General features: G+C 52.9%; 2 protein-coding genes and 1 long non-coding RNA gene across 3 annotated transcripts; 1 reads left to right on the forward strand and 2 right to left on the reverse strand.

Annotated features, from left to right (window-relative positions):
* The first annotated feature begins 8,435 nt into the window (after positions 1-8,435).
* Positions 8,436-17,446, forward strand: LOC128595965 (uncharacterized). Its single transcript, XR_008383017.1, has 4 exons — positions 8,436-8,615; positions 8,712-8,761; positions 16,408-16,507; positions 17,369-17,446. It is a non-coding gene; the product is annotated as an uncharacterized LOC128595965 (long non-coding RNA).
* Positions 17,112-47,819, reverse strand: VSTM2B (V-set and transmembrane domain containing 2B). Its single transcript, XM_053605206.1, has 4 exons — positions 47,515-47,819; positions 46,738-46,922; positions 44,051-44,522; positions 17,112-17,770 (listed from the first exon to the last, which is right to left on the reverse strand). The coding sequence occupies exons 1-4, from the start codon at positions 47,594-47,596 to the stop codon at positions 17,685-17,687; spliced, it is 825 nt and encodes a 274-aa protein (XP_053461181.1). The 5' UTR covers positions 47,597-47,819; the 3' UTR covers positions 17,112-17,684.
* Positions 47,820-47,821: 2 nt separating this feature from the next.
* Positions 47,822-49,637, reverse strand: LOC128596630 (uncharacterized). Its single transcript, XM_053606191.1, has 4 exons — positions 49,399-49,637; positions 49,144-49,247; positions 48,513-49,022; positions 47,822-48,115 (listed from the first exon to the last, which is right to left on the reverse strand). Exons 1-4 carry the CDS (start codon positions 49,635-49,637, stop codon positions 47,886-47,888), a joined length of 1,083 nt encoding a protein of 360 aa, XP_053462166.1. The 3' UTR covers positions 47,822-47,885.
* Positions 49,638-70,113: the final 20,476 nt, after the last annotated feature.

The raw sequence follows: 70,113 nt of genomic DNA on the forward strand, positions 1-70,113 counted from the left end.
GAAAGTGGCTAATTATGCTTGGGGTTATGTGTTCAGGCCTGAGTTCGACAACGCTCCGTCTGTCCACCTCTCACGGTCAAGATCAAGTCACTTGGTGTTCCAGCCTGAGCCTTGTGCCCACCGGTCCCTCCTGGATCACTTTCCCAGACCCCATGCACCTGTCCGCCAGCTTCTCTGTGCTTTCGGCTCTCAGATCACACCTGCAGCCTCTTAGAGGCTGTTCTTGGCTGCTGAGCTCCTCCCATGCACACAGAGATGCCCTGTGAGCTTTCTGTTTTCCCACCTCAGAGCGGCCAACAGCCAACGACTGCCCAGAAGGACGGCTGGCACCACAGCCTCGGGGCAGGTTACACTCCCAGTTGTAATTCTTGCTCTGGGTCCTCCCAAGGGATCAGGTCCAGCCTGGGACGTCATCTGAAGTCTCACCCTTGTTTACCCACCCCACTTCTCTGAATCCTGCTTCTCCCTCGATAGGTTGTTCTGGAAGCATTTCTCAACAAATCAGTGACACCCGAGAGAAGCAAGGTCTGGGCAGCTCCTGGCCAGTCTCACAGCCCCTCACTGACCTAGCGTTTTTTTCAAATAGAGACTTGGGTCTAGAGTTCCCTTCTCAATGCAACCTTCTCAGCTATCTCCATCTCTGAGTAACTCTGCTGACGTGTCTTCCCTGCCCCAGACACTGGCTCTCTAACAGCCAGGATCTAAGCTGTGATTGTCTGTGCTTCCCTGGTGCCCATGCAGCCTGGCGGTGGGCATGCAGGGGCGGTCCTGAGCTACACGGCTCTCTAGAGGACTGTTCTGTTTCAAAGGTAACGTGAGATGCGATCCAAGGAGTCTTTGCTCTCTCTGCCGTGGAGAGATGTGAGCTATCTAACAGGGCAGCTGGAGAAGGAGGCTGGACCCCGCTGTGGTCTACAGACTGGTTTTCCCCAACTGTGGGGCTTTGCAAGGAAAGTCCAATCATTCTGGTCCCCTGGGCATCACAACCCCGAAATTACACACTCTGTTGCTCTGCAATTAAGCAATAATACAATGAGAAATAACGCAGCCAGGATGATGCTTGGTGGGGCTTGTTCCTGCAAATGCTTCATTGAAACATTGAGCTTGGTGCAGGGAAAGAATAAACAGACTTCCCTCCCCTCCCCTCCCCTCCCCTCCCCTTCCCTTCCCACCCCACATCAAACAGTCTTACAACAGTGGTGAGTTCTGAGTCAGCAGCAGCTTCTGCTGCGGGATTCTCAGGGTAGCTCGTTGCTGCCAGGCGGTGGGGGTGGTTCCAGGGACACATCGGCTCCCTTGCTCCGTCTGTGGCCCCTCTGACGATTTCCCATGCCTTGCCCGAGTCCAGGTGAGAGCTGCTTCCTACCCTCTGCCCAGGTCCTGTGGGTGGGTAGTGGGCTGAAGGAGGGGACAATGGACTCAGAGCCCCTGGGCCCCAGGGTTTCCATGGCATGACCTCAGGATTGGTGTCCCTGGCACTCTCTGTGTGACGCGGCTCCTTGGCTCCCAAACTGGTCCAGTGAACGCCACATGAACAGCACAGCAGGCCCGGCATCCCGGTAGGCGGCCCTCACACCTTTCTGCACACCCTTTGCTACTTGAAGTGGCAGTGTCAACGGAGGCTTTTTCCTCAATGGTTTTGCTCGCTCACATCTGCTCTTCAGACTGTTTTCTACTAGGTCGAGTCATGTGAAATTGCTAATATTCGACTGTTTTGACCCATGAGAAACGAGAATTTGCTGTGATGTGATCATTTTGACCACTAAAATAACAATGTCAGATGTTTCAATTTAATAATTTTACTAATTTATGTGAAATGAAGCACCTGGGGCCCAATTCCTGACGTGTTGGGATGACCTTTACACAGGACCCGGTGGGTTTAGCGTCGACTTAAACCCTCGCGGCAAACTTTTTCTCCTCTTCCCACAACCTCAGAACCTCCTGCACCGTGGAGTAGAAGTCATAATTCATGTCCTTGTCTCTCAGGGAGGGTCACACGAGATGATGTACATTAAATTGCTTCTTAAACGGTGAAGTGCCCTGTGAATGTCGGGTTAACAGCCTGCAGTGGGGAAGACTCTTGTGTCTAACGATTAATCCCCAGCTCAGGTTCTCTGAGCAAAGTCTTCCCTCTTTGACCCCCAGTTTTTATCTCTTTGGGATGAAAACACTTGGGGACAGCCTCTGGGGACCGACCAAGGTAATACATAAGAGGCTGAGTTTTACATTTGCTGTGGCAACATGGAGACAAAAGTCAGAACCATTGAATTAAAATAGCAAAAATCCATCAGTGACTTTGTCTCCAGAAGGTTATGCAAGTAGTTTGGATCTTAAAAAAAGAGACACAAACTTAACAAAAACAAAAAACAAAAACACTTGAAATTCAGTTTTCTCTTCTCGGGGTGGCTTAGATGCCATGTTATTTATAAAAATGTTTTGGAATCCCTAGTGAGAATAATACCAAACAAGGATAAAATATCATTCTCCAAGAAGACAGTTCTAACTTTGAAACCCCATAAAGTAACTTTACTCAGCATTTTCTCTATCAAAAACTTTACTAACTATGTCTTTGTAAAGAGCTTGGAGATGATACCCCCTCATAGACCTGGAGGAAGGACAAGGTTGTGACATCTTTACAACCTCCGTGACAGTGTGGTTCAGTTTGTGAAACTGGTGTAGGGGCTGTTGTCAGCCCCCTGCCTGTCCTCTTGTCCTTCCCACTGTAGTGAGTGTTGGTCCCACTTCCGATGGTCAGCACCTTCCTGTCCCCGTCCAAGGGCCCCTTCGTCACTAAGCACAGAAAGTGCCGGGAATCAGCAGCCCAGAAGCAGCTCTCAGCAGTGCCAGAGCCATGGCCTTGGGTAGAACGGCTCCCGTGGGACACTGGCGTTCCCAGTGGGACTCCCTGGAGGGATTAGTGCCCCACTGGATTAGTTCTAATCCCCCACAGTGGTGACACACCCTGACTGGGCATCTTTCCTTCCCTCTCTCACTTTCTCCCTTCAGATGGTCACGACCTCCCCGTCCAATGACTTTAGCTCAGATTTTTGTCTCAGGATCTGCACCTGGGGCAACCCTAAACCAAGACATTCAGTCATCTGAGCATGGTGTGTGCCGTTCAGCTACGTTATCTAGAATCACCCGGGACATGGTAGTCCTTGAGCCTGTTGCAGAACTGCTTAGAGTACTATTTCATGTAGCAATCGCATTGATGAGAGCTATGTGTTGTTCTCAAAGATTTCATTGTTTCAGCTGAATTTTAATTTGCTTGCCCCCCTTCTTTTAGCAGCCCCTCAACTTCCCTTTAGGGAGCTCTCTTCCTCCACCCTCTGTCCTTAGTTCTGGTGACAGGCTGTGACTTGTACCTGGCCAGTAAGAGCTCCCCATGTCCCTGGCCCCTGTGAACAGTTCTATTTGGCATATAATCCAAGCCACACTAGCGGTAGTTAATCCCAAGACTTTTGCCAGAGCTTGAGGGAAAGCGGTGGTCTCCACCTGTTCCTAAAGTGGTGGGATGTAAGCCTGGAGTCATGAGAGTCACCACACTGAGATAGGCCAGCCCAGGAGCGTGCTGGCCCGAGGAAAGCAGAGCTGGGAGACAGAGGGGGAATTGATCTTGATAATGTTTGCACCCTAGATCCAGCCGTGCCCACGCTTTTCAGCCATGCGAGTTGTTTTTCTGTTTCTTATGATTGAATTGGTCCTGATTATGCTGCTGACCCAAGGAGGGCTCTTTCTGGGGATGGGGGCAGGGTGGAGGGTGGGAGGGGGTTATGTGATTCCCTTCTCTGAAATTGCTTTCTAGTGAGGGTCACAGGCTACTCCTGAGCATGGGAGCTGAGAAGAAACCCCGGCCCCAGGGTCCATCCTGCATGCAGCATTAACCCCCAGAAGTCTTGTGCCTAGAGCCAGGTGGCCCTCCCAGGGCCCCTATATGCCTGTTTCAGGGGGAAAGATGGACCCCTGCCTGCCACTGGGAAACCTCACAGCATCAGTTTATAGGGTCTCCAGGGTCTCCAAATGGGCATCAGTCTGGCACCTCTGCAGTGGAAGCCACAGACGGGCAGGACAAGAGCAGGTGTCAAGAGGGGAGGGTACAAGTGTGCTTGTTTCTCTGTGAAGGCAGGACTCAGGGATGTAGGGAGTGAGATTTACAGGGGACCCAAGACGGACAGCTGAGGACACTCTGGGGAGTAGGCAGGGGGCCAGGCGAAGCAGACCACTTTGACATGGCTAGTGGGTGTGGCTGAGCAGAGTGCTGCGCCCATATGTAGAGTCACTGTTAACAAGCAATCCGTGATGTCCCGTCATCATCCCTGGCAGAGGACGGGGTGAGGCTCAGGTCTGATTTGATCTGATTTGATCATTCCTTGCTGAAAGTAATTGCTTGGCTGCAAGTTTAATGGTTTGGTTTGTAGGCTGTGTTAAATGTCCCTGTGTAAAAAAAGCCCCATCGAAATGCCATTGACAACTCATTCCTTATCATGTCTCAACTAGCTAGAAGCCTTGCTTTTAATCTTGGCTGTTAAGCAAACAGGTTTCTTCTTCTGGGAGGGAGGGATGGGGCACCCTGCCTGCTCCATGAGACCAATGATGGGGTGAGAATGTCCTCCTTCTCGGCTCTGTCATGCTGTTGGAGACACAGGCTCACGGGCCTTACCCCAGGCCTGATGACACGGGCCTGCACTTTATCGGTAATGAGGTTCTCCTGTGGTTCCTAGGGACAGAGTTGTCTGAAGAGCATGGCTCAGATGAACAGCTACTGTCATGTTGTCCCAGATCCCAGGGCCATGCTGTTTATTCACCAAAGGCAGGGGCTAGCCTGGGGCTGGCAATCCCACAGGATGATGGGATGATGGGACTCCTTAGCACAGCTGAGTGAAGGGATTAGGTCTTGTCCAATCAGAGCCCTTCCCTGGGAATTTGGCTTAGGTCTGTGTGTGTGTGCATGCAAGCGTGCGCAAACTTGCAGGCAGGAATTCATGGGGGAGCACACCCTTTTTTCTGGGCGGCTGGAGTATAAGACATATACTTGGGAGTGGTTTGTTTTTACCAGCCCTGAGCAGAGGAAGGCAGCTGGTGGACAGAGGTGACTGAAGCAGATGTGTTAGGCAATGGAGAGTGATGTCCTGGTCCATCTGGGCTGCCGTAACTAAATACCACAGACTGGGTAGCTTATCAACAATGGAAATTTATTTCTCACAGTTGGAGGGGCTGGGGAGTCTGAGATCAACGTCCTGGCAAGTTGCTGTCTGGGGAGGGTGGTGCCTCCTGCTGTGTCCATGCATGGTGGCTGGTAGGGGGTCTCTTTTCATGATAAGGGCACTCATTCCCTACAGCTTTTGTGACCTAATCTCCTCTGAAAGGCCCTGCCTCCTAATATCATCACCTTGAGGGTTAAGATTTTGAGGTAGGAATTTGGGAGGACACAACGTTCAGGTTAGAGCAGGGGGCTTTTGTGGTCTGCCTCCAGCCTCATCCTAATTATAAGTGAAACTCTGCTCTTGGGTTCTGTGAGGATCCTCACACTCTGCTAAGTGCCCCTTGGGAGCCTGGGCTGGCTGGAGTTGGCGTTTGTTACTGCAGGTAACCACGCCAGTTGGGGCTTGTGGTGGCATCGGGAAGACCTAGCTCTGGCTCTGGCTCTGGCTCTGGCTAGCTTTGCTGGGGAAAGAAGGATCTCTTGTTGGGCTCATGGAGGTCGGTAGCACTAGGGGAGCTGAGTGGACCAGGCTGAAGAATCCACGTCCAGGGAACCAAGCTATTGCCACCAGGGAATGTCCCCAGCTGCTCCTCCTGCCCTGTCTTCTCTCTTGGGGGGACCCAGTGGTTCAGATCTGGGTCAGGAGTCAGTGTTTGTCCCTGAGGCTGCCCCTGGGGTGGGGGGAGGGGAGATCTAGTCCACTTAGCTCCCGCATGGCCTTACCACCCAGAAATGTGCACATAACAAGAGCGTGATAATTCTTGAAGGCAGCTCCCAGTTTATGCCATGATGGGGGAAGAATGGGTGCTGGGCAGCTAACACCTGCCAGGTCTGTGTCCTCACCAGAGCCTAGGGTGGGGACTTGGGTGAGAAAGCAGAGCATGAGGCTGGAAGAAGGCAAGGCCAATACAGAATGTGTTGTCTACGTTGCTGCTGTGGGCAGGGGGCTCGGCTGTACCCTGAGATGCAGGCAGGGAGCCCTCAGAAGGGCTCCCCTGAGGACGGGGAGTGGGGACACTCACCTGTGGAGACCCTCCAAGGCACCACCCAGCCCCAGTGTGCTCCTGCTGGGCCCGCCCTTGAGCTGAGCAGCCTCTGTGGCCTAGAGGAAGCCCTGGTGGGAAAGCAGAGACGTACTGGGTGCACCTGTGAATAATCTCTTCGTTCTGCACAGAGGTCTCCGTCAGTATTCCAGAAGCTTCTATGATAGCTGAGGCTGAGGTTAGTAATGCACGGCACACAAAATAGCCTCTATAGTCACATCTCTGGCCCTCAGTGCAGAAGTGATCCAGAAGTGGGACCAGCATAGGTGATCCACACTGGGGTGGCTGATCATTATCTCCAGGGTCATTTGCATATGATCTTCTAGTCAACATTCCTCTTTAGGCTGGGTGCAGTGGCTCGCACCTGTAATTCTAGCACTCTGGGAGGTCAAGGCAGGAGGATCCCCTGAGCCCAGGAGTAACTAGTCTAAGCAAGAGTGAGACCCTGTCTCTACTAAAAATAGAAAAACTAGCAGGGCATTGTGGCAGGTGCCTATAGTTCCAGCTACTCAGGAGGTTGAGGCAAGAGGATCACTTGAGCCCATGAATTTGAGGTTGCTATGAGCTCCAATGCCACAGCACTCTACCTAGGGTGACAGAGTGAGACTGTCTCAAAAAAAATAATTCCTTATATAAATTTACCAATGTCACACATCGGGAAACTGAGAACTTTATTTATAGCAACAAGCCGGGACAAAATCAACTTTCTCTCTACTTTTATGGATTTCTTTATATAAATTTCTATTTTGTAGAAAATGCACAGTGCAGCCCACCAAACACCAAACATCTCTTTAATAAATAAAAACCAATTGCTGAAATATTTCCTGCTTGATAGATCATTTTTTTAGTCCCTGCCTCATACAATTTAGGGAGAGAAATGGAAAATTTCTCATTTATTTGACTGATTTTGGTTTTCTACGTGGCCAGCAAATGTATCCTTTGGACCTGGGTCTGTCTATTCACTTGTTTCCACTGTCATGGGTGAGGGTCTGTGCACAGCGCAGCCTGGCTCTGGCAAGGGTAGGGGCTGACGTTTCTTTAATTTGACTAGAGTTTTCCTTGTTATTTTTGATTTGTGGTGTGCCTAGCTTAACCTACACACCTGTCTCCGTGATGACAGGGGCGCTCTGATTCACACCGCGCAGCGCTGTCTCTCCCGGGCACCGCCTGCTGTAATTGCTCAGAATTCAGACTCTCTGTGGCTCACTCGACATTCAGCATAAGCTGCGTGTTGCAGCCCTTGTCCAGAGATTTATCCACACTCCTGAGTGGGCCCCAAGACCCCCACACGGGCTGCCTTTGGCTCAGACATCCTGAGACGCACTGGCTCTTGTTTCCACGCCTTAACATACCTCTGAAAGACAGAAACAAGTGTGCCACTTCTGGAGTTGAAGCACATTCTTCTCAGTAAAGTATCACAAGAATGGAAAAGCAAGGATCCACTGTAGTCAGTATTAATACAAAGCCAGTAGGTGAACAACTACGTACCTATAGGAGAGAAAAACTCAATTCAATTCAAGTTGGGGGGGAGATAGGAGGAGGGAGGGAGGTTGGGGGGCTCCCACCTAATGGGTACAATGTAGGGGTACACGGCACACCTCCTGGGTGTGGGACACAACTACAACAGGGACGTTACCTAACAAATGCAAACATTATAACCTCATCATTTATACCCTCATATTGATCTGAAAAAAAAAAATAAGGCTGCCACTTCTGGTGACGGCCATTGGTGAAAACATACTGACTTTCTCCCAAATGACAGTAGCTCTGAAATCCAGCTGTGCCGGTGTCTAATAGGACTCTCCAGGCACCAGGGAGAGGGAAGGGGGCCGCGTGAGACCCAGCTCAAATGCCATGTCTGTCTGCTCTTTGAGTGTCCTCTCCCTCCCCAGCCCATCACTCTTAATCACTGCTCTTCCTGGGTCCCTTTCTAAGCCCTTGAGTGTCTTCCTCACAGTCCAACTCAAGCTCTAGTTAACATGGATGTGTTTATTTCTATCGTTAGACCATGAGCTCCTTCAACTCTCTTTCTTACACAGGGTTGTTACAGGGTAATAAACAATGTGCATTTGCTGAGTAATTAAATTTATTAACATCCAGCCTCTGCAGAACTATGTGGGTCCATGGTCACCTTGACACTTCCCAGCCTCTCCTTCCTCTGAGTCCTGGTTCCACCCCTATAGGTCTTGGGACGTCCCTTGGGACGGTGAGGTGTTGTGGGAGGTCACCCAGACCAGGAGTTCTTCAAGCTACCCACCTATGGGATCCACTTGGTGCCACCACACTCAGCCACCACGGAGTTGGGACAAAAAGACATTACGTTCTTGGAGAGCACCCGTCCTACAGAGCAAATGTCCTTCTAAAAACAGGTGGAGAGTTACAACTTTACAAATTGAATCTTACATTGTTTGTGAAATTATCTTTTATTAAACTAAAAATATTTTATTGCTTTTATCTCATCACAGGAGTAATAAACGTTCATCGAAGAGGAGTCAGGCCTCATCCAGGCATTAAAGTACGTACAGTCAGTCCAACTTAGGTGGACACGTAAAGTTTTAACACCTTGGTGTATAACCTTCCAAATCTTTATTCACATGTGTGTGTTTCTCTTTCTCCGGATAATAAAATGGAGATTCACACCCTATTTTAAACATGCTACTTGAACTTGCTATTTAAAGGAATTCTGAAGTGAATCCTTTTCAGATGTAAATAATTCCTTGGGGATTTATTTGTGCTGTTTGCTCTGGCAAAATTCAGAAATCATAAACTGTTTATGGTTGCTGGGGAGTGGGAGATGTCTGATGATCTTTGAAAAATTCTCGCTCTCTGCCTCTATATCCATCCCTGCATCCATCTATCCATCCATCCATCCATCCATCCACCCACCCATCCATCCATCTATCCACCTGCCCATCTCCCATCCATCCATCCATCCACCTGCCCATCTCCCATCCATCCATCCATCCACCCATCCATCCATCTATCCACCTGCCCGTCTCCCATCCATCCATCCATCCATCCACCCATCCACCTGCCCATCTCCCATCCATCCATCCACCCACCCACCCACCCATCCATCCATCCATCCATCTATCCATGCATGCATCCATCCATCCACCTGCCTATCTCCCAACCATCCATTCACCCACTCACCCACCCATCTCCCATCCATCCATTCATCTATCCATGCATGCATGCATCCATCCACCTGCCCACTTCCCATCCATCCATCCATCCATCCACTCACTCATGCATCCATCCATCCATACATACATCCACCCACCCACTACCCATCCATCCATCCATCCATCCACTCACTCACACATCCATCCATCCATCCGTCCATCTACCCACTGCCTTTCTCCTATCCATCCATCCATCCACCCACCCACCTCCATCCATCCATCCACCTACCCACCATCCATCCATCCATCCATCCACTCATCCATCCATCTTTCATCCACCCACCCACCTCTCATCCATCCGTCCATCCACTCACTCACCCATCCATCCATCCATCTACCCACCGCCCTTCTCCCATCCATCCATCCATCCACTCACACATCTATCCATCCATCCACTCACCCATCCATCGTCCATCCATCCATCCATCCATCCACTCATGCATCTATCCATCCATCCACTCACCCATCCATCCATCCATCCATCCATCCATCCATCCATCCATCCACCCACTGCCCTTCTCCCATCCATCCATCCATCCACCTACCCACCATCCATCCACTCACCCATCCATCCATCCTTCCATCCTCTATTAGCCTATCATATATTTCCTAATTGTGTGATGAGAGATTGACATAAAAAGACAGGCAGGAAAGCCAGAGCTGAGTTGATTGAGTGAGTGCCTTCCGCAGGGAGCCTCACGTGCACAGGCCCACATATTTATGGTGCTCCCCAAGGACTGGATTACACGGCAAAAGATTAACATCCTTGCTGCACAAATTAAAAATGCTCTATTATTTGCAGCGTGGAGCGGGCTCGCTGAAGATCTTTATCTTCTCTTTGAACAACATAATTGAATGTCTCTCAGCCTGAACCCCTCGCCGTATTGATTTGAATTAATTATTTGTGCATTTGTAATCTCCTGGTTTCCCCAGCCCGGGAGTGCCCTGCATCGCCACACTGCCTGGATGCCTCCTCCAAGCTGGGGCTCCTAGTACAGGCATCTTTGACAGTTCTAAGGATAATTAATCAGTCAAATGGAATCAGTTTTTGCTGATAAAGGAGAGACTCCCTTGTAAAACCGACATCTCATTTTATGAGAATTAATGTCTGAGAAGTTACAAGCACAGGTGCATCAGGACACAGTTTGGTGGAGATGGGAGGAGCAAACTTTTACTTTGGAGGAGCTTAGAAACTACAGTGAAGGGGGCTTGAACAATAAGGCCAAGTGTTGGGGTATTTAGGGAGTACAAGTATGCCTAGCTGTAAATGGAATGAATCAGTTATGTAAGAGTATGTTAATTTACCAAAAAAAAAAAAGCACAGAAAAATCAAAATCAACATTCATGAGGAAAGGAAAACTCAGGTTATCTGCAACCCAATTTAGCTTCTTTCCTGTGTTCTTAAATCAAAACTGGATGCATGTTGTTTGGAAACGTCAATTACCTGGTTAACTCTAAACCTTATTTCTTCATCCCTTTTGGAGGACCATTCTGAACGGCTACAATGTCTTCTGGCCCCAGGCAGTTGGCAGAGTGACCACAGCTGGGAGATGCTGTTGGGGGCAAAGGCAAGGTGGAGTCTGGCAGAGGACCTCCTGGGTGCAAGCTCAACTGCCCACAGGCGCTCAGAGGCCGATGCCTGCATGAGGAGGCAGGCTGGGTGGTGACAGGGAGAGGTGGGGCTTGCAGGAAAGCAGGAAGACCTGTGCTCTGTCACAAGGAGGCTGTTCCTTAGCACCCACCAATTGTCACCACGTGGGAATGTGGGCCCCACGTGGCTGCAGACTAGGATTTTTTTGAGGAGAAGCCAGAAATTTGGACGTCTACGTGAGAGTTTCTGATATTGTAAAGTGATAATAAAAATCCTTGTGCAGGCCAAATCCAGTATGCCTGCAGTCAGATGTGGCTGTGGACAGCCGGTTTGCAGCCTCTAGGTAGGTGTGTGAGTTTCAGTTAGATGTGAATTTGTCTTAGGGGCAGGTTGTCACTTTGTTTTTGTTTTAATATAAAGGTTGTCACTTTGTTTTTGTTTTAATATAAATCCCTGATAGATGGCCTGCCGCGGTGGTTCACAACTGTAATCCCAGTACTCTAGGAGGCCAAGGTGGGTGGATCTCTTGAGCTCAGGAGTTTGAGACAAGCCTGTGCAAGGGTGAGACCCTGTCTCTACTAAAAATAGAAATCTAGCTCGGTGTTTTAGCAGGCACCTGTAGTCCCAGTCACTTGAGAGGGTGAGGCAGGAGGATCGCTTGAGCCCAGGAGTTTGAGGTTGCTGTGAGCTATGACGACACGGCACTCTACCCAGGGTAAGAGAGTGAGGCTCTGACTCAAAAAAAAAACAAACCAAAAAACCAAATCTCCGATAGGACCCTTTTTCCTTCTTTGTTTTTAACTTCACCTGCAGGGAATTGGTGAATCACTGCCCTTGTTCATGATTGCCACTGTCATGATCCATGCACGGCATCATTCATTCATTCACCCCTGATAGTGCAGTGAGCGCCCTAACCCACGGCTCAGTTTGCAAAGAGCCTGATAGTCACCTTCACCCACCTGTGGGCTCCCCATACCTCTGCTCTCCACACCAAGGCGACTGTGGTCCTGTATCCACATGCATCACCTTTGCTGCCCTTTTTAGATAGTTTTATCTTATTTGTATGTTTTCTTAAGAAGTCTGTTTGTGGGTGGCGCCTGTGGTTCAAGGAGTAGGGCGCTGGCCCCATATACCAGGGGTGGCAGGTTCAAGCCCGACCCTGGCCAAAATTGCAAAAAAAAAAAAAAAAAAAAAGAAGTCTGTTTGTCTATCCATCTACCCTCTATATCAGTGGTTCTCAACCTTCCTAATGCTGCAATGTATTTTCATTGTTAAAAAGGGGTCGCGACCCACAGGTCGAGAACCGCTCCTCTCTATATGGGTTTTACTTTGGTTTTAACTTTATAGAAAGGGTATTATATTACGTATGAGCCTCTGGGACTTTCTTTTTTCCACCAGTAGATGCTAAGACTCATCTTTTCGGTGCTTGTGGCTTGTGTTCATGCACTTTGACTCCTGATGGAAGCCCTCGTGTGATAGTCTCTCCTGAAACACCCTACAGCACATTCCTCCCCTCTCCTGTTGATGGGACTTGTGTGTTCCCAGGCTGCGTGCATGGGGCTGTGTCGGGGTCTTGTTTCCTCATTTTCGGGGGCATGGCAGCAAATGTTTGCCACTTGAAAGTGAAATCTCTGGATCACAATGTATATGAATGTCCCATTTTAAGACTTCATGACAAAGTGTTTTCGAATGAGGTTGCACTGGTTTACATCTTCACAGGGGACACATTAGGGATATTGTGGGTCCGAGTCCTTACTCACGCTTGGAGCTGTCGGACTTTTAAAGTTCTGCTAGTTACGTGGGCTCGATCATGTGCCTTTGATTTGCATCTCTCATCACAACTGAGGCCTTCTGTATTTGTTTGGACCATATTTTCTCCTCCAGGCTGTGGTGGGTTATACTTTTTCCCCATCTTCCCTGTTGTATTGTTAATCCTTTTCTTACTGATTTCTAGGAATTCTTCATACATGTTTGACAAACAATCCTCTAGTGGCTATGGTTTGTAAATCTCTACTTTCTCTCTTTTTTTTTTTTGAGACAGAGTCTCAAGCTGTTGCCCCTGGTAGAGTGCCGTGGCATCACAGCTTGCAGCAACCTCAATCTCTGGGGCTTAAGCGTTTCTCTTGCCTCAGCCTCCCAGGTAGCTGGGACTACAGGTGCCTGACACAACGCCCGGCTATTTTTTATTGCAGTTGCCATTGTTGTTTAGCTGTCCTGGGCCAGGTTCGAACCCACCACCCTCAGTGTATGTGGCTGGCGCCATAACCACTGTGCTACCGGGTGCCGAGCCAATCTCTTCTCACTTTCTTTGTGATGGTTTCTGATGAACAAACGCTCTCCGTTGCAACATAGTCCAAATGCTCCATATTTTCTCTTGTAACCACTACTCTTCGGATCTCATTTAAGAAATCCTTTATATCTTCAAAAATCTCAAAAGGTATCATATATATTTCGTACTAAAAATCTACTTATCTTTTCTTTTAAAAAATCAGGTGCAGGAGAGAAGGAACCAATTTTGACCTCTGTCAATTTTTTGCTAGTTGGTGGCAGATCAGACTTGGTGTGAAGTCAGTTTTCTATGACTGGAAATATACTTTTTTTGGTGCTCCTTGGGATTTAATCATTTAAAAGGGGTCACTCTGGTGGTGTTTCCGGGCTATACCTCATGTTGTGTCTGCAGCCACAAAAAATGTGGCGGGTCCCTCATAGAGGTCGTGGGTTCCCAAGCATTTCTAGGGTCCCTGGAGGAGGCAGATGGTGTTGTATTTGTGCTGGGGTGGGTTGTGCTGGCTCTTCTTGGCTCCAAGGGCAGCAGCACCACTGTGCACAGGCTGGGTGTCCAGTTGGCTGTAGTTTCTCACGTGCTGGGTCAGCTGCATCTGCCCTGGGTGGACGGCAGAAGTGCTCAAGGGCAGCAGGCACATGGGAGCAAACGCGCGAAGCCTCTTGCCACCTTTCATCCAGGACCAGAAGGGGTGCTCCCTCTGAGATGCTGGCAGAACGGATGCCTGATGCCACCCAAAGTGGGCAGATGCCCACTGGAAGAAGCTGAGTAAAGATAAGCAACAAGCATCCCCCTGTTCATCAGGGCCAGAAGCCCCTTAGTTGCAAGCCCGGCAGCTTGCAGATGGCTCAGCACGTTGTGTCCCACCCAAAGGCAGGCTCAGAGCAGCTGGACGGAGCTCTCGCTTTCTGAGTCAGAGCCGGAGCTAGGAACGTGGGGTTGAGGCAGAGCTGAAACCCAAGGTGCAGCTGTGTCTGGCCACATGCTGCCTCCTGTCAAGCTCTGGAATGCCCATGCTTCTCCCAAGGCTATGCCCCGAAATGCTGACTGTCCCCTGAAGGATACAGGTAGGATGACAACAAGATACCGTCAACCAGGTTGCAACCCTTATCACCACTGTAGAGGTGGGGACTCCACAGGGTCTGGGTCGTGGCTGGCCCCCGACTTGCCTGCCCACCCCTCAGCCTCACTGCCCTCTCCTGCCCTAGCCCAGCCTCTGGGCTCATTTGATATTAATTGCTGTGCAGACTCATAGGTCACAGTCCCTTCAAGCACAGGGGGTGGTCCTCATGGGCTGGGACCAGGTTCCCTGAACTAAATTTAAATACATTATCTTGTTCCTGATCCTAGCCCACATCTGCCCTGAGCTGAAATCAAAATCCCCAGGAAAAGGCAGTTTGGGGGTGAGTCCAATGCCACGTCCCTGAGGTGAGCGGTTGCCTTCTGCAGGCTTCTTGATCTTCATCCTTATTCTTGGGGTGCTGCACAGGGACCCCAGAAGGCGTGGCTGAGATACTGGCAATCTGCACTGTGGGTTCTCAAGGTGCCTTCGTATCTAGGTTCCTGAGCCAGCAGGAACGCTGACAGTTGCCCCACGGGCCCCCAGGGTCAGGGAGATTTACTTCAGCTTCCTGTGGCCTCGGCTGCGGCCTCAGTCTGAGTCCCCTTTGCTTCTGCTGGGGATGGAGTGAAGCTTTCACTTCTGGGAACTTGCCCAGCCTCATCCACAACTTCCTTCCTGGAAGTGCTCGGGTCTCAGATGACAGAGACCAGGGACTTGCTCCTCTGTGTTTGAGGGGCAAAGTGCCCCTGCCTCCTCTCCCCATGCCTGTCGGGCCGGAGTTGAGGGTTCTGGGCAGGGCCCTGACTGACAGACTGCATGTGTACAGGTGGTCTGGTTTTGAAGGGAAATGGCTCCCAGCCTGTCCCCTGGAATGATGTGGCACAATGCCAGCCTGCCGGTCATCTCCACTTAACCTGGTGTCTGGGAAGTGCCTTTTTCTTCTCTAGCTCAGAAGGCCAGTATTTAACAGGACATTAGCTCACCGCAGTATTGAGTTAACTATAAAAGGAGCGGATCCTTCTGGACAGAATCACTATCCTCCAGGCAAAATGATTAAATTTACAGCTCAATGGGTTGTGATCGATACAAATGGAATCTGAACCGACTTAACGTGTCCAACGAAGCTCCTGTCCCCAGGTTTTCTTCACACAGGCACTGCTGGACACCAGGTCCATGCTGGCATTCTCTATCCACTTGGGGTTGTCCAAATGCACCATTTCTCACTCCCAGCATCTGAAACGGAACCCGTCAGGATAGGCTGGGCGATGCAGTGATAACAAGCAGCTCCAGGGCTCTGAGGGCTCTGGGTCTGACTACTCACTGGGTGGTGGGTCCAGTAATGGCTAAAGAAGAGGGAGGCCTTTCATTGCAGCCTTTAGGACCCAGGCTGACAAAGTGGTCGTTTTGAATGTTGTCAGTCGTCACATTTGAGCACTGATTTTGTTTCTTTTTCTTTTTTCTTGAGACAGTGTCTCACCATGTCGCCCTGGGTAGAGTGCCCTGCCATCACAGCTCACAGCAACCTCAAACTGTTGGGCTTAAGCGATTCTCTTGCCTCAGCCTTCCAAGTAGCTGGGACCATAGGTGCCTGCCACAATGCCGGGCTATTTTTTTGTTGCAGTTGTCACTGTTGTTTAGCAGGCCTGAGTTGGGTTCGAACCTGCCAGCCTGGGTGTATGTGGCTGGCACCCTCACCACTGAGCTATGGGTGTTGAGCCTAGAGCACTGATTTTCAATCCATGTGCCTTGGCACGGTGGTGCTGTGAAAGGATCTTAGGTGTGCTGTGAAAATTTGTAAAGATCATTAATTATTTTCAAAAGAAGTTCAAAGCACAGTAAATCTATTCTTTTTTTTTAAATACTTTTTTTTGGTCAACATAATTTAAGTGTGCTGCGGAAGTTTAACTATAGGTTCAAGTGTACTGTGAGATGAAACAGGTTGGAAAATACTGCATTAGAGGAAAGGAAGGCTTCCCAGGGCCTTGCACGAGCACTCACATGCTGTGGCTGAAAGTGACGCAAATCTCCTTCTTGACAGCTCGTCGGCCAGGAAGCATGGTCCTGCCAAGTACCAGCCAGCAGAGAATGGAGGTATTTGGTGAGCAGCACCAGTGTGCCCACACTCGTTTATATAGCAGGTATACAAATCAGGCTGGATTTTAAATAAAACTACAGGCTCTGGGCTATTTCATGGGAGCCTGCCATAGAATGAAGAATAATTGCCCCTGCCTGGGGCGTGTCAATTCCTTAGGATGTGTGAAACCTGCCCCAAACCCATATATTTCCGAGGCTCAAGATAATCTTTTGAAGATGCACAGGAAAAGAATGTGGAATGCTACATACTTTCTTTAAATTCCCTCTTCAAACCAGCAGTGAAGCTGACAACAGTGATTGCACCTGGTGTAGTCTCCAGTTGGGCAGGTGCATTGCACAATTAATTTACACCCAGAGGGGAGAGGGGGTTCTTGATTCATATAGCACCTCTTCCTAGCAACCTCCTTTCCTGCAGGAGCCTGGAGGCTGTCTCTGTGAGGTCCTCTGTCACTCGGGGAGGCTAGTCAAGTCCTCGTATCTGCTCAGTGTGGTCTCAGCCAGCTGTCCCAGGCTGACCTCTATTCTGGGTGACGTCCAACCGAGAGTGCAGGTTGTTCCGCGAACGGCAGGCTTAACATTCATACATGGCTGTAGAGGGGCAACATGGCTTAACATTCATACATGGCTGTAGAAAGTTTATCTCAAAGTTGTTTTTTATTCAACTGTTATTCATCAATATACAATACAGTTTATAAACAAGTGCCTGGCCTTGTTTCCGATCTTTATTTAAAAATAAATATTATTGACAGTGATTTTTAATCATGATAAGATGTATCTTTGTTTTAATCAAAATGTCTCAAAAGAAATAATTTAATTAAAAAGAAAAGCCCCCAAAGAAAAAAGTAAATGAAAAAAAAAAAAAAGCCTAAACACAATAATCTACTAAAAATATTTCACTTTGTCAGAAAGGCGTCGACCTGACATTTTGGCATATTATTTGAAAGATTACCGCTCGGCAGTTCGTGCAAAATGAAGACCCGGAGGAGAAGTGTAAGAAAGAAAATTACATGGAAGTGGAGGAATCAAGGCTCCCGTGCTCCTGCACGGCCCCAACTCCGTCTTATTTGGAAAGTAGATGCATTATTTTAGATGTTCTATGTTTGTGTAACTTCCCCAAAAATATGTTTTGTTTATTTCCCACGTGGACGTTGTCATGCTTCTTTAGTCTGTGAGTCCGTCTGGCGACACGCTGCCCTCTGGGTGGCGGCTCGCCCGTGCCTGTCAGTGCCCCACCAGCAGGTGCAGGAACTTATGCAGAGCTAACAGGAACAGGGACAGGAGAGGGTCTGTGGCAGAGCGGCTGGTGCCTGCAGGGGGCGAGAAGAGGGGCAGAGTTAACACCTGACTGTGAGGCTCTAGACCCAGGTGGTGACACTCTCCCCGGCCTGGGCCTCTCCGCCTGCCCAGCTGGAGGCTGGCGCATGTGGCTGCTTTGGGGTGATGGTGACAGTCAGTTTCCGGCATTTGTTATCTACAGACAGGACACCTTAGGGTCCCAGTACAGCCAGACACGAGGGGCCCTGGGCTGAGTGGGCTTGTGCTAGATGATAGTTGTAAGGTCTAAGCCATTACCTTATCTGAATAAAAAGACGATATACTTCCCCTGCCCGGAAACGATGCTGCGAAGTGTCCTCAGCATTTAGTGTCCAGCCTTCCCTCCTCCCCCACGAAATCAACACAGGTGCCTACAATTCTCCCCTTTGTGTGTCCCCTCCAGCCCCTGCCTAAACCACACAGCTTAGCATCCCCATATGCCCTTATCTTAGGCACACGATGTTGGTGGAGGTGGGTGTGTCTGAGGGTCTTCCAGGAAAGACCCATCTCTGTACAGGTCACTCCCACCTGCTTTTTCCGTTCAGTCACTAACTTGGGCCCCTGGCCTGCCACTGAGACTGTTAACACCTGTGCCTTCATCCTGCCTCACCCGGGTCACCCACCTGGCTCCGTATCTGAATTCAGGGTCTCCGTCTGTTGTAAGGTCTCTGGTGCAACCAGAGAAAGCCTACCCATGGGCCCCAGGCAAGTGAGACGCTCCCTCCAGGGTTCGGAGGAACCAGTGTGGGGTGTGCCTCCCACACTCCGTTGCCAACTAACTTAGGTCACCCCATTAATGGACGCAGTGTCCAGCCCCACCCTGGTCACCTGTGCCTCCCTTCTCCCAGCACCCGGCCCTGCCAGCTGGGCTGCAGGAGCCCCTTCCCTGTGACAACACCAGAGGGTACCCAGGGCTTGGCCACCTATAGCCAGGAGGACCAGTTCCTTCCAGCCTCAAAAACACAGATTTGTGGTTTCCCTGACGAGTCTGGGCCTGGGTGCACAAATTTCCCTCTTTGTAGGTGGAAACGCCATTAGCCTTTCCTGTCCACGGTGGTCCCCCTGCCCTGCTCCCCAACTGTTCTTGCTCTGGTCATAACTGCCTATGTCACAGAGCTCATGTTCTGGGACCTCATCTCCCCTTTCCAGAAGGAGTGGGTGGGACAAATGACCCGGCTTGAACCTCCAGGATTCCATCTTTCCGTTTTGGGAAACATGGGCCGTGTTCATGCATTTGAATGACAGCAAGGTAAGAGTCTCGTCCACATCCGGAGCTCTGAGTGAGAGGCATGAGGACAGGAAACTCCGAGTGTCTAACCTTCCTCTTCAGATCTTAATTTTTCAGACGGTCATCCCTCCTGGCCCTCCCGCAGCTTGGCTCAGGGGACACCTTGCCTCTGGCCAGGGTCAGCAGGAGGAATCACAGGGTGGTGGACACTGCAAAGGCTTGGGTCCCTCTTTGCGGCTCCTCGCTGTCACACATCTCTGGGAAGGATGAGATCTGGAGGCAGTGAGGGAACAGCTGATGGTGGCCAGGTGCCCGGTGGAATTCACTGAGGCTCAGGCATGTGGGAGATGGGGGTTCAGAGCAGACCACTGTCCCCTGAGCATGCAGAGCTCAGCCTGTCAGACCAGGCCCACGGGCCTCCCAGATCTATCTGCAGACCCTGACACTCAGGCAGGAGCGGGAGAGACAGAAACAATCTACACGACATATTTAGAAGCAGATACCCTGGTGCATAGAACTCCAGGCTCTCAGGTTGGCAGCCACGGAGAGATGGCTGATGGCTGGTGAGGCCGGCACAGCAACCCTGGCCCGGTGGCTTGCAGGACCGTGGGCTTAGGAGGTGAGATGACAAATTAAATTTGCCTCCAGGTACTGGCTGCGAGTCACTGCCATGCTTAGGGACTCATCTACTCAAGAAAAGCTTAAAATTGCCCAAGATTTTTCTGAAGACCCAGGGATGGAACAACCAGCCTATAGGTCTGTGCTGGGCCCTGGCGGCAAGGGGCTGCCCCGGGGGCTTCTGAAGGTTGATACCTGGGGAAGGCACAGACTGGGGTCTGTGGTATTTGCTGGAGGGTGTCTGGGTAGGTGGACAGGTTTGGCTCCAGGCGGCAGGTGGTTCTCTCCCTGGCCCCGCATTGCCACTAGGGTCTGGGGGAACTATGGGAGGTGATACGGGGCAGTGGGCTGGCTCCGGGGAGAGGGGCTTCCAAGCCTAGACTTGTTGCCAGCTGTGTAACCCTGGCAACACCCTTCACCCATCTGGGTCCTGTGCGACCTTCACAGAACGGGCATGGCGTTATATAAACCCAAAATGTGCACGGTACATTTCACTGGTCTGGGGTCCAGATTTAGCAATATTATAGTGACTTATTATAGCAATTATGGCCATAAGACCCCTACCCCCACCCCAGCAACTCTATGACACTGCCCTGTCCCCCACACCCAACTCATGACTTGCTTTGGTCAAGGGAATGTCATGGGGGTGACCCAAACAAAGGCCTGAAAAGTGCCTGTGCATTTGGACTCTCTCGCGGCTCTTGGAACCCACAGTCACACAAACAGGCCTGGGCCAGGCTGCCTGCTGAGATGTCCCACTGGACATCCATCCCTTAGACCAGAGTTTTCCAACATTTTTTATTTCACTGTGTACTAAGACATAAAGTTAAACTTCTGTGGCACACTTAAATTATGTTGATCAAAAAAAAAAAAAAAGAGTAAAGAAGCCGGGTGTGGTAGCTCACACCTGTAATCCCAGCACTCTGGGAGGCCGAGGTAGGTGGATTGCTTGAGTTCGGGAATTCAAGACCAGCCTGAACAAGGGCGAGACACGAGAGGCTGAGGCAAGAGGATTGCTTGTGCCCAGGAGTTTGAGGTTGCTGTGAGCTATGACACCACAGCACTCTGTCTCAAAAAAAAAAAAAAAAAAAAAAGAAAGAGTAAAGAAAAGAATAGAGTTACTGAGCTTTGAACTTCCTTTGAAATAACTTAATGAATGATGTTTAAAAAAAAATTTTTTTTTTTTGCAGTTTTTGGCCAGGGCTAGGTTTGAACCCACCACCTCCAGTATATGGGGCCTGTGCCCTACTCCTTTGAGCCACAGGCCCCGCCCCTCTTTAAAAATTTTTGTGGCACACCTAAGATCCTCTTGCAGCACGCCAGTGTGTCATGGTACACTTGTTGAAAATCACTGGTCCAGACCAGCCTGTTCCCAAGTGAAATGGCAGCTGCCTATAGACTCGTGGTAAATGAGCCCAGCAGAGACCAGCAGCAACTGCCCAGTGAGCCCAGCCCAAATTTCTGACCCACAGATTCATGAGCTAAATAAATGCCTGTGGTGTTACACTGAAGCCACTGAGTTCTGGGGTCCTTTGTTACACAGCAAAAGCTAACCCATACACGCACATCAACAAAAGTGCCTCAGAATCCAGGGCTGCGCAAAAAGATGCACAGCTCTGCTCTACAAAGGGCTGGAGAAGAACACTTTTAGGTTGGTGGGTATCCTCACCTCAAGAGGAAAATTTGCTGGCATGGCAAAATTTCTCCTCTACCACCTATTTTAAGACCTTCCTAGAGAATCCTCCAAGAACTCAAATAGACCTTCTGTTTGATCCTGTAATCTCAGTACTAGGTGTCTGCCCAGGAGAAGAAAAAATCATTTTATCATAAGGACATTTGCACTAATATTTGTTATCACAGCTCAATTTATAATCGCCTAGATGTGGAATCAATCCAAGTGCCTATCAACCCAGGAACAGATTAATAAACTATGGCATATGTACACCATGGAGTACTATTGAGCCGTTAAAAAAGGATCGGAGGGGCGGGGGTGGGAGGGATAGTAGGGGGACCACAACTATGGAGCACAGTGCAAGTACAAGTTGGTTCTATCATGTGTAGAACACAAATGTCCTAATGCTGTAATTGGGTAAATGAGATGAAAGCTAGGCTGATTAGTATGATGTAAGCACTCCAATCTGTACAAATAATCAACACACTGAAATGGGCATAAATGTATTTATGATCTATGTACAAAAGACTTAATAAAAAAAAGAAAAGGGGGAAAAAAGTGATGGAAATTGGAAAAAAATAAATAGATTGACCCATTCCTGATTATGCAGCTAGCTACAGTTTATTTAAATGAACAAATTAATTAAATTAAAAGAGCCATGTGTGCCAGATTTCATGGGTGCACTAACTGAAATTGGTCAGATATTTAGCTAGAACCAAAATACTTTTTTTGATTCAAGAGTGCTATGGATGAATTCAGGAAATATTTATTTTTCTATTTGGAAAAACATTTGAGGCAAAAAATTTTAGTTTCTGGAAAGAAGACATACAAATATTTATCTCACTCATGGCTATGAGATTGTATATTGGTTAATGCTTTTTTCATTCTTGGGGTCAGGTCTATTCAGAGACTACTGCCTTGCAAATAGCAATATTATTTTTTCAATTAATTTTTAGTTTTCTTGTGTTTCTTAAGAGATGTAGCATGGTAAGTACCTCCATTTTACAGATTCCAGTATCTCCCAAGCTTTAACACCTGCTACTGGTGTGACTATCATGGGGAGCTGGCAGTGTCTTCAGTATGGCATGCTAAGGAGGGGTCAGCAGAGGGGAGTAGTGGAGGGATGCTGCAGGGTAAATTCATGGCTCTCCAAATGTCACTCAGTAAGTTAAATATTTGGCAAATCTGTGACTAAGATATGGTGCTTACCCATTCGAGTTAACTTTTGCATTTGCAAAAATCAAGCGTTTAAGATGGACTGTTGGTTGTTAACAATAACATTTTGTGTCATAATAACATTAATACAATTTTACATCTCTCTTGTACCTCGTGTCATGACACGTATAAGGCAACCGCTTAGGAATGTCATTAAAGTCTGTGCCTTGAAATGAAATAAACACACACAGGATTGGAGACTTTACACCTTTTGTGTTTACAGGGATGGAGTTGGAGAGCATTCTGAATAGTAAAGTGTCACAGGAACGGAAAAGCAAGTATCTAATGTGCTCAGTACTAATGTGAAGCCAGCAGATAAACAACTGCACACCCACAAGAGAAAACCTCAATTTAATTCGAGTTGGGGGGAGCAGGAAGGAGGGAGGGAGGAGAGGGGAGGGGGAGGGGATTGGGGTGCTCCCACCTAATGGGCTCACTTACTGGGTGCAGGACACACCTACAACAGGGACTTTATCTAACAAATGCAAACAATGTAACCTAATCATTTATAGCCTCGTATTAACCTAAAATATAATAAAAAAGATCGATTCTCCCCGGATCCTTGGTGAAAGAAAGATTTGGCACCCTACGTGACACTCAGACACAATCTCCAGGAAGACTGGCGTCCAGGCTGGCCCTGAGGTGGTGGGGTCTACATACCAGCAATGGTTTCGAATCCAGGAGTTTTGCAGCCCAGTGTCCACCCCTCCCCCAGAGGATGGCTCCTTTTTTGGAGGGAAACTGAACACTGCCTAGCACTTGGCTGTGGGGCCCCCTCAGCACCTGCTGTCCGCAGTTCCAGGGAAGCCCAGACTGCCCACTGCTGTTGGAGATGACTGGTCCCAGCTCATCCCGACCACATGGGCAGAGGCCAGGAGGGAGGGCACGTGTGGCTCAGCTGAGATGGAATCTCCTTCTCACCCCTGTCTCACCCCCGTGGCCTGGAGACATCTGGGTTCCTAGGGGTGCTGGGCCGAGTGAGCAGCTGGCATGGAAGCCACTGCGTTGATTGGACGCTAGCGATCTGTTTGTCTATCCCCTCCTCCCTGGGAGTACCAGGAATAGCATCGGAGCAAGCCCGAGTTTGTCATGATTAAGCTGGGGAATCAGGCTGCTTGGGAGGTGAGGGGCCTCCTGACGGAGCAGCTGATTCATTCTCTATATTAAACAAGGCTCACCGTTCTGCTAGTCATTCTTAAAGAAATCAAAGCTTCTTTGGCTGAAGATTATCAATGAAGATATTAACATTTATCATTTAGATAGTGAGCAGGATAAGAGATGCTGGGGCCTTTGAAAGAAACTCCCAAAGAACACTGTGGGCACAACCAGGCCCCCCTTTCCCCCACCCCTGAGCATACCAAGGGGGCCAGCCAAGAGCTTCTGCCTGGGGATTCCTCATCTGCAACAGAATTCCAGTCCTTGCAGGAGGCAGTGTGGAAGCCGTGAGGCTGTTTCCTGCCTTGTGATAAGACTGAAGGGGGAGACTTCATTCAGGCATCCTCTGTGACCCTCTCTGCCTATGCTGCCTGAAGGCCAGTGCAGGAGTTAGGTTTCTGGGTGTGTGTGTGGGAGAGTGGTGAGGGCTGATCTCCCACATGCTGGCCTGGGCTTCTGCCGGCATGTGGTGTCTGGTCTGCGCTGTGGGACAGAGTACAGAGGGGACCATGCCTGCCCTGTGGGTGTCAGGACCACAGAGGGCTGCCCTCCAGTTGGCCAGCGGGCACAGCTAGCCAGGCCAGCCACTGCCCTTTCCCCAACCACCCACCTGTCCACCCTTCCAGGATGGTTTCCCTCTACCGTGGCAGTAACTTCTGCAGCCCCTGTCATGTGGGTCTGGGTAGTTGAGGGCCATGGTCCCTCCCCATCGGGGGCTGAGGAGCCTCCAGATGCAGCTGGTTGGCACCACTGCCACTGCATGCCTGCTGGTGGCCTGGGAACTGTGGCTAGGGGTTGCCTATATCAGGGGGTTGCAAACAAATGTTCCTCAGAGCCTGGGGTTTTTTGTGGGCTTGCTCATACGCTGATTTTTTTTCTTTTTTAAGTTTGAGAAGGGGAAGTAAGAAGAAGACGCCTTTGTGGCCTGGCTCTGCACACGCCAGCTGACAACAGCGGGGCCTGCCTCCTGCAGCCTGGCTTAGCTGAGGCTCACTTTGTAGGGTGGCACTGCCATGCAGTGTCTTTCTGGCACAGAATAGTCACACGCTGAGTACAGGCGCTCAAAGAAGAAGTGGTTCAAGGGCAGCCAGTGTCCAGCCATCAATGGACAAAGCCATCCCAACAGTAACACTGGCTAGCCTACCATGAGGACCATGGCGAGGGTCTCAGGGACAAGTCCCACCTCTGTGTCGAGTACATCAGGCCACTGCGCCTGCTCTGTGCCTCGTGCTGGCACACACTCCTTTGAACCTGCCTTCTTGGCCAAGAAGGTTAGAGAGCCAAGCCGAGGCTGCTGGGGGCCCCTTCAATGATGCTCATCTCAGCTCCTTTTTTCTTCCCTGCTGTCCCAGAAAGAGACAAGGGACAGCCCCCCGGAGGCAACAACGGCCTGGAGGGGCTGAATCTGAACATGCATTTAGCCATGACACAGTGGCCTGCCTGCCCGGGGCAGCAGGAGCAGATGGGCTCTTCCCCTGTCCCTACCTCGGCTGGCAGGACCTGTCCTACCTCGGCTGCACCTGGCAGGGCCTGTCCTACCTCGGCTGTACCCTGGTTTCCCCCACCCTGGCCAATCAGGAAGGCTTCCTCTCTGAGCTTCCTGGGCCCAGGTGCAGTGGGTCTGCAGGGGCTCGCAGAGTAAGAACAAAGGGAGGGCGTTTTGGAGTCACCCTGGCCATGGTCAGACACCATCCCTTTATCTGTGGGGAGACGTGCATGGCCAGAGCCCAGGGCAGTGCTGGGGGCTCTCCTGGAGACTGGCCCCTCTTGCTTCCCCACTATATTCCCATCTCCCCATACCTTACCTCACTGCTTACAACATGCCGTCTTCTGCAGAGCTTAGGGACAGTAAAGGCACAAATGGGCCACCTGAGGGCTGAGTATGTTTTCAGAAGGGTCTAGCTTGGCACACACAGAGTTAAAAAAAATTGTAAATTATAATCCGACATGTCAGAATTGGAAGGCTTCTACGTAAAAGCACAGATTTAGGTGTTCAATGAAAAGACCCCAAACCTGCTTTGCCACCAAGCTATAATCCCTTGGGGTGGGCCCATGTCCAGCTGTCCTCCTTGGCAGGAATCTCCCCTTGTCACTCTCTGCTAACCCAACCTGGGCCCAGGGTGAGTTGCCGGTTCCCAGACCCCCGTCCCAGGCCCTTTGGCCTGACTCATTCAGACCTGTCATCCGCCCAGGCTGTCCGTCGGTGTCAGAGTTTGCCTCCTCTGCGCCAGCCCACAAAGAAACAAGCCACATTTGTTCCTATGTTCCCTGATGTGGGGGGCTCACCCCCATCTTCGACAGCCCCCCAGTCTCTGCTAGCCTGGCTTCCTGCTCTTCCCTGGACACAGCGCCGGCCAGCCCTGCCGGCTGCCGAGTCAGAATGAACCACCTTGCCAGGAGGCTGCTTCCCTTGTTGACATTTTAATTAAAGCCTCTTTATGGATATTTATTCAAAGGGAGTCAGTGAGCAATAGTTGAGCACTAGTAGAATTGGGGTAGAATTAATTTCTGCCATAAAATTAATGCGGGCTGGTAGCTGGGGCAAAAACCAGCAGCAAGTAATGTTGGGTTTTAAAGGGAATAGAGACGTTTGACAGAAAAGTTGAGTGTGGCACACAGACCCACAGAAGGCAGGCAGGACTTGGCCTTCCTCTTGCCCAGTTCCTTTCGCTCCCCAGCCTTTTGCAGCCAGCTCCTGGCTTTGACACATGCTGTCCCCCAGTGGGTGACATCATGGCCACTGGGCACAATGCCAGATGGCAGCTGCAGTGTCCAGGCAGTGGGGGAGGCTGACCACTCGTGGGGGACCCAGCAGAGGCAGGTCATGGACCTGGTTCAGCTGTTCCTCGCCGCACCCACATTCCCCTGCCTCAGCCTGAGTTCAGGCCTCTGCCATGCTGGGTGACAGCAGTGCCCCTGAGGCATTTTCCTGCCCTCATTATCACTTGTGTCTGCCCCACCTCTTCAGATGAACCTGGGGGAACTCTCTCTATGGTGCAGAACCTTTGATGGTGCCCTCTGCCCATGGGAGGAAGAGCTGTTACGTCAGTGCCACAGCAACGTCACCCTGGCCGCTCCCTGCCACAGCCCCATGTGTGGCTGACTGGTCTCTGCAAGCTCCCGGAGGCTGACCCTACAGAACTCCCTCCCTCTTCTTCCTTCATCCAGGTGTCTCCTCCTCCAGGGAGCCCTCCTGCACGCCCAGGCACAGAGGGCTTGGCACAATTGTCCGTGCTGTTCACGCTGTCCTCAGCCTCTGCCCCCTTCACTGCCCTCCACCCCGTAAATGCTTCCTCACACGTCCTCCCTCTTCTTATCCTGATGGAACCAGCACCTTGAGGGTCAGACAGAGGTAACTGGTGCTCATTCAGGCCAGGTCCCACCACAGGTATGCTACCTGTTTTGAATTCAATCCTCGTTGTGGTAGAAGTCATTCTTTTCCCATTTTATAGAAAAGAAAACTGAGATCCAGGGAGGTGGGTGACTTACCCAAGGTGTGAGGTTGCCAGATAAAACCACCAGGACGCCCAGTTAAATTTGAATTTGGTTATCAGTGGATATGGTACCATATGTCCCGAACACTGCATGGGACACGGTTATGTTAAGATGTTACTGGTTGTTTATGTCAAGTTAAAGTAGACAGGCCAGCATCTCTCTGTATTTGCTATACCAAGGCCATGTGGAGACACAGCCGGGCTGGGACTTCACACTTAGGCCAGCAGGCTTGTGTCTACACACCTAACCACACCACACTCCAGTTCTCAGGAGCAGGCGCTCTCCCTCCCACAGTGCCTTAGCTGGACCTCTGGCCCCAGGCTACTTCCAGAGAGGAGAGAGCAGGGATGAGACATTTTCCCGAATTTTAGCAGTCATGATGGCTTTTTAATGTAGCCAGCTTTGTTGTTAGCTTTTTCCCTGTCTGCTATTTACTCTGAAATGCGATTTTGCCCCAACAATCCTTTAATGGTGCCACTTAATGAAAATGAGAAACAGGCTCTTTTTCTGTGGCCAGGCAGCTGCTGTTCTGTGCAGCCTCTGGGCAGCCACAGTGGACACCAGAATGTTCCCCAGGCAGGGATGGAAAGGCTGCCCACCTCAGTGGAGGCCTGGCCCTGTCTGGACTGGCTAACTTTCAAGGTTGTAGGGCATGTGATCCTCAGGGTAAAGAGCTGTGCTCAGCTCTTCAAAAGGAGAGCGTTTTTTCCTGTTCACAGGTGAGCCCCAGAGAGGGTAAGTGACTTGCCCAAGGTCACACAGCCAATAGATGGTAGAGGGTTATCTCCAGCACCTCCCTGGTCCCCATGAATCAAGCCCTGGCTCCTCAGCAGCTGGAAGCTCTTCCTGACCCACCCAGGGATGGACAGTCCTGCCCCGCCTGTCCCTACACTCCCAGGGCCTGGACCTCCTGGTAAACGGGCTCCTGTGCAGGCAGAGATGCCGGGAGGCCGTGGCTCACTCTGTTCCCTTTGTTAGATAGCCCTTCCCTTTATTGGTTGGCTCTCCAGAGCCACCTCTATCCTCCTTGGCCCAGCCCAGAGGCCTCTTTTTTTGAGACAGAGCCTCAAGCTGTAGCCCTGGGTAGAGTGCCATGACATCATAGCTCACAGCAACCTCCAACTCCCGGGCTTAAGCGATTCTCTTGCCTCAGCCTCCCAAGTAGCTGGGACTACAGGCGCCTGCCACAATGCCTGGCTGTTTTTTGGTTGTAGTTGTCATTATTTTTTGGCAGGCCCGGGCTGAATTTGAACCTGCCAGCTCTGGTGTACGTGGCTGGCGCCTTAGCAGCTTGAGCTACAGGCCCAGAGGCCTCTTACAAGGTGACTCTAAGCCTGAATTCACTGTCCCACACCTGTCTTGGCTCTGGATCTTTTAACACTCCCTTTCACTACACCAGCTCTCACCTAGAAGGGGGCAATGCTCCTGACTGGCCTCCCCACCCAGCAAGCTAGTCACCGGGCACCCCAGCACTCTAATGTGGTTGCCAGAGTGCCCTCTTCAAATCCAAGGTGCAAATCTGCCCACCCCAAGTTCCCCAGAAGCTCCACATCAGGTTGAAGGACAAACTCTCTCGCCTAGCTGCCTGCCTTGCCCTGCCTCACCGTCCGTCCCATGTCCACCCTGCTGGTCCTCAGAGCCCTCTTATTCACCCACCTGCCTTCTCCCAGACCCAGCCTGGAGACTCCCCTGGTCCTAAGTTCTCTAGAGCAGGTTCCATTTCTTCAGGGTTGTATGTGGGTGTGTTTTTACCTTCTGACACCTGTCTCTTCTACTAGAGGGTGATCCTGGGAGCAGAGAACATGACTGTCTCAGCTGCAAGTGTCTCTGTCACCCAGCACACTGACCTGAGATGCTCACAAAATGTTTGTTGAATGAATGAATGCTTAGACTTCCTGAGCTAGTCTCAGCCTCCATGAGGCACCAGGCATTGGGCCAGGAGCGTCACAACTGGCATCCTGTTTTTTGTCTTCAAATATAAGCTCTGGCTGGGAGGCCTGTCTTGAGGTGCCTCTGGGGTCGCAGGGCTGTCACAGTGATCTGACCTTTCAACTGCCCAACACTGTTGGACACGCCTCCTTATCTAACATTTCCCTCAAAATACGCCATGAGTTCACTTTCATCTTCTCTTTATTCCAATATTTTCATTAATAAGTTTTATGCCATATGCAATTCTGTAAGCCACTTCAAATTCTTCCCTTAGAAGATAGGATATATGTAAAATATTTATATACTTTATATAGCTCATATAATTTGTATATTTATGTGTATGTATTAATATGTATATTTTGTATGTGTACATATATATACACACACACCTATACACATATTAGAATTTTATTAATTGTTTTTACATCTTTCAAAGCAGAACCCCATTCTCAACCTAATTGCTGCATCGACTCCAATACAAAAAATTATTAAAAGTAGAATGGCTCTGGATGAGGCTGGGGGGTGAGATTGAGCCCAGAGTTCCAAAGAATACTGTTTGGAAATGAGTCACCCTAGGCTCTCTGGGGCCCCCTAGAGACCTAACACTCTTGGACTTGTGATTGCTGGAGCACTGGTGTGCCCAGATGGGGGACCTGAGGGACCTGCCTGTGTGTGTGTGTGTGTGTATGTGTTTGAGACAGTCTCACCATGTCGCCCTTGGTAGAGTGCTGTGGTGTCACAACGCACAGCAACCTCAGACTCTTGGGCTCAAGCTGTAACCACTGTGCTTTGGGCACTGAGCCACTGCCTGTGTTTTGAATGAGTGGACCCTGGCTCTCCCTGAAGTCCCCTATCCTAGCCCCATTTTCACCCCCGTTGTCTGGGGTACCTCACCTCCTCTCTGCAGCCTTCACACCCCTCATGGCAAAAGTGTGTCCCAGATCCCTGGGTCAGGCAAACTGTGGGCATTCAATTAATGCCTGCTCAATGAAGCTGCTCAGCATGGAGGTCCAGGCCTCAGCTTTCTCGTCTTGCTTAGTGGGGCTGGCCCTGGCCAGCCAAGGCAGGAATGATGGCCCATGGCCCCAGGTCAGTGCGTGTAGGACCCAACAGCAGTTCTCAGAACCTGCCTCTGGATCCTGCCTCAAAGATACCTGGACATTTCAGTTTCACACTGAGAATTTTCCTTTAGAAACACAATTGAACTGAAAAGGTTAATACATTTTAATTGCCCCAGGAAAGTGCTCTGGAAATTCTATAACAAATGGTCATTAAATAAAATTAGTACAGAGGTGCTGCCCAGGATATGTCACACATTAAAAGATGACTCTGTAGAATGGAATGCCTCGTGAATTATTGCCTTATGTATTTTTTGTTACATTAGGTCTTTAATGTGGATACCGTTATTCTTCTGCCCAACTGGAGATTTGATTTGCCTGTAAAATATATCTACATTAACTTTTATGTCCATAATAACCAGTTAAGTTGTCCAGCAGGGAAAGGGGTCCCACCCCCTGAAGGCTGAAAGGTCAGGGAAGTTGGGGGCAGGCTGGGAACCAGCTGTGTCCACGTGCTCTGCCCCTCCTTCCTATCTGTGTATAGTGGCCCAGGGACCACAGGCAGAAGCATGGGCTGGCATGGAATTCTGGGCCAGGCCACCATCTGGGACGTTTATTCCTATGGCCTATACTGGAAGAAATGCCTTGACTGTGAAGTGTTCAGGGGCTGGGAACTCCAAACTTAGTCAGGTCTGTAGCCCAAATCCCATCCATCCTGCAAGGCTCAATTTGTATTCCAAATCCACCCATCTATCAATCCATGTTTTACCCACAAATTCATTCACCCATCCATACATCCAAGCAGCCACCCATCCTTCCATCCATCTATCCATCCTTCCTTTCATCCACCCACTCACTCATCCACTCATCCTTCCATCCATCCATTCATCTACCCACCCACTCAAATGCTTATCCTTCCACCCTTCCTTCCACCCATCCACTCATCCTTCCTTCCATCCACTCTTCCTTCCACCCATTCAATCATCCTTCCATGCATGCACTCATCCACTCATCTATCCATCAATCCACTCTCCATTCCATCCACCCATCCACTCATCCTTCCACCCATACACCCATCCTTCCATCCTTCACCCATCCATCCTTCCTTCCTTCCATCCATCTTCCATCCATCCATCTTCTCTTCATTTCGTCCACACATCCATTCATCTTTCTATCCATCCACTCATCCTTCCACCCAACCACTTATCCTTGCACCCATCCATCCATCCATCCATCCATCCATCCATCCTTCTCCCCATCCACTCTTGCATCCATCCATCCTCCCATCCATTCACTCATCCTTTCACCCATCCACTCATCCTTCCACCCATCCACTCATCCATTCATCCATCCACTCATCCTTTCGCCCATCCACCCACCCTTCCATACTTCCACCCATCCACTCATCTTTCCATCCATCCACTCTTCATTCCATCCACCCATTCACTCATCCTTCCATCCATGCACTCATCCACTCATCCATCCATCCACTCTTTGTTCCATCCATCCACTCTTCATTCCATTCACCCATCCACTCATCCTTCCAACCATACACCCATCCACTCATCCTTCCACCCATACACCCATCCTTCCATTCATAGATCCATCCATGTATCCATCCATTTGTTCTTCCACTCACCCATTCACCCATCCACTCATCCACTCATCCTTCCACCCATCCATCCTTCCACTCACCCATCCTTCCACTCACCCATCCAGCCATCCACTCATCCACTCATCCTTCCACCCATCCATCTATCCTTCCACTCACCCATCCACCCATCCACTCATCCAACCATAGATCCACCCATCCACTCATCCATCCATCCACTCATCCTTCCACACATCCACTCATCCTTCCACCCATCCATCCTTCCTTCCTTCCATCCATCCATCCATCCATCCATCCATCCATCCATCCATCCACTCATCCTTCCATCCATGATCCATCCATCCATCCATCCACTCTTCATTTCATCCACACACCCATTCATCTTTCTATCCATCCACTCATCCTTCCACCCAACCACTCATCCTTCCACCCATCCATCCATCCATCCTTCTCCCCATCCACTCATGCATCCATCCGTCCTCCCATCCATTCACTCATCCTTTTACCCATCCACTCATCCTTTCACCCATCCACCCACCATTCCATCCATCCACCCATCCTTCTATCCATCCATCCTTCCACTCATCCACTCAACCTTCCATCCATCCATTCATTTATCCACCCATCCCTCCTTCCACCCTCCTCCTACCCATCCACCATCCTGCCACCCATCCACTCATCCTTCCATCTATCCATCTACTCATCCTTCCACCCATCCAGTCATCCATCCACCCATACACTCATCCTTCCACCCATCCACCCATCCTTCCATTCATTCATCTATCCATCCATGCATCCATCTATCCATCTTTCCACTCATCCATCCACTCATCCTTCCACACATCCACCCATCCTTCCTTCCATCCATCCATTCATCCATCCATCCATCCATCCACTCATCTACTTATCCTTCCACTCATCTACCTATCCTTCCATCCATCATCCATCCATCCACCCACTCTTTCTTCCATTCACCCATCCATTCATCCTTCCACCCATCCACTCATCCTTCCATCCATCCAGTCATCCTTCCACCCATCCATTCATCCTTCCACCCATCCACTCAACCTACAACCCATCCACTCATCCATCCATCCATCCACCCATCCTTTTACCCATCCACTTATCCTTCCACCCATCCTTCTTTTCTTCCTTCCTTCCTTCCACTCATCCTTTCACCCATCCACCCATCCACTCATCCTCCTAGCCATCCACCATCCTTCCATCCATTCAACCATGCACTCATCCTTCCACCCATCCACCCATCCTTCCATCCACTCACTGATCCACCCATCCTTCTTTCCATCCACTCAACCATCAACTCATCCATCCATCCATCTACCCATCCACTTATCCTTCCACCCACCCTTCTATTCTTCCTTCCTTCCTTCCACTCATCCTTCCACCCATCCACTCATCCTCCCAGCCATCCACTCATCTTTCCATCCTCCCACCCATCCATTCATCCTCCCACCCATCCAGTTATCCTTCCACCTATCCAGTCATCCTTCCACCCACCCACTCATCCTTCCATTGATCCATCCACTTATCCTTCCATCCATCCACCCATCCTTCCATCCATCCACTCATCCTTGCATCCATCCATCCATCCATCCATCCACTCCTCCTTCTACCCATCCACCCCTCCTTCCACCCATCCATCCCTCCCTTCAGCCATCCACTCATCCTTCTACCTATCCAGTCATCCTTCTACCCACCCAGTCATCCTTTCATCCCTCTACCCATCCTTACATCCATCCACTCATCCTTCCACTCCTCCACCCATCCTTTCATCCATCCATCCACTCATCCTCCCATCCACTCATCCCTCCATGCATCCGCTCATCCATCCATCCACTCATCCACTCTTCCATCCAACTATCCACACATCCTTCCATCCATCCATCCACTCATCCTTCTACCTATCTTCTCCTCCTTCCATCCATCCTTCCATCCATCCAACTGCTCATCTTTCCATCCATCCACCCATCCTTCTATCCATATACTTACCCACTTATCCTTCCTTCCACCCACCCCCATCCTCCTATCCCTCCATTCATACATGTTTCCCTCCACTCACTCACCAGCTACTTGTTTTTTCACCCATCCATCTTATCACCCAGATATCATTCCACCCACCCATCCAGCTAGTCCAAGCCTCATCATCCCTTGGCTGGATCACTGCTTCTAAAATGGTCTCCACCACCCACTCCTTCCCCACCTCTACAGTCCCCACATGGCCGCCAGAGAGATCATTTCCAAAAGCATCATGCCCTGCCCCCTACCATCTGCTTTCCATCCCACTGCCCTTAGGATGAAGCCAAAGCTTCCTCTCTCCATCATAAAGCCTTATGGCTTGACCTTGTTTGACCTTGATTTAATTTCCCCTTAGTTTCCTCTTCTCCTTTCTCTGCCCCAGCCATAGTAATCTTTTTTCAGGCCTTTGCATTCCATTAGCTCCTTCCTGCCACAGGAACATTGCATAAGCTATTCTCTCTTCATAGATTGCTCTACCCTCTCTCTTTACCTAGCTAACTGTTAACCACTTTTCAGATTATGCCTCCTAGGTCACTTTCTGGGGGATCCTTCCCCTTATTTTTAGCTCCAGTGGCCCATGGGTCTCTCCTTTAGAGAACCAGCCATGGCTGCAAATCTCACTTGCTATGTGACTGTTGGATCTGTCTCTCCCTCTTTCAGACTTAGGATCTCATTAAATCTCACATTGTGTCCTCAGTGACTAGAACTGCTTCTGCACGATAAAAGAGGCTCCATGGACATTTGTTAGATGCATGCATGCATGAATGAACTAGCACCAGGCCCAATGAATGTGGGATAGTAGGGATACAGAAATAAGAAACAAGCAGGACTGCCCTCCAGGAGCATCAGTCTGAATGGGTACTCAGCCAGATGTTGACTCCAAGACTCTGAGCTGCAAGGACCCTCTGGGTGCCCAGGGTGGAAGAGGCTCCCTTGGCTGCAGAGTCAGGGGATCCTTCCTTCCATCTACCAGTACACCCTGGCCCCCTTGTGCTGGTCCCCATTTGTGCCCCAGCTGAGCCCTGAGTTCCTGTTCAGAGCACCTGCTGCGTGGTCTGCCCACCATGGCTAGACCATGAGCTTCTCCCTGAGGCAGGGCCTGGGTCTACCTGCCCTTGGCTTGGGTCAGACCAGATATAGCTGGTCAGGAACCCCCACCCCCAGCAACAGACTGAGCCCGATGTGATGTCATCTCCCTTTCCCTGGGTTTATTAAAGATCCTTCCTCTGGGTAGTGGCATTTGCAGGAGAATCAGTGCAGCAGAAGTCACCATACAGGAGTGTCTTTGCAGCTGGGCTTTCTGGGTTTAACGAAAACCATGCCTTTCTCCCAAGGGGAGCTGGGCAGTGGGCCAGGGGAGGGTGTTTGACTTTGGAGCTATCTGATTCCAGGTGGGTAGACCTCTGCGGTGAGTTCACAGTGCACACTTTGTGCTGGCCTCCTGGCCCTGCCTGCAGCCTGTTCATACTCCCAGCAACGCTAGAGGGGAATCTCTGTCTTAAATTATTCTTGCCTCTTTTCTGGCAATCATCCAGTATGGTGAACCACAGTGGGGAAGGGTGGGTGGAACATAAACATTAAAAGGGAAATTCAGGAGCCCATCTGGTGCACACCTGGAGCCTAACAGCCTGCACCCTGGCTCCATCACCTCACATGCTTATTCCTGAGGGATGCCCCAGGCACCTCCGATGAATCTAGGTCTGCCCTGGAGGCCCTTTGGCTACCTGAAACAGGGAGGAGGCTTTCTTCTGTCCCCTTTCTTCTTCCATGGAGTCACAGTTGTCTGCTGCTGCTGCAACCACCACCCTCTCCTGAGAGCTAGGCTTTCTGGCTGACCAAAGGGTGCTGGCTGTGTCCTCTCGTTACAACGCCCCTCTCCACCAACAGAAGCTTGTAATAGCAAAGCAGACAGGGCACAGCGCAGGTGTGCCTCTCCACAGCCTTCAGGCACGTGGCTGAATGTGGTGGTTTCGCTTGCAGGCAGACCACCATGAGAAACCATGATGAAGGCGCTCTTGGTCACTGAGGAGCCCCCGACTCACGGAAAATAGTTCCAACCAGGCAAGGATGAGGGAGGACATGGTACCACCCCATTTTCTACCTTTCTCCTTTGAAATGGCACAGAGAGAGAAGCTGTAAAAATAGCAACGCTCTGAGCACCTGTAATCTCATGGCACTTTCTGTTTCCAAGTCCCAGCAGCTCCATCAGCTGCAGCTCCAGGATGCTCATAGTGTGCGCGGAAGGGAGAGTGGGCTCACGAGGGGAGCCTCAGGTCAAAGCTCCCTGTCCAACTTATTTGACCACCCTGGACAATTCATGCCATTCTCACAAACAATACCGCTAACAAGAGCCAGCATCCAGGCAGCACTTTCTAGGGGCCAGGCTCTGGGCTAAGTTACCATCCTTCCATGATTATCTCCTCTGACCTTGCCAAGCACACTGTGTGGCGTGGAGGCTGGTACCATACAATGACAACAGGTGAGGGAATGTGCACGCGGGGAGTGGGGTGTGATGGACTCAGGATTTGCATTCTGGCAGTCAAATGCTTCTGGAAAATGTGATGCACAGTACTTCGGGCATGAAGGGTGAGAAGGCCCAGGCGCATGTTGCGATTTCTGGGTGGCCGGAGCTCTGTAAGGCCCAGACATTGGGAGTATTTGTGGGCATTCAAACCCTGGCTCCCCTCCGAGCCAGTTAGCTCAACAGCGAGGGACCTTCAAAATGTCGGGGGTGGGGAAGGGAAGGCCGAAGCAGTTGTTTGGGAATGAGGATGAGTATAACTACCCTAGAACTGTCCTCCGCCTCCCCTAGGGTTTGCTCTGGTTTTTCCACCAGAATGGGTGGCTTTTGACCTGCTAGGCCACTCTGTCGGCCTTGCTCCCTAATGGGCATCAGGTGCCACCTGTGCACTCTTAGCAGGTGCCTTGTCAACAATCAGCCTCCATGGGCCACTGAGTGGTCTGTCTCTCTTCGTGGCCCTTCTGGGAAGCCGGTCACTTCTGAGCTGGACGGAGCAGGGCCCGTGGGTGTGGAAGAACAGGTGGTGGGAGGCAAAGAGCTTCTGAAATGTCCACTTTGGCTTCTTCTTTTGTGGTGACACCAGGTCCCCCAAATCCTCCTCCTAAACCATAAAACCCAGAGCCAACGGGAGACAGTCCAAGGACTTTTCACATTCAGCCCACAGAGCAGCCCATAATGACAACAGAACCGCCCATATCTTCTTGAGCCATCTCCACCTGGGACTGCCATCAGGGGACAGACCCCTCTGCGGAGGACGAGGTTGGGAGCAAGGCCCTGGGCTGTGCTCACGAGCTGGCCAGCCACCCAGGGTGCCGCTGTCGCTGAGTGGTTCCGGCAGCCACCTCCATCACTTGCTGCTCCACTGCAGCTGAACCCTAAGCCAGAGGAGACCAAATTGGGTAATTCATCTTGGTATTTATAGCACATCTTCCCCGAGACCAAAGCCACCGCCAGGCAGACTGATTTTCCAGAAGCGCCTTTGCAGGCCAGGAGGCTTGTCATCCTTCATAAGGAACAGGTGGGGATCAGGAGCTCCAGGGGAGGGCCTGTTTACTCACCCTCTCAAACTTTCCCGCAGCCCTTCCCTAAGACAAAGAGAAACTTCTCATTGCTTTAGATGTGAGTCTCCCAGAGATGTCTGCTAACAGTCAGCAAAACATGGGGGAATAAAAAAGATATACTTTTTCTCCCCCTGTGCTACAACAATGTCTTAAAACCAGGCTGGCACCTTCCACAAAGCTCAGGGGTTTAGACCACAGCCAAGCCCTTGCCACTGTCCATGCTGAGCAGCACTAATCAATATTATATTACCAAAGCACTTGACCTCATTTATCCTCACGGATGCTCAGGGAATCCTTAATATTCACAGCTTTGAAGATGTGCACCTGGAGTGCTTAATGTTCCTCGTGGGGGCTAGATCCCAGTGACATTTAGAAAGGCTGGCTCTCGGTTCTTCTCTTGGGGGCAGCCAGGCCAGCTGGGGAAGGGGTCTGGGCTCCGGGTAAGAGCACAGGGAGGCGGCTGTGTCCTCTGGAGGGATGAAGTGAGGCAGGAGTTGTTACAGAGAATAGCAGAAGGAGGGACAGCGGTGAGAGGTGAGCATGGCCCAACAGCAGTTGCATAGTAGAAGGCAAATACTTTTGTTTATCATGATTATAATCCAAGAGTAGCTGTTTCATCCTTGAATGGGGGTCTCTCTGACGCTGAGAGGATGGCAGCACAGTGAGCCGTCTGACCACACAGTGACAAGACAAAGGACACTCTGTCTGGTGTGACCTTTTCAATTCCCAGAACACAGGGTGGGGAGGCATCTGGAAACTTCCCCAGGATTGACCTGGGAGCACGTCAGTCCAAGGTGCTTCTTTCAAGCAGAAATCACATGCTGCCTGCAGGAAGACTTTCCTGACGGCCTCAGCTCAATCAGGTCTGCCCACACTGGGGACTTTCTCTGTCACAGACTGCTGTGTCCTGGAATCATCCGGGCGCCCTAACTACTCTAGACATGGTTTCTCACTCATAGCAAACTTGGGGCTGGGTCCCAGCAGCCCCCCCAGTGACTGGCTGATGAGAGAGAGAATGCCAGGCTGCTGATAATCGCACGAGATTGCCACTGTCAGGGACGCCAAGGGCGTCTCTCTCCAGCTGTGGGGCTCAGCCATTTCCTTTATGAAACCCTTTGATTTCTTTCAGGATGCTGAGAAAGCCTCGCCCTCTCTTCTCTGGGATATCGTTTGCCAGATTTATTTTCTCCTTAATTATGATTCTCACATCACATCAGAGCTTGAGGAAAGAGTGGCTTATTTAAGAACATGGTTTTGAGGGCCCCTGATGGTCCAGGGAGATGGGGGACCAGGTGACAACCTCCACAGCCTGCTCCACAGGTCCCTAGCCCGGCTGGTGCAGTTGGAGACTCTCTGCTGCACTGTGATTCTCCAGGGTCACACTGCTACGGTTTCTGCCAGCTTCGTCATCCACCAGGGCATGGGCTGGGATGCAGAGGTGTCTCCACCTTACCCACAGCCTCTTTTGGTCATGGTTTATGGTTGCCATGGTGACACCCAAGGATGCTCCCCCTTGATGGCTCCCGGCAGTAACAGCCTCTCTAAAGCCGTCACACCCATGGCCTTGGCTGTCTTTCTCTCATTACTAATTGAAATACTGACAGCCAGCTCTCTGTGCGGACACCGTGCAGCAGCTTGCCACATGCAGCCGGCGCTGTGGGGGCCACGGCGCCTCTCCTTGGAGCCAGAGTCCTGAGGGTAATTAAAGGTTCACATGCCACAGATATGCTCCCCGAGGTCCCTACAGAGGGGAACCTCTTGCCAGCACACAAGCCATTCAGTTGCAAATCAGATTATTTTGAGGCCACTCTCAGCTTCACTGTGGTGCCCTGCCCTTTTAGAAATGTTTGTCTGGAAGATACTCTGTTTTGTTTTCTTTTTCCAGAAATGGCAACCAGCAACAAAGTGTGCATGAAAAATGGGTCAGTGTTCAGATTAATTAGGAGACAGATTTGCGCATGTGGCTAGAAGGGGCCCGGCCTCCTATGCCCACCCTGCCTTTGCTAGTCCAGTCCATGCTGATTTTTAAGCACAAATACCAAAATGTCTCCTGATAAATGAGACGTGAAATGAATGAGTTTTTGCACATAAACTTTTAGCACAAATATGTATTTGGCTGAATTGGGCACATATGGGGTATGGAAAGGGGTTGCTTGCTTGGCTGTGTAGAAGCTAAATGGAGTAAGGCCCTCCCGCCCACTTCCTGGCATCACTAAGGTCTCACTTAAAAATAAAAATGAGACCTCTTTCTGACTTCCTTCCAGGAGCAATAACTTAACAGGGGACTGTCTGGTGAGATGGGCTGGGAATCACCCCAGAAATCACCAGTCTGAAACAGCCAGAATCTGTTCACTAGACACCCAGGCCTGGGATTAGACTCTGTAGCTCCCCCAGCCCGCCGCCCCCTCCATGCTGCTTGGAGACCCTAGGGGCTGTCCTTCATAGACTGCATCGCCCAGAGCCCCACCCTCAGCTCAAGGGAGGGTTTGGCTAATGGGAATGGAGGTTTGGGCCCTGCCGGGAACAGAATGCAGAAGAGTGATGTCCTTGTGAGGTCACTGGGAGCTGGCTGTGTCCCACCCCTGAGGCCACCTGTCAGGCAGCCCTCTCATGTAGCTGCCCTCTCCAGGTTCTGCTAACTGCTCCTTCCCTTGCTCCTGTAGGCTGGGGGTGCTAATGGCTCCTGCTACTGCCAGCCCAGAGACCTATACTCACCCTCTACTGCTGCCCTGGTCTTGTCCACACCATAAATATTTTCCACCAACTCCCCTCAGTGACCCTATTTGGATGTGCCATCTTCCTCTGCCAGCACCCAGATTGATATACTCTGCAAACACTCCTGCCTGTTACTCAAGAGGCAACAGTCCTTTCTGCAGCCCTCCCCAGTGAGCTGCTGAGAACCTGGAGGTGAGGACACCAGGCCTGAAGCTGCCTGCCTTGAGCTCCCTCCCCAGCTCCCACTGCTGATGGCTCAATGGTCTGGCCGGCCACCTCCAGGGAGGCTTGGTGGGACCCAGTGCTGGCAGCCGAGCTCAGGGAACTGCTTGGTGATGTCTCCTACAGGAAGGCTATTCATGCCCACCATCCCAAACAGTCTGCAGGCCTCACTCCACTGACAGTCCACAGCCTGGGTAGCCTTGAGTGGCTAAAGCAAGATGGGACACAAAACTGGACATCATATCCTCCTTGGGATTGAGGCCATTAGGGTGTGCTTGTGAACTGGAGGTCAGTAATCCCCTTCTCCATGCCCAGAGTGCAACACAGAGATGCCACAGAGAAGTGACTTTCCTAAGAGTGCTGCCTGGAGAGGAGGGGACATGGCCATCAACCTTGTGGGCATGCCAAAGGAGGGCTGGAGAGATACTTGAGGCGTTGTCTGAAGTGTCTACACTGAACAGGAACTGGCAAAAGTTAGCGGGTGACAGGCATCTCAGGGGCCACCATGGCCCTCTCCCAGTGGCATTGCCCTGTGAGCTCTGCTGGAAGGCAGCTGGCTGTCCATTCTGGGTGACAGTGAACACTGCCCCCCACTCCAGAGAAGGCAGAGAGGATCCCTCAGTCTTGGCTGCTTCCCTGAGCTACATGGGCATTAACCTTCTGTGCTGAGGCTAGGACGTGTCCTGCTGGGATGGCCCTGAGCACTGTGCTGTCAGAATTTGGCTGACCCGAGGACCTTCGCATCTTCATTGTCCATCCCACTTTCTAGGATGGGTTTCCTGCTGTGAGGGTGAAATGCCCTCAAATATGCCCCTCTCTTATTCACCCCTGTGGCCAGCACAGAGACTGGAGATCTGGCTGGCTATGCCAGGCAGTCAGGTAAGCTTAGCTTGTGCTCAGGGGTCAGGCTCTGGCGAGGGGAAGAGGGAGATTCAAGCAGGAATGCACTCATGAACTTGGCCTTGTTATCATTTTGTGGGCACTGTCAAGTTCACTCTCAAAGGTCTCTCTCACATGGCTCTTCCTTGCCCAAATCCTTTAATCAGACCAGATTTCCCTTGGCATTCAAGGCCCCCCATAGTTGGCTTCCAACTGCCAGTTTTGTTTTCCCCACCCCTCCTCTTCAGCCAGAACAGCTAATGGCCGTGGTGAGAATAAAGAACATATATGCACAACAGTTTCCAATCCAGGCTCCCTCTGTGGTCAGGGACTACCCTGTAGTTTTACAGATGGCTCAGAGATGTTAACTCACTTGCCCAAAGACACGGAGCTGGTAAGTGACAGAGACGCGACTCACGTATAGGCTTCCACTTTGCCATTCTACTCATGGTCTGGAGAACATTCCACAGGTATATTCCACCCTGTGACACACGTTTACTTGCTGGGGCTCAAGAGATAGGGTGGAAGGGTCTTCCCTTCACCAACCATTAATAAATTAAGCCAGTCGCTCAGTAAGCACGCTCCCAGCACACCTACTCAGTTGTGCGCTGCACTAGGAGGACTGATGCCCCTTCCACTGTGGAGAGAGGAGGCTGAATGCAGGTGCCACTCCCACAACCTACATTTTCCAGCCTGCCATGCATGTGTTAGACCTCGTGACTGAGCTTTGGTCATTGGATGAGGGCAGAGGCATATTTACCACTTCTCGGCCTTAAAAACCAGCCTTGCCATTCTCTACACCAGCTTTTCTCCAAGAGAATTAAGCCCCTCCAAAGTGATCTGTGTGGCTATTTTCTCAATCTCCCAGGAATGATGCATGGGTAGGGTTATTATAAATGCATAAGAAAGAAAATGGTTCAGAGTTGCATATGAGTGTCTGGCTTGGGGCATTCTTATTCTCTCAGAGAACTGGGGTGGGAAGGGCTGGGGTGGGAAGGGCTGCTTCCATCCCTTGCTTGTATGTTGATTCCCAGAGTGACTTTGGAGGGCACTTGTTGAAGCTGGTAGAGAGTTTGTCAGCCTAGATCCCTGGATGACGGGATGGAATGCATGGAAGATGGCCACCATGCGGCCCACTGCAGGGCAGAACTTTTTTTTTGGTTTGTTTTCTGGAGACAAAGTCTCATTTTGTTGCCCTGCATAGAGTGCTGGGGTGTCATAGCTCACAGCAACCTCAAGCTCTTAGGCTCAAGCGATTCTCTTGCCACAACGCCTGGCTATTTTTTAGAGACGAGGTCTCACTGGCTCAGCCTGGTCTTGAACCTGTGAGCTCAGGCAATCCACTCGCCTTAGCCTCCCAGAGTGCTGGGATTACAGGTGTGACACACTGCACCTGGCCCTCCAGGGCAGTATTTGATGTGAACAAGCATAAATTTGAATTGTGTCAAGCCACTGACATTTTGGGGTTTGTCACAGCACCTAGCATTGCCTTAAATTCATATGGGAGTGGAAAGGTCTGAGCCAGGTAGGGGAGCCTGTGCCTGTTTGGGAGGGAGATATCTGGCAGGTCCTAGCTGATCCCCCTATAGCCTGAGGGAAAGTCTTGTGGGGCCTCCAGCTCCAGCCCTTAGCCTGACACATGAAGAGGTCCCCACAGTGGGCGTAACTGAATGAGAAGCATAACTGAACAGGTGTTTAGGACAGACAGGTGGGTCTCAGCTGTTTGAGGCCTTGAGAATCAGCCAGATCGGGCGTAACACAGTAATAGGAAGGCCTGTCACCTGGGATTCAGCAGGCTAGCCCAGGAGCCCTACACCCTCCGCTGGCAGCAGTCTGAGAGCTATTAGTGTAGGAGTGGACCAGTGTTCTCCCCACATTTGGGAGGCCTCACATGCAACTGTCCCAGAATGAAGCCCTCCAGTACTTTAAGACCAGGAGAGACACTGTCTGTGGGAGTCTGCTTCAAAGCCAACAGAGGGGAGGGTTCAGGGAGGGAACCACCTGCTTAAAATCAGACACAGCCAGTGAGCACTGGAGCTGGGCGCATCTCTGAGTGACAGAGGGGTGGGGATTGTCTCAGGAGGGGCACACTGGGCAGGAGGCCTTTCCACCCTCTAAAACCCCTACCCCAGAGCTGCCTGGGGGCGGTCAGGCCATTTCCTTCACCTTCTGCTTTCCCGTATCTTTCCCCCAAATCCTGGCTGCCCAGCCTCTGGCCTCCCTAGGAAAGTAGACCCTAACCTCTGGGCACCCTCCTAGGCATGGCTTAGGTCCCCCAGCAGGGGGAGCTGCTGGAGCTGTATGATTTATAGAAGGTACCAAGGACCTCACCGCCCTTAGCCAAAGAGTGGCGGCCACACAGCCATGCCCATCCACCCCGGCCTGGACAAAGCCTGTCTGTTCAACGGAGCCAAGCCCACAGCAACCCACACAGAGCCACACAGCATTGTCACGGCGTCGCCGTCCTCCACCAGATGCCACCTGGGGTTAGTCTCTCCCCAGGACTGTCGGTGAAGCTGGCCCACTCTCACCGTCAGAGCTCAGTCCTCAAGGTCCAAGAGACAACCAAGAGAGGTCTTCTGGCCACACCCCAGCCTCGAGTGTACCCAGGGGCAGCCCCGTATTCACAAGTACACATCATGAACCTTTCCAAGGCCAACAGAGACCACAGAGAAGCAGCAGGTACAGAGCGCACTGGGTCGAACACCCCCTGGCTCACTCGACTTAACTCGGGCGGAGTATGCGCATGCACGTGACCCGAGCGGGCGGCTCCTCCGCGGAGAGCCAGCCCCGGCGTCCTCCCGGGCCCCGCCCCCGTCCCCACCCCCCCAATCCCGCGCGTGCGCGCCCCCTTACCCGAGCCGTGCCTCTGGCGCAGGAGGACCGCCTGGCCCAGTGGCGGTGACGCTGACGAAGCAGCAGCAGCAGCTGCGACAGTGGTGGTGGCTGTGTGGGCTGCAGAGGCGGCGGTGGCTTCGGGGACTTCAGGACCGAGGGCGGCGGGAGGGCTCCAGGGCGGCGGGCTCTTGTCGCCCTGGCGGGGCTCGGAGGTGGTGCGGCTCGCGGCGCCCGCGCTGTAGGCGTTGGCAGCGCTGGCGGCGCTGTGGCGACGCGGGCCGCTGCTCTGGATGTGCGACACAGCCTCGGCGGCCTGCATGTTGGGCGGCGCGAAGCGCGAGAGCACGCGCAGCAGCGCCTGGGCCTTGTGCTCCTGCGTGTCGTCGTCGCTGTAGTCAGACACGCGGCACTCGTACACGCCCTCGTCCTGCAGCCGCACGGCCGACAGCCGAAGCCGGTGTGAGATGTCGTTGCCCTGGACGCGCACGGTCTGCAAGAGAGGCGGGTTAGAGGCCGTGCCGGGCGGCCCCGAAACCTGCCCTCTGGTCAGCGCGGCGCCCCCACTCTTCCTGGACCCCACCATTGCGATCCAGCTTAACTTTCACCCCTTGTCTCCTCGGTGCTTGGACACGGGTCGCCTGCCCATTGTATTGTGTCCTCAGTTACGCATCATTTTAACCACACGCCCCATCTCGTGTCCTCTTAGCCCGCGCAAAACAACGCTTTGTGTCTTCCTGTAGTTTTCCCAAAGGAAATGGCAGAATCCATCCCTCCTTCTTCCCTCCTGAACCTTCAAGAAATCCCAGGTGGGCCTCCTATTCACTGGCACGTCCCTCATCCTTCCCGCGCTCCAACTGCCTCAGGGGCTCCGCACTTTCCCGCCCTACGTTCTCTTTAGAACTTGGAGGGCCTGAGTCATGTCCTACGGAAAGCCACTCTGTTCCTGATCTGCGCCCTTCACAGCTAATCCCCCCCCCCAGGGGGCTGGCGACGCTGAAGCTGCCATCAGACTTCCTGCTACTCTCTGCGAACCGCCTGGCCACGTGGTCGCCCGAAGCCCCCAGACAAAGCGCTCGTCCCCTGCGCCCTATTGGAGACTTGGGGAAGGGACCTCTCTGAGCGCAGCTCTCACGAAGCACCCAGGGGGCCTTCACCTCTAAACCGGGCCCTTAAACTTCCACGCTGTAGCTGGGAAAGCTTGTGCGCGTCCCCTGCCAGTCAGCAGCCCCTTGACCCGCCCCCCTCGCAGTCTACCACACCCAACACCCAGACCCGCAGCGGGGCCAGGAGAGGGCTGCAGCGAAGGGGCCGCCGGGGCGCGTGTGCCGGGCGGGGCGGGAAGCTGGAGCGCCGGTCGCGAGCAGCCGCGCGCTCCCGGAGCGAGGAGAAAGGCCTGAGGAGGGGAGGCGAGCAGGCGCGCGGTCCTACGAAGGAGTTTTACAGGTAAGCCACGAGCCCAGTTAGAGGATTCAGGCCTTGAACCCTCGATTTGCACAGAGAACCCGGGCCCGGCTACGGGCGACAGATGGCGCCCCGACACGCCAAGCAGCCGGCAAGGAGAGGCTGAGAGCTTGGCCCAGCGCTGCACGGCCGCCGCGGCTCTCTAAAGGGGCGGAGCGGGGATGCGGGGAGGGGGTGCGGGGGGAGGCTGCGGAGCGCGAGGCGGCCGGAAGGGGTCACCCGCCGCCCGCGCCGGCGCCACACTTACGCTGATTTTAGTTGCATCCTTATTTGTTACCTAAAATGCAAAGAGGGAGAAAGAGACGTCAGGCTCGCAGCCTTCAGGCTTCAGATCCGCCTTTAAGGCAAGGGGACCCTGCGCAGGAGGACTGGGGCTCCCCAAACCGCCCGGGGTGCCAGGGTTAGGGTACAAAGGGCGCCTGAATTTACAGGAGTTTACTCGGAAGGAAGGGGGGTTTGGAACTAGGATAGTGACCTGCCTAAGAAATGCCCTGGCACACACCTGCCGGCCCAAGAGGAGAGAGCGGACTGCATTAGGGTGGGAAGGAAGGCCCTTTCCTCCCTCCTCCCGAAGAACTCTCATTTCTTGCCTCATTCCTACAATTACTAACTTGGAGCCACGAAAAACTGGACGGAGGGGTCGGTTTGGACAGGACCCAGTGGGAGACATGAGCAGTAACTCTGGTGGGACCCTGGGGAGCGCCTGCCAGGGTTGTGTGTAAGGGAACATGGGTTATGAGGCAGCGTGGGCCTGTTTTCAGCTACAGGGAAGCTGCCCCTCTGTTCCTGTGAGAGCCAGAGGTGACCTGAACCCTGTACCCAGTTCTCTGCGGGCCTCGGGATGCAGCCTTGAGGAGCCCTGGGGACCCCCAAAGTGGCAGAGGGGACAGTCTAGTGGGACCAATCGGTCCCTCAGCACCCAGCACCCATTAGAAGCTGTGCTCACAGCCAGCAAGCAAGTAAGAGCAGGGGAACTGAACGAGGTGTGGCCTTTTAGGGGCGAGGTGTGAATGGAGTTCCGGGAGGAGGTGGGAGAAGGGAAACTGTCCATAGAATGGACAGGGTTTGGGGGTAACAGCCACGGACTTTAAAGGCGCTGTAAGGATGCAAGAGTGGAGGATGGGCTGCATGCACCACGCGGCGGCGCCCTGCGACCGTGAACCCAGCTGCCTGCCGCCTGGGGTAACCCTTGCAGCCCCGGCCGGAGCCCGGTGTGCGCCGGCACCGCGTGGGCGGCAGGTTACCTTGCTCCGGGCGCCCGGCACGCTGAGCGCCAGCTCGTGCAGCAGCTCCCGGGGCGGCTCCTTGAGATACCACCACTGAATCTCCAGCGAATACGAGGTGGCTCCGCTGGCCCGGAACGCGCAGGGCATTTCGATGTCGTCTCCCTCCCGTACTGTCACATCTTTGGGGACTTCAGTGAATGTAGCTGGGGGCGGCGGGGTGGGGAGGGAGAGAGAGAGAGGCGTGACCAGCTGCAGGGCAGGGGCCTGAAGCACCGCTTGGCGAAGCGGTCTGTACCCAGCTTGCTGGCCTTGTGCCGCCCTCCCCGCCGCCCTTCCTCCCCACCCCCCACCCCAGCCACTCCGTGGCCCAGGGCCGAGGCGCTAGCAAAGTTCGGTGGAGCAGCTGCAGGGCCGCAGCAGGGACCGGGGCCGCCGGCTGTAGCCTGCTTTCCTCTGGATCGGGCGGGGCGGTAGGGGCGGCTCATGCTTCTTACCCGCGCGGGGCCGAGGGCCAGAGCCGGCCTGGGGACGCCAACTCTCGCTCCCCGCAGCCTCATCTCCGCAGTCGGAGCCCTGGCCGGACTCCGAACGACTCCGGCGCGGGCGCCGCAGCTGCGGCGACCCTCCACTGCTCTCCTCCCCCAACCCCTCCGGGCCAGGGCTGCACCCCGGGATTGCTGGAGACCGCGGAGCCTCCCCCTTCTCTTCCTCCTCCGTGGAGGCCGGCGCAGGCTGGCTGCAGTGGCCCCCGAAGGACCCCCGAGCCCACCGCGGCAGTAGAGTTCCCGCGCTCACCGTCGGCCGCGAAGAGCAGCAGGGCGAGCAGCAGCAGAGGCGGCAGGTATCCGAGGGCACCGAGCCGGTTCCGCTGTTCCATCTCCCGCGGGGGGCGCGGCGGCGGCGGGGGCCCGAGCGCTGAGAGGCGGCGGCGGCAGCGTGGGCTCCGATCCGGCTCCGGCTCCGGCTAGGACGCCTCGGAGCCTGCCATGGCCCCGCACGGCGCCCCCTCCCCTGGCCGCCGGCGGCCGCCAATCAGCCCGGCTCCCTCGCCGGTTTGCCTGGCGCGGCTCCGGCGGGGGGCGCTACGTGGGGTGCGCGGGAGGCTACTGGCGATCCGTCAGTGCCTCCTTCTGTCCAGTGACCCCCGGACGATGGGGGTTCGCGTGTCAGTCTCTGCCCGGCGGGCCGGGCAGGGGCCGGGCCGCAGCGGGACCCATCCCTAGCAAAGGGAGTGCGCGCCTCGGAGCCACGAGCTTCTCCCTCCTGGTCTCCTCCTGGTTCCGCACCCGACTGCCACCTCCTTCGGCTCTCGCGGAGTTCTCCCGCCGCCACCCCCGTGGGTTTCTCCGCGGCTCCCTCCGCAAGGCGAGTGGGCGCTCAGCCGCGGCGCGCAGACCTGGCGTCCGACCCAGCGTGGCGTGGAGAGAGCGGATCCGGCGTGGCGGCCCCGGAGCCGGAGAGAGGCGGGGAGAGGGGGAGGGGAGAGGAGAGAGGGGGCGGTCAGTGGCTGGACGCCTCCGCAGCTGCATCACCCCCGCCCTCCTCTCTCCTGCCACGGCCCGCACGGCCCCCGCCCGGGAGAGCGCCCCCTCTCCCCGCGGGGGTCGCTCCCAGGACCACCATCTCTCCAGTTGGATCGCGCCGCCCCTCCCCGCACCAGCTTTGGTTGGGGGTCCTCCCACCCAAACTCTCCCTGGCATCTTCCCAGCCTCCATCGCTCAAGACGGCCGCTCATCCGGTTCCCCAGCGTGTTCCGTGGTCCTTTCTGCAGTTCCCAGCCCTTAACTCCTTACCCCAGTTTGGGTACTGAGCTGCACTGCTCTTTGGCCCAGGCCCGGACCATGGCGGGCGGGTGGCCCTGAAAAGGGCGGAACTCTGTGCCGGGCCGGGGACGAGGCTGGGTGACGGCGGCGATGCTGGGAGTCTGCGGTATGGGAGCAAAAAGTGAGCGCCCGCCCAGCGCCCTGCGAGCAGGTGCCTGAGGCGAGCGAGCCAGCGGCGGCCGTGAGTGACAGCAGAGGCAGAGGGTGGGGTGGGGAGCTCTGGGCACGACTCAGGGCCCGGGAGGTTTTCCGGGCGGGGGCGGAGTCCCTGCGTCTCCTCGCGCTCTTTGCTGGTGGCGGCCGCCTCTTTACTTGGTGCAAAGGGGGATCCCCGAGGCGGCCGCAGGTGGAGCTTGAGTCTACACGCCTCTGGAACCCACCCCTGTCCTGGCAGACCCTGCACCCCGGTACCTGCCCCAGCCTTCACCGGAGCCTGCTTCCGTCCAAACCCTCTGAGAAAGCGCAGCGTGGTCCCTGAACCTGGAGATGCACAAGTGGTTCAGACCCGTACATAGTACTAGGCGCGCCGAGCTGTGGGACTCTCCTCTTTCCCTTCCTGCGGGATTTTCCAGCCGGTGACATTCAGTATCTCTGTCCCTACCCCTGCGCCCCACCTCTGAGCTGAGGTTGGGGTAGGGCAGCGCGGTGGATTCACGTGTCTGCCTTCCCTGCTCACCAACCTCCCCAGGCATCGCCAGAGGGTTCCTGCGGAGCCGAGGAGCAGGAAACCGGGAGGGAAAATACTTTCCAGCAACCACTTGGCCCAGGTTTGTCGCCGACACAGCCTCAGAGAAGCCTGGTCCTCAAGTCCTCTTCACCAGGGGGGTGCAAGTGTCCCAGGGCAGCGCCCTCTTACCTACTACCCGTGGGTTTCAGTTTCTTTACATATGGAGAGGGTCGCTCAGGCTCCCTGGACAGCTGTTTCTCATTTATTAAGCCTTGTTTGCCTAGGTCCCCAGCTAGGAACGGGGAGAATGTGTAGGACCTTTTGCTTTCCTTGGAGTTCCTCTCTGGGAAGAACGCCAGCTCTGTCACTTCATCAGCCCTGGCCAGGAGCTTTTCCGTAAAAATTCCACCTGCCCTTAGAAACACCATTGCACCCCTTTGGATGTAAAACCCTGCAGGAGCCCATTGCTGTCTTCAACTTCTGAAGGGAGAGGGCAGACTTGCGCTGTGCCTCACAGACTCAGGACTGCTGTGGGATTCCAGGAGAGATTTCATTTGGCCAGCGATTCCTAGCAGGGTTCTGATGGCAGGAGCTAGCCCACTGTGCAGCCGCCTGGGGCAGGCAGCGGTGTCCTTTCCTGATACCAGCTCCAAGTAGAGGCTAATGCCCAGTGATCTGGGATGTGCAGGAGAGAATTCCTCCAACCATCAGGAGTTACAGCTTGGTTACTGTTGAGGTTCGTGGGCCTCCTGCACCCTGTGCCCCCTTGTGGGGTGAAGTGTTTCCTGCCTACTGACTGCATGAGCTGGTATTGTTAAGAAGAGTGATAGCATGTTTTCACGTGCTTCTCATGTGCTAGACATTGGTTACACACTTTTGCTTGCATTAACTCTTAGTGTGACAACTGAGATTTTTCTCACAGAAATTGGATCACTCTTGTGCTATGAAAACCTGGCGGTGGCTCTTGTTTCACTCAGTGTAAACACCAGTGGTCTTGCAGGGTCTGACAAAGTCAAATGATCGGTCTTGCCCCTCTGCCTCTGTTTCCTCCTTTTCCCTGGCTCACAGTCCTCTAGCCACACTTGTCTTTCCTACAGTGCAGCACGCTGGGCACGCTCCTACCCCAGGGCCCTTGCACCAGCTGCACCATCCGGCTGATTTTCTCCTCCCCTGAGATATTGCTTAGCTAACTCCCTGATGTTCTGGCTTTTGAAGCCACCTTCTCCTTGAGGTCCACTTGGACCATCCAGCCCTCCCAGGCCCTCAGCAGGCTTTCCTTTTCCTTTTCTCCCTTGCCCTAACCGCCTTCCAGCCATATGGTACAATATCCTTATTTAGCATGTTTCTTGTTCAAGATCTATAAAATGCTTTGCTTGCTTTGTTCCCCACTGTATCTCTAGATACACCTAGAACAGGGTCTAGCATAGGACATGAGCTCAGGAAATATTTGGAGTAAATGAAAGAGCTCATCTACTCCTGTAACAACTCTGAGGGGTGCACACTGTGATTTTGCATAATTTTTTTTTTTTTGCAGTTTTTGGCCAGGGCTGGGTTTGAACCCACCACCTCCGGTATATGGGGCCCGCGCCCTACTCCTTTGAGCCACAGGCACTGCCTGATTTTGCATAATTTTATGGATGAAGTGGCTGAAGCTCAGGGAGCTTATGGAATTTGCCCAAGGTCACACAGCTAGTAAGTAGCCAGGTGAAGCTTCAGCCCAGGTCTGTTTTATTTTGGGGTCCTAGATCCCAGCCAAAGTACCCAACTCTTTTCTCCTCCAGGCAAGACTCTGCTCCCCATACCTGGAGTTGGTGTAGAAAGCAAGGCCCCTGCCTTGACTGACAGCTGCCAGGAACAGCCTGAGATAAATGTGCAGTCTCTCCTTTGCCTGTTCAGCTCTGTCTTGAAAGCGTTTTTTCTACTTTCTGCCTCCCCCTGTAGGCTGTGAGACAGGGGCCAAATCTTTTCCCCTGTGTCTTTAACTTGCAGCTAGGCCTGACTCAGAGTTAGGGCACAATAAATACTGAGCTCGGAGCGCTGTTGGGAACACAGCCGCATTTTGTCCCCCCTTTGCTGGAGGTTTCCCGGTGGGCAGGGCAGTGACTTTTGTCTCTTTGACTTATGGCTTTATCTAGTTCAGTGATTTTCTTTTTCTTTCTTTCTTTCTTTTTTTTTTTTTTTTTGAGGCAGAGTCTCGCTATGTTGCCCTCAGTAGAGTGCTGTGATGTCACAGCTCACAGTAACTTCAATCTCTTAGACTTAAGCAATTCTATTGCCTCAGCCTCCCAAGTAGCTGGGACTATAGGCGCCTGCCTCAACACCCAGCTATTTTTTTTTTTTTTGTAAATGTCATTGTTGTTTTAGCTGACCCCAGCCAGATTCGAATCTGCCAGCCCCGGTGTATGTGGCTGGAGCCCTACGCACTGAGTTAGGGGCACCAAGCCTAGTTCAGTTTTTAACTGGTGTGCCATGAGAGAATCTTAGGTGTGCTGAAAAATTTTTTAAAGATCATTCATTAAATTATTTTCAAAAAAAGTTCAAAGCACAGTAAGTACAATCTTTTCTTTATTCTTTTTTGATTAACATAATTTATGTGTGCTGCAAAAGTTTAACTATAGGTTCAAGTGTGCTGTGAGATAAAAAAAAAAGTTGAGGCGGTGCCTGTGCTCAGTGAGTAGGGCGCTGGCCCCATATACCGAGGGTGGTGGGTTCAAACTCAGCCCCGGCCAAACTGCAACCAAAAAATAGCCGAACGTTGTGGCGGGCGCCTGTAGTCCCAGCTGCTTGGGAGGCTGAGGCAAGAGAATCGCGTAAGCTCAAGAGCTAGAGGTTGCTGTGAGTCCTGTGATGTCATGGCACTCTACCGAGGGCGGTGAAGTGAGACTGTCTCTACAAAAAAAAAAAAAATTAAGCTGAAGCCAGAGGACAGCCAATGCCTGGCTGGGAGCTGTTTCCTTCTCACTTTGTCCTCATGGGACGTGAGTAATCTCTGAGTTGGAGGCTCTACAGAGGGTGTCTACAGATGGAGCGTGAATGTTTCTTCTCCCAAAGGGAGAAGCTGGGCTTATCTCTGAGGACACAGCCATTCAGCCTGACCAACTGTGAGTTTCCCTCAGGCTCCTACAAAGATACTCTGTTTAGAATGAGTTTAGGTGTGTGAAGTGAAGCAGGTTTCCTGCTGATGGACGTGGGAGGGCATTTCACGACTATTCTGTTTCTAGTCCTATTTGCTCATCAGTGGATCCTGACAAGGTTGTCCCTTCCCTCCCTGAAATGCCGCTGTGTGAGAGACCTGGAGGCGAACCCACCTGTAAGGTTGCCAGTGGGCCTCGGTTTACCTGACCTGCCAACCCGGTTGGCTGTGCATGAGGCTTGCATTGGGAGCTGTTATTATCACACTGCGGGTTGGGGTGTACCACGCTCATCAATGCCATTTCGTGGATGGAATCACTGGACTCTCAGAGGCACTTTAAAAAGTGCCATTTAAAAAGCCTGCCCAGCCTCTCATGAAAGCTCCTTTAAATTATAGCCTTAAGTGAATGTTGTTCCTGGAACTCACTTTCAAAATTTATTTATTTTAATGCTCAGTTCCTCTTGGAGTTTGAATTTCTGTATTCTTATCTCGGCCGACCTTTCCTGTCCTCTCTCTACCGTATACAGCAACATCGATTTTGGGTAATGTATTTTGATTTTAAGATGCAGCCCATCCATAAACTTTGCTATCGATAATCCCAGCACACTCTGTGTACCTGACGGCTAACAGAAAAATATCAGATTTATAGGGGCTTTTATTACCGGCCAGTTTAGTCATTCACCTCCTGTCAGTGTCAGGGGAGAAAGGTCTGAAGTCTGGCTCAGAAAGGCTCCCCTCCAAGGGCACAGGTCAGGTCAGTGAGGGGCAGGGGCGTGGCCTTGTGTGTGCCCAGCTTGGTGGACAGGGACTGGATGATCCAGTGCCCCTAAGATGGAGTGGAAGAAAGTGGAATGGCTCACACTGGGATTCCTTTTTCCTTCTTCTGCCCCACCTCTGTGCCAGCTTAGACTGCCAGCTTCCAGGGGGAGGACAGCAGGGCTGCTGACAGTAAGTGAATGACTAAACTGGCCGGTAATAAAAGCCCCTATAAATCTGATATTTTCCGTTAGCCGTCAGGTACACAGAGTGTGCTGGGATTATCGATAGCAAAGTTTATGGATGGGCTGCATCTTAAAATCAAAATACATTACCCAAAATCAATGTTGCTGTATACGGTAGAGAGAGGACAGGAAAGGTCGGCCGAGATAAGAATACAGAAATTCAAACTCCAAGAGGAACTGAGCATTAAAATAAATAAATTTTGAAAGTGAGTTCCAGGAACAACATTCACGTAGGGCTGTAATTTAAGGGAGCTTTCATGAGAGGCGAGGCTGGGCAGGCTTTTTAAATGGCACTTTTTTTTTTTTTTTTTGTAGAGACAGTGTTTCACTTTATTGCCCTCAGTAGAGTGCCGTGGCCTCACACAGCTCACAGCAACCTCCAACTCCTGGGCTTAGGCAATTCTCCTGCCTCAGCCTCCCGAGTAGCTGGGACTACAGGCGCCCACCACAACGCCCGGCTATTTTTTTTGTTGTTGTTGCAGTTTGGCCGGGGCTGGGTTTGAACCCGCCACCCTTGGCATATGGGGCCGGCGCCCTGCTCACTGAGCCACAGCCGCCGCCCGGCACTTTTTAAAGTGCCTCTGAGAGGCCAGTGATTCCCTCTGCCCTCACCAGCCTCCAGGACCATCAGAGGGGTGGCCTGCCCCTGCTCGTGTGCACTGGGCAGAGCAGCTTGGCTTGTGGTCAGCTGGTCTTGGCCAGCAGCAGGGAGAGGACTCACAGCTTCCAGGCCCTGGGGTCTGGCTAGTCACTGCTGTGTCCGTGTCGTCACTCTGGGTCCCCAGAGCCTGGAGCTGTTTGTTTGCTTGTCAGAGGCAGGATTGATTGGGCTCCAGGAAATTCTAGAGAAAGGAATGATGCGGGAGGAGCTCCAGGCAGAGCCCACTTCACCTCAAACGTTTATTCAATAAATCCTGAGGACCTGACCATCCCTTTACACAGCACACAGCTCTGGGCACCAGTTTACAGTGTGTCTGGTGCTGGGGATACTGCAGTGAGCTAGATAAGGCTCCTGCCTGCACGGAGTCTGCACTGGAGCCCAGGAGTAGGCAGAGACAGCAGAAGCCCCAAAGAGGAAACAGCCCACCCATGCCTACACGTGCACACGCGCGCGCACACACACACACACACACACTTGCTCATATGCACACACATGCCCACACACATACACACTTGCCCACAGGCCCACATGCACACATGCACATACACACACTCGGTAATACTAGCTCTCAGGAAAGGTCTGGAGGGGTCACAAAGACCTGGGTGCTTTAGATTCAGCAGATGCAGAGCCATGGAGGGTCTGCTGGGAGGAGAGGGGCAGAGTATGGTGACTGAGGCACAGAGGGTGGTAATGCCAGGCAGGCAGGGCGAGGGCACCCGGGCCTTGTGGCCACAGTGAAGATCTCTGTGCTCAGAGGTGGTGCTGATGTGACCCTGGTCCTGGGGCTCAGAGCCTGACGGAGAAGCAGATGGACACACAGTAAGCCTGGCCCTAACAGGGGGTGTTTGGAGAGGCGAGAGGTGGCCCTCACCTGGAAAGCCTTCCTGAGCTCAGCTGTGAGTGCAGAGAACTCCCACAGGGTTGGAAGGGATGGGGTCAGGGTGTGCCAGAATCCCAAGTGAGTGGCTGCTGTGTGTGGGCAGCATGGGGACCATGCTGGGCTGAAGAGAGGACTCCAGGACAACATGATCATCAGCTGGAGTTGAGGGACAGGACAGGCTGGGGCTCTGGACTTGGTGATAAGGAGACCATCTGACCCTGATGGCAGCATGATGTGGCTGGGATGCTGGCAGTCCCATGGAGGGAGGGGCTGGGAACAGGAGCAAGGGGGTTGCCACGGACCCTTCCTTATGGGGACCCAGCTCCGAGGAGAGACCATTTACCAAGTCCTCATGTCTCTCCAGCCTTTGCTGTCCACCCCCTTGCCTTCAGAGCTGGCCCTGGCAAGCAGCCGCCCACTCACAACAGTGAAGATGTGAGGGTTTCTGGGTGCCCGAGTTCTGGGGGGACGGGAAGAGTGCCTTGCCCACCTCATGGTTCCTTGGCCCTCCTTAGGTGCTAAGCTCTGGATTTGGTTGGCAGATTCCAGACACCATCTCTGAGCGCCTCATGGCCTGAGCTGTGTGTCTGAGCAAAGCAAGGCAGAGCGGAGTAGCCTGGTGTCCGGGGCTCCCATGGCAGGTGGATAACGGCTCAGATCCCAGCCTTGCTTTGTCCTTTCTGAGCCTCAGTTTCCTCACCTAAGGGAAGGGTGTCCTGGCATAGCTGACTGCCCAGGGTGAATGGGGGGTTGATTTTGAGAGCTGATCGCTCAGTACCTGGGGTGCGGTCTACACCCTGGCTGGCTTTGGTGTGGTGAGGATGTAGTGGGGGCATTTCAGGGCACTGCCTGGGTGCTTGGGAGGGGAGACTCAGAACCCCTGACTGGATTTCATTATAGCCTGTGTGTTATTTAATCATTTGCCAAAATAAATCTTCCAGACCCATGGAGAGTTTTTTTTTTTTATTTTTAATATTCTCAATACACTTGGGGTTTTATTTCCCACTAGATCTATTAGTTTAATTTAGTAGAGGACAGACTGTATACTTAACCAAAAATTGCTTTGACATTATGGAGAATTAAGAGGCCGGGACCAGATGGATCTGGGTGGATCGATCTGTTTGAGATAAGCTCTGTTATTTCCCCATGCGCTTCCTTCACCTTAATGGTGAGGATGGTGATTAGAAAACACAGAGCTGGCCAGGGGGTCAGGGCTCTGGCTCCTATGCTTTCTCCAGACCCATGGCAAAGTCATCCCTTTTGACAGGTCGCTGTTTCGTGGTTCCAATGGAGATGCTTTGGGGGGCAGTGGCATCTGTGGGGGCCTTGTTCTCGGTGTAACTGACCAGCCTTCTGCAGAGTTGGCCTCCTGTCATCCCGAAACCAGCATGAGCACAGGGCCTCGGGCAACAGAGGCCTGTATACAGTGGTGCCTCTGGGGTCTCGGCTGTCTCTCCTCCACGTAGAGCCTTGCTTTTCTGCTCAGAGGGCTCTGGGCTCCCCTCCTCTCAGGGCTGCTGTGGGGGTAACGGGCTGACATCCAGGAAGAAGCTTTGTGCGTTGTTGCAGGGAAGATGGATGTCAGTGAGCCTGGTCCTGTGTCCCCTGAATTTCTGGATTCCAGGGACAGCTCTGGAGATGACAGTCATGCTCAAGGATGGCTCCAGATCCAGAATCTTAAGGTTCATTATCTCTCTGGGCCAACACCTAGAAGTGTCTGACCAGACAGGATCCTCAGGTGGGCCCAGGGCCAGCGGGAGGCCCTCAGGAGGCTCCCCTCCACACCCTAGTGGTGACTCTGAAGGGCGAGGGGAGGCTCTCACAGGCTGAGTGGCTCCTGCAGGTCTAGCGGAAGCCTCACCACCAAGCCTCACCTCTGCCCCTACGGCTGCTCCCCTGGGCTGGGGCACCTGGGGTTTAAACGCAGCAACCATCAGCCATGGAGCTCCACATGTGGGCTGGGGATGATGGCTCTGTCCCACTTCACAGTCCCCAGTCACCAGGTGGTCTGAGCTGTCACATCAGGCCTATCCACCTGGGTCTTCCAGTTGACTCCCACCCTCTGGACCCTGTCTCCCTGCAGAAGCCCTTCCTTAGGGTCCTGCCTTCTCTGTGGCCTCCTTGATTTTTGTTCCTATGCAGAGAGCAGCCCTTATGTCTGGCTTTGAGCCCCTATTCCGGGAAGGCCCAGACCTACTTTTATCACAGGTGAAGTACCATCAGGTGGTATCTCTGAGGCCAAGGCTGGGCTCAGCAGGAAAGCATGCTAAGTAGGGGTGTCTGCCATTGTTGTTGGCGGGGTGTCGGGGGAGGGAAACAGCAGGATTTGCTGCCTCTGGAGTGGCTTCTGGAGGGCTGGAGTACTGGATGGAGCTTTGGCCTCATGCCTACCCCTCAGGGCCAGCTCTCCGCGCACACTTGGGTCTGCGTCTGGAGTTGGTGGACTCCGGAGACTCACCATCCATGTGAGAGTCAGGGTACTCAGGGTGGTGGTCCGGGACCTGGCCTTGCTGTAGCCCGCTCCCCTGCTTCTGCCCAGTGGTGTCACCTAGAGAAAAAGATGCTTGCTCAGAGCCCTCCTAGGACAGTGGCTGTGCCTAGTTCATCCTCTTACCAGCTTGGATGCCTCACTGGCAGGAAGCTGAGAAGGCTGCATGGTGCCTGGTGAGTTGTCAGGCATGGGCACCTTCTCCCAAAGGACCCTCGGCCTGTCCCGGTCTCATCCTGGGTGGCGGCCCCTGCAGGGGGGCTGCAGTAGGTACAGGGTCAGGGTCAGACGACAGACACGAACTCAGGATTTAACATCCTCTTTGGTGTCAGAGCCTCATCAGATCTGGGCAGCCCTGGAGGTCAGTTTATCTGCCCAGCTGGAGAAGACACACTTGGGCAAAAACAGGGGCCTGAGGGACAGGGTGGTCACATGGGGGCTCCTGCCCTCTCCCGAGCAGGCCGGCGTGGCCATCTGGGCCTCTGCTCCCCTTGGTGCTGACGCCGAGGCCGGGGAGGAGCTCCCTGGAGCTGCGTGACCTTCACGCCTGACTTACCCCTCCGAGTTCCTCCTGCTGGTAGACTGGCAGCTGCCAGCACCGCTTGGTTTGTGAAATGTCAGTGGTTTAATATCAATTCTGGAGGTTTTATTGCCTTTTCCCCCATTTTCCGATGGGATTTTGATCCAATCAAGGCCGGTGTGGAGTGATGGTAGATTAGTGTTCCTGTCCGAAGTTGAGGAAAGGTCACAGTGCCTGGGGAGCCGGGGGCTGCACAGCCCTGTGCACAGGCGGCAGCCACGTCCCCTTCCCCCCAGAGCCCAGCATTGGGTAGACCTACGGCTGCTCCCCTGGGCTGGGGCACCTGGGGTTTAAACGCAGCAACCATCAGCCACAAAATGCCTCTGGTTTTATTTGCAGAATGTCTTTGATGCTTCAGACCTAACTTATTTTTTCACAGTAATTTTTTCAAACTGTCATCCCCCCCCCAAATCTACTGAATGAGGGTCTGTGTTTTGGGAGCACCGCAGTGCTGGACCTCACTGGCCTGTGCCCTGTCCTGACTTCGGCTGGGCTCCCTGCCTTCATAGTGAGTGGTAGACCCACTGTTCAGTGCTTTTCAGGATCGGGGTGCTTGCGAGCAGGGGAATGGGTGTGAGAATTGTTGTCAAGTTTGGAGCTGGTCCCATGCCACTTTAGAGAGGTGATATCCAGAGACTCAACTGAGCCTGGCAAGACTCTGGGGGCACTTGCTGAGTGAACGGCTGGCTTAGGGGCACTAGTGGAAGGCAGACCTACATGAGGGGGACCCTGGTGGGCTCAGGGGTCCTTCTTCTTTGCATTGAAAGGTTGGCTCCATGTGAATACAGCAGTGCCACGGGCCTGTACTGTGGCAAGAGGCACCGGGGGCGCAGCGTGCCTTCCAGAGCCCAGCTGCCTGGGAGGTGGACAGAGCAGGACCTGGGTGCCCCAGCTAAGGGAAGAGGGATGGGCACGGGAAGTAGGGCTGGGTGGTCTCTTATGGTAAGAGAGCCAGAGGCAGATCCTACCGAGGAAACCCAGAGGGTTGACACCTGCCTCCCTATCTCTGGGCTGTTCCTGGGCTGGAGACAATCTGGTGCAGACAACTCTCTACAAATGGACCCCCCAGGCTTCTGTCACTAACCCTTTCTTCCAGGAGCTGGAATCCCAGGGGTGTACTCTCAGGACACAGGCAAGGGGCACAGTGTGTATGCAGAGGTGTGTGTGTCTGGGGTAGGCAGCACCACCACATGTGGACGGGGTGCCTGGTGTGAGCGGACCACACAGGTGTGTGTGACGATGTGCATATGTGCAGATGGTATGTGTGCAGATGTGTGCGTGCACACGGAGTGTGCATGTGTATGTAGGCCGCTGTGTGTGCACAGATGGTGTGTGTGCATGCTAAGCTGCTGGCTGCCTCTCCCATGAAGGAGAACAGGAAACTCAGAACTCTGCTCTTGAAATTGGCCCTCTCCTCCCCTTTTCTCTCCCTGTCCCTATCCCCTCCCTGTCCCCTTCTTTCCTCCCTTCTTCTCCCCGCTCTCCTGTCTTTCCCCTCCCATCTTTCCTTCCCCTCCTCTCTTTCTAAGGGCATGTTTTTTCTTTTGGGATTATGAACCTGGGCCGACCTACCTCCCTGCCTCATTCCTCAGAGCAGTCCCTTGCCCTGCAGAGCTGGACTTGAGGGAAGGAGTGACCCCTCCCCTTCCACACCAGGCAGGGTCAGTGTGGCCAGAAAGACCTGCCCCCAGGCCTTGCCCTAGCTCAAAAGAGGGGCCAGCCTGCCTGAGCAGCCTGGGGGCTCCCTCCCCACCCCTGCTGCTGGGAAGGCTGCCTCCAAGATCTCCTTAGAGGCCAGGATTTGCAGGCCTACAGGGGCCAGGCAGACATGTAAAGGAGTAGAGGGGCAGGTCTGTGGGATGCTGGGGGGTGACAGGGTGGGCACTGCTCAACCCTGGCCCACTGCTGCCATGTAGAATGCAGGCCTGTGTGGCCAGATGTTCCAGTGTTTCAGATGAAGCTGGAGCACAGGTTTTTATGCACTAATTTTTTGTGTGTTGGTTTTACTGTCAAAATAAACCTTGCCGGGTCTGTGGGCTGGGTGTGGTCCCTGGGGGGGTCCAGGTCTGTTTAGCATGCTTGGGTCTCCAGACCTCTTCCTGCACCCCAGCTGTGACCCCTGGGCAGGACCCTAGAGGTGACACCCAGCCAGAGGGCCCTGGTGGGCTATGTTCTCGCCCTTTCTCTTCCTGGCCTTACTTGAAATCTCTGTGGTGACAGAGGGTTGGGGCCAGCTGTGGGGATGCTTGTGGACCTTGGGGTACCTATGTACTATGACTCCCATGGACTTTTCAGACTCACCTGACTTTTCCATCTATTTTGAGTTTGGGTGACGATATTAATCTCTGAATCTGGCTTTATTTTCTTTCCTGGGGTTCAAATTGCCTTCTTGCTTGTTTCGGACCCTGGAGCATTTGAGCCCAGAAATAGTCAAAGGTGGTGCTGGCTGTGAGGAAGGCGTGTATGGGGGGACACGCTCTGGAGTAGGGGACATGCGGCAGGTGCACCTCAGGCTTCCAGGTTCTCCTTTCACCCCCGTGGCAACCTGGTGCATCAGATACCTTCACAGACCAGGAGACCAAGCTCAATGCAGGAAGAAGCCGGAACTGGACCCAGTTTCTGCCCATAGGTCTCTGCACTGCCCACTTGGCCCTTGCTCTTGAGCTCGAGGATCCCAAAATGGGGAGGATGGAAGGCTTGTCTCATTCTCAGACCTTTCTTCAGAGGCCAACAGAGGGCCCTGCCCATCTGCCTCCCCTCCTCTCCCCAGCAAGACCTCCCAGATGCCTGGATAAGTGTGTCACCTCTGTGTTCCTTCCCCTGTCCACTGGCCTCTCAGCCTGGCTTCCACCTGCTCAGTCACTGAACAGAGCCACCTCAGTGTCCTCAAGTTTAAGGTGCACTCTCTGTCCTCACCTTGACCTTCTAGCCCAGGCAGCTCACTGGGCATGCTCTGTTTCCTGAAGTGCCCGTCCATTGTGACAAGGTCTCCTGGCTTCCCTGCAGCTGCTCTGCCCCACCACCCCCATCTCCTTGTGGACTCCTGGCTGGCTGCAGGCACTGCCAGGCCCCCAGTGTTGGGGCTCCCTGCAGCTGGGTGCCAGGCCTTCTTCTCTAGCCCTTTTTGGGCTTCTGTGTGGTGTTGTTAAGGAAGCTCATGATGCCCACACGCGGTACGTGGTTTTTCTTCCCAAGCCTGGCTCCGTCAAAGCCTTCTCTGCCAGGAGCCTGATTTTCCTGTCCCTGCGTAGTCCAGCAGGAGGGAGCCTTTCTCTCCCACACCCCGATGGCCCTTTGCTACAACCTTTAAGTTGTTTCTCAGATCCGTACTTTTCTCTACTGTCCCCATCAGCCCCCACCCCAGCCAGCCTCAGTCCCCTCTCCCAGAGCTCTGGCATCAGAGCTGCACCGTGTACGTTCAGAAGCTCGGTGCACAGTTGAGGGATGCTCCTTGTGCCAAAGGGTGGATCATTCTGGCCCTTTCCCCCAGGGCTGGAGACAGACAGCCTCTGAATTCTCTGCCTCTGTTGCTGCTGCACAATTCAACCCTGAGAGCTGTGTGGCCAGCCCAGGAGGACCAGTGGCCCCATCTGTTAAAGCATCCACGTGCTTCCTCCTCCTCCTCATCATCACAGTGCCATTTTTGAGTACCTACTGTGTACCTGGCAGAGAGTAGGTCTGTAGTGACTATGTCTTGAATCAATAAGTAAGTTACTATTACCATTTTCATCTTTCAGATGAAAAGTCCAAGTTCTAGAGCCGTTTAGTAACAAAATCAAAGGGCGCTATGACAGCCTGCAGTGGCGCTGAGGCTGAGCCAGTCCCACCAGCAGCGGAGGCTGCCAGTCAGAGCTGCCCAGGGTCCCAGCCACTCAGCGTGACCTGAACCTCCTCCGTCTTTGTTTCCTCTCTTAGCACCTCACGTGGTGGCTGTGTAGACGCAGCCACTGGGTTAGTCAGTGCAGACGCTGGTGAGCAACTGGGTAATTATTTCCAAAAATATTGACTCCTAATGGGAAGAAACGCTTCTTCATGCCACCCGTCAGCAGAAAATTGCCTTTGGTATTAACATTTCATCAACCGCATAATGTGAATTGATGTAAATGCATAATTAGAAATAATAACCTGGGAAAATCCACTCTTACTTATAAAATTGGGCTTGTTAAATTAAAACGGGAGATAACGACTTCTTATCTACTGTTAAAACATGTCTGAGGCTTTGCCTGCTCTGCCTGACAGAGGCCCTGCGTCCCGTCCTGTCAGGGGTGCAGAAACAGCTCTGTGGGGTGAACCCGGGAAGGGGGCTGTCCTCAGAGGAGGCACAGAGGCCACCTGTCCTAAAGGTGGCTTGGAAGGAGCATGAATGGTCCTCTCCAACTTGTTCTAATCAGCACACAGCAGACATCAGTCCCTGAGGACAGAAGAGTGAGGGATAGTTTTCCCAGCCTTTGTTCTTTCATGGAATGGGGGTCAGCCCTCTCGCTCACCTGCGTCCCGGGGATGTTGTGAGATTTCCTGTGTGGAGACACACACGTCCCTCCCTGGTTCTCACTGGGCCAGGGTGGCGGGCTACATTGCCACACTACAAATGTGGAAACAGGACCCCAACCTTGTCAATTAAGACACTTGGGCTCCTGACCACGGGGACAGGCCCAGGGGTGCAGGGGGTCCCGGCTGGACCTACAAGCCTCATAATGAGGGGTCTGGCTGGAGTCGCCGGGAAGGCAGCACTCCTTGGACTCCAGAGGACAGGCGGTGAGAACACCTGAGGAGCTTCACACTGGGGAGAAACCAGAGCAGAGACACAGACCAGGGACTCCTAAAGTGCTGTCTGGGTCCCAGTACAGCCGCTCCCTGTCCCCCTCCATTCCGTGGCTGTTCCTACCTCCTTTTTTCATTTTCACACTCTGTTCGGACTTCACCTCTCTGTCCTTACTACTAAGAGAGTCCTGGCAGTGGCTGTCAGGTCTTTATCCTCCATTAAAAGCCACTCATTAAATAGCAGCCATGGCCATTCCTTTTTTTTTTTTTTTTTTTTGTAGAGACAGAGTCTCACTTTATGGCCCTGGGTAGAGTGCCGTGGCCTCACTCAGCTCACAGCAACCTCCAACTCCTGGACCCAAGCGATTCTCTTGCCTCAGCCTCCCGAGTAGCTGGGACTACAGGCGCCCGCCACAACGCCCGGCTATTTTTTGGTTGCAGTTTGGCCGGGGCCGGGTTTGAACCCGCCACCCTCTGTATATGGGGCCAGCGCCCTATGGACTGAGCCACAGGCACCGCCCAGCCATGGCCATTCTTAATGAGGTTCATTCTTAATGAACCCCTGCCCCTCCTTCTAGAAGCTCTCACTGACCTGCGTCTGGCTCAGCCTCCAGCCCTGTTGTCAGCCCTGTTGGCAGCTGTCTGTCCCTCCCCCCCGAAGGTGTGGTGTGGCCCCAGGTGCCCTGAAGGGCCTGGAGCTCAGGAGCTGAGCTCTCTCTGCCCAGCCCTTGAGCCTGTACACACGTATGTACAGTACACACAGGTATGGAGGTTGGTGGATTTCTTACTAACAAAGAATGAAGTGTCTGATTGATGGCAGACACCTCAGGGAGGGGACACGCTACAGAGACCCTTCTTGGATGATTGTCTGTGCCGTGAGTGTTCAGAGCTGGGTTCTGTGATGACGTGTTTAGGTCCACCCCAGGGCTTCCTCCTGGGTGACTTCTTGGGGCCTTGGGGGCTGCACACAGTTTCCCGGGCCAGGCAGGGCACGCTGGGTGCTGGCATACTGTCCAAGCAGGGGGCCCAGCGGCACTGCCTGGCCCCTCGTCCTGTCCCCTGTGTCCTGCTTCCTCCTTCATGTAGGGATCCTGACCTTTCAAGGAAACAACTCTTCTTGAAGCCGCTTCTCTGCTAGGATGTAGGGAAAGTCTCCAACCCTCTCTTTTTTGAGTGAGAAACCTGAGGCCAGACAAGGTCACACCAGGGTCATAACCAGAGGCCAGGCCTCAGAGCCCCCGGCCAGTGTCAAGCCTGTGGCATCCAGACAAGCCTGGGGGGCTGGCTCAGGACCCATCTCTGCCTTCCCCTTCCTGGCCCCACCTGACCCACCCCAGGGCACAGAGGGGCCCTGGGAAGGGGTGTTCACAGGGGTGCCTGGGCCTCCCCGGCCCCTTCCCTCCTCATCTCTCTCTCCCCAAGGACATAGGTTCCCTTTTCATGTGGGAAGAAAGCTGCCCACTTGTCTCCAGGAACAGCTGGGCCTGGTCCCCTCAGCTGGGGCTCGGTGCCTGCCATGGCCACACAATCCCGGCTGTGTCTTGGGGGCCGCGGGGCTCACAGAAGCACCTTGGCTCAGGCCCAGGAGCTGCAGGGGGCCTTGGGTGGCTGGGTGGCTGGGGCCCTTGGGGAGACCACGTCTGCAGGCCTCCTGCTTCCCTTTGCCCCTGGAGCCTGTACTCGCAGAGGGGAGGGATGCTGAGGCTGTCTGAGGAGCCGGGCCTGGCCCTTTTTCACTGGCTTCCTTGCCCTCAGGGTACGATGCTCCTGCAGATGTCCTGCCCTCCTGTGGTTCCAGGGCTCTGCCATGGGATGGGAAGGGGGAAATGGTGAGAGAGAGAGCTGAGTCCAGGCGGTCCCTATCCAGGCCGCAGGGGTGGTCTGTTTCTAGCTCTCCTGCTTTCCGCTCCACAAAGCTGGGCAGCTCCTCCCACTGTGCTGTCACCAGGAGCAGAGCCTAAACACACTATTCAGGGTCCCCTCTCCGGTACCACCCATCCCAGCCTCACCTTCCTCTGTGGGGCAGCCCTGTGCTCTGACCCCAGCATCCTCACTGACAATCATTGCCCACAGACGGAGAGTTTGTCCTCCTGGGTGCTCTGTCAGTGCCGCTCAGTACAGCAAACTGGGGAGCAAGTGCTGTGGGGTCCTCATTATGCAGATGCAGAAGTGAGGCTCAGCATGGTCCGGTAACTTGCCCAAGGCCACACAGCTGGTAACCGGGATCTTGACTCCCAAGCTTGTGCTGCTTGGAATTTAGTTTTTACATTTTATTCACACAGCCACCATGCATTGAGCTATTACCCTGTGCCTGTCAATTTCTTACATTTTAGAAGGGGACATGGATGATACACATGTGAATAGAAAGGAAGGAAAATTCCTTCAGACAGGGCTGCTTTCCACTTAGAAAGTTGAAAGGGGAGTGCTTTGACTGTGATGGGTATGCTTTAGCACTGAGGTATGGGAAGGGGGCTCCAAGGATCTGGGATCTGGAGGACAAGGTGGGGAACGCTCAAGACAGGGGGGAGCTAGGTGCAGCCCTGGGGTGCAGGTGAGCCACGTGTGCCAGCAGAATGGTGAGCGCCGGGCGTGGGTCTGGGTGTGGGGGCCTACCAGGGGATGCATAAACATTCCAGAATGAGCTGGATGATGCCAGGAATGAGCATCTGTGTAGCTTTGTGTCACTAGACTCAGCTTTCTTGTTTGGGTGTTGAATGCTCAAAAGATCCTGCTACCCAGGTACTAAAACTGGAGAGGAGTCTGAGGACAGGCAGACAGCTCTACGTAAGCTGCTGGACGGTGTTCATAGGAAGAGGGTCGACCTCCTCGTGTGGCCCTGGATGGGACTGATGTCAGGGTGGGACCCACATGTGGGAGTGTTTAGCAGTCACGGATATCCAGTGATCAGGAGGAGCACCCTGAGAGGCGGTCAGCTGCCCATCACTGGCAGAGTCTAAGGGAGCTATGCACAAGGGTTACAGTTGGGTGGAACAGCCGATCCTAGGGACAGTGCAGAGGAAACTGGCTATGGAAGGGGGTCAGACAGGCTGACACTAGGGTCTCTTAGGGGTCTCTGAGATGCCTGAGTGTGGGAGGACATCAGGACTGGAGGAAGGGTGCGTGCCCTGTGTGGACCTGGGCCTCTGGGTGCTTGGGTCAGATTGTGAAGTTGGCTCCGAGCTCTGGGCTGGAGTGTGCCCGATGCTTCATAAATATTGTAGCTTGATTGATTTCATCCTGGCCTAAAGGGAAGTGAAGGGAAGATTTCTTGATCTGAGAAGACCAAATTAGGAACAGATGTCTTTTCAAGCTATTAATAGGTGGTTGGGGAACAATGGCGCTTATTTTTAAAGGAGCCCTCAGTGGCAGGTTGCTGCTGTCCATTTGAATGTTTGTGTTGGAACATTTCACATTCTTGGCCATGGAGAGTCACTGGGGGGAACAACCAGGCCTCCCCGGTGCTCCATTCAGGTCACGATCCAACGAGTCAGATGTAACCTCTTCCTCCAAACTGTTCTGTCTCTGGCTCCAGAACACCACGAGATTCTGATGAAGGAAGCAGAGAGGGCTGTTTCCAACTGCCCAAGTCATCTTCTTATTGTGCCTTCCCCAGCTCCCCTGTGACCCTGGAAAGCTGCACCCCCAGGTTGGCTGGTCACAGGTACAGCTGTCCCCAAATAGAACCTCTCCCCTGGCCTGGGTACACACCAGGGTCAGCCTACCGTGGTGAATCCAGTCAGACGTCTCCTGTCTGCACCATAATCGACTTTCTTTACAGGAACACATTAAGGCAAAATGTTGGGGAGTTTTAACAACGAAAGCTATTTTCCTCACTGGTATTATTTTTGATGAGCTAAGTGGTGTTAGTTTTTAAATTGCAATGGAGAGAGCGCACACACACACACACACAGAGTGATCAACAATTTTATTTCCCAACCACTGTGGTCGTGCATAATGGTAACCCCATGAAGAGCCTCCATGGTGGTTTATGTTCATTTGACTAAAAGCCCAGTCTCTGACTAAAAGCCCAGCCCAGTGACCTGCAGGGCATCCACGGGGCATCTGGCCCACTCAGGCAGGTGACTATGTGTGTGTTCCTCTCAGGCCAAGGCTTTGAGGGCCTTGCTTAGAGTCACAGGGACACCTCTGCCCCGCCACCCCCTCTCGACCACCCACCAGCTTCTCTGAAGTTTGGGCTGAAGCCAGGAAAACACCCTGTACTGGGCAGCTCTTGCCAGGAAAAGGGTCTCGGACAGAGATGGTCCCTGAATGTGCAGCGAGGTCGTGGTCCTGTGTATGGGCATCGTGGTCCTGTGTATGGGCACTCTTCACTCTGCTCCAGGGCTATCTTTGTTCTGAACCCACAACATCTCCCCTCTTTGGGGAGATAGCTCCCCTCACTCACCGTGGAGCTACCAGGGGTGGGGGTGGCACTGATGCCAATGGAGGGGTATGTGACCCAGGACAACAAATTGCAGGAATTTTTACTTTGGAACCAAGGGAAGGCTCCACCTGAGCCTTCATTCCTTAGGAAGGCTGGGAACTTGCAAGCTGGGAGCTGCCGCCGTGCCAGCCTCACTGAGGAGATAGGTCTGCAAGAATATTGCTGATCCCCAGGAGGGCAGAGGTGAGAGGTAGAGAGAGATTCCTGATGATCCCAGCTACCTGCAGGACTGCCTTCCTGAGGTTTGGCTTTTGAACCCACAGCTCCTCCCTCTTGCCTGACCTGGTGTGGGCTGTGTTGTCACCAAGGGTCCTGACAGTCATGCCCACATCATCAAGACGGTTTTGTCCAGCCACTGAGGCCCCTTGCTCCTTGTAACCCTAATGACTGGCTACAGTGGCATGCAGCCCATCCTTTAGCAGATCTGCTCCAGTTCAGCCATTCAGCAAATGTCACCTGTCGACAGCATGCACCGAGGCAGTCACTTGTGCACAAGAGACTGAGGTGGTCCTCAGGGGGACCAGGCTGATGAGAGAATGGGAGGGACGAGCCACAGCCCCCTTCAACTGAGGTCATTGGAGGAAGTGGCGTGGTGGAGAGCTGCCGGCACCCTTACCACACCGTGGAGCCCACCAGCACTGCCTGGGAGGAAAGAGCCTGATCTGGGCAGAGAGAGCAGGCTGGGATGAGGGGTGTTGCTCAGCATTCACACCCAGGGAAGCTGGAGGGCACAGAGCTGCCTCAGATGCAACTGGGGTGGTTTGTAGCAAAGAACACAGTGTGAAAACAGCCCATGACCCCGAATTCTCCAGATTTAAAATCTGTCCCTTCCGACTGGGTGTGGTGGCTCACACCTGTAATCCCAGCATTCTGGGAGGCTGAGGCAGGTGGATTGCTTGAGCTCAGGAGTTCAAGACAAGACTGAGCAAGAGCGAGACCCCATCTAAAACACAGAAAAACTATTTTTAGTGGTGGTGCATGCCCATAGTCGCAGCTCCTTGGGAGGCTGAGACAGGAGGCTCTCTTGAGTCCAAGAATATGATGTTGCTGTCAGCTGTGATAATACCACAGCATTCTACCCAGGGTGACAGAGGGAGATTCTGTCTTGAAAAAAATAAAAATACAAAAATAAAATCTGTCCCATCCTCCTCATTCACTCACACCTTCCCATCAGACCTTATGTCTTGATCAGGGCCTGGGGAATGGGGTTACCATAGAAACAAGATGCATTTGAGTGCCTAATGCCAGGCAGCTTGGAGGCTCTGCACTCGGAGGCTCGGAGGCCCTTGGGATGCCAGAACTGGGTGGCCACGTCTGCAGGAAATCAGCAGTGCCCGGGCTCTGCTCTGTGCTCCCCAGGGAGCCTTCTGAGGGCTGACTCAGCAATCACCTCACATCCTAAAGCCTGGACATCTGGACCTGCCTTGGCCCAAGTTGCTGTTTGCCTTGTGCATCTGTGATGCCTCAGTTTCCTTCCTAACGGTGACCCCAGAGCCAGTGTGCCCACTGAGCCAGGCTACCAAGAATCCTTGGCCTCCAAGCACACTTAGAGCTGTCTCATCCAGGCCTCTGCTGTGGGATGGGAGAACGGTTCTGGGAGAATGGGAATTGATGTCAACCGGCCTTGCCAGCCGACCTCTTGCTGAGCTCCACGTCTCCGAGGAAGTCCCCCTGCTATCTGACCACATGGTCACCCTGCTGCTGCATGTGATGAATGTTGGACAAATTTGTGTTTGGGTTGAGGGTTTTAAAGAAGGAAGAATCTTTCAGAAACCTCACTGATATTTTATTTTATTTATTTTATTTTATTATTATTATTTGCAGTTTTTGGCTGGGGCTGGGTTTGAACCTGCCAACTTTGGCGTATGGGGCCAGCGCCCTACTCCTTTGAGCCACAGGCGCTGCCCTACTTATTTTTTTAGAAATCATAGCTGTGTACATGAATGCATTTATGGGGTACAATGTGCTAGTTTACATACAATTTGAAATACTTACAACAAACTAATAGCCAGAGGAGGATTTTTCTTGACCAGAAACTTCCTGCTCCAATCTCTCTTCCTCTCTGGGGGCGGGGGGCGGCTATTGCTCTTGAATCTGCTGCGTCAGGCTCCTCTGATGTCTGGAATCTCCAGCAGTTTCCTGGAGACAGATGGCATTGATTTTTGCATTTGTTCCACAATGCCTGTCTCTCACAAAATATTAACATCAGCTATTGAAAACATCAGAAACTGTTTGATCTGTGACTTTAAAAAAATATTGGCTTGCCTATTAGGCATGGGAACAGTTTTAAAGAATGGACTATTTTTCAAGCATTTGGTGAGTTTTGGAGAATCATCAAATCGCTGCTCCTTTTTGTGTGTGGTCATATTGCCTCATTTGCTCCTGTATTTTGGACAATTTTGTGGAGTTTAGTGACTTTAGTGGGAGAGGGAAAGAGTGACCAGCCTCACGTTCATGGTATGGTGGGGAAAGGGCTGGGCCCGGCGTCCGTGGGGGCGGCTGTGCTGTGGGGCTCTGTGACCTTGGCTGGTTGTTTTCCCTTCGTCGGGCCTCCATTTCTCCACTGTCAGATGGGGAGCACAATCCCTCTCTTTTCCGCATCTGGGGGGTCGGTGGGAGGGTTGTGAGTGCCTGGATGCTCAACTTAACTGCTCTCCAAGGGAAGACCTGGCTAGCATAGAGAGTCAGCTGGACTTACTGACCCTGGGCACCTGAACGGCCATCCGAGTCATGCACGTACCTGTACAAGACAAGGGGGTCCCCAGGACCTACTGAGGTCTCACAGAGCCTCAGGGCTGGTTACTGTGGAGGAGGGGGCTGGCTTATTTGCATAGGACCCCTAGCTCTCAGCCCCCTGAGTTGTTGTGCCCAGGTCTGGCTGGAGCAGTGGCTCCTAGATTCCAATACAATGGTTTATGATAGCTGCACATGAGGACTGTCTGGCAAAGCTCACTAC

This window comes from Nycticebus coucang, chromosome 10, assembly GCF_027406575.1.
Source record: "Nycticebus coucang isolate mNycCou1 chromosome 10, mNycCou1.pri, whole genome shotgun sequence".
Lineage (NCBI taxonomy): Eukaryota > Metazoa > Chordata > Mammalia > Primates > Lorisidae > Nycticebus > Nycticebus coucang.

Coding starts and splice junctions, on each gene's coding strand:
- VSTM2B (XM_053605206.1), bottom strand. CDS start 47,596: ATGGAACAGCGGAACCGGCTCGGTGCCCTCGGATACCTGCCGCCTCTG. Junction 46,923..47,514: donor GCTGCTCTTCGCGGCCGACG/GTGAGCGCGGGA, acceptor CGCCGCCCCCAG/CTACATTCACTGAAGTCCCC. Junction 44,523..46,737: donor TGCCGGGCGCCCGGAGCAAG/GTAACCTGCCGC, acceptor CCTCTCTTGCAG/ACCGTGCGCGTCCAGGGCAA.
- LOC128596630 (XM_053606191.1), bottom strand. CDS start 49,637: ATGGTGTTTCTAAGGGCAGGTGGAATTTTTACGGAAAAGCTCCTGGCC. Junction 49,023..49,143: donor CTCAGAGGTGGGGCGCAGGG/GTAGGGACAGAG, acceptor GTGCATCTCCAG/GTTCAGGGACCACGCTGCGC. Junction 48,116..48,512: donor AGCTCAGTACCCAAACTGGG/GTAAGGAGTTAA, acceptor GTCGGACGCCAG/GTCTGCGCGCCGCGGCTGAG.